Source organism: Nicotiana tabacum, chromosome 24 (assembly GCF_000715075.1).
Source record: "Nicotiana tabacum cultivar K326 chromosome 24, ASM71507v2, whole genome shotgun sequence".
NCBI classification, from domain to species: Eukaryota; Viridiplantae; Streptophyta; class Magnoliopsida; order Solanales; family Solanaceae; genus Nicotiana; species Nicotiana tabacum.
This window is the reverse complement of record NC_134103.1, coordinates 66,820,777-66,892,865: the sequence shown is the minus strand read 5'-3', so window position 1 is coordinate 66,892,865 and position 72,089 is coordinate 66,820,777. Positions and strand designations below refer to the sequence as shown.

Below are 72,089 nucleotides of genomic sequence, written 5' to 3'. Positions count from 1 at the left end.
CAAAATGAACAAGCATAATGAATAAAACTGCACGGCATCACCCATCGTGATTTTACTCTCTACCTCACTATAAAACAGTAATAATGGCACATCATCATTCTTTGTGCTTTTACTCTCAATCTCACCATAAAATGATAAATACAGTACGGCATCACCCTTCGTGCTTTTACCCTCAATTTCATCATGAATCAATAGATACAACACGGCATCACCCTTCGTTCTTTAACTCTCAACTACGGCACGGCATCACCCTTCGTGCTTTAACACTCTCCCTTACAATGTAACAGTGAACATTTAACAATAGGGAGATGGAATAAGCAATATCAAGTCTTCTGTCAATAATAGTTCCAGAATACCAATCTCAACTTCAGAAACAATACTCAATTATCACAGATAATTCATAAGTACGGAAAGAATGATCAATTTATCAATTAACTAGTCTAAGCATGGATATCAGGATCAAAGAAAGAGATAAATTACAAGAAACAAGTCCCACCCACATGCTTTAACCCAATAACAACGCATAAGTACTCGTCACCTCTCATATATGTTGTATCCAACATTTAAACAAGTAGCAAATAGGTAAACAAGTACTAATCCCTCGAGTCAAGGTTAACCACGACACTTACCTCGCTTCAAAGACCAACCCAAAGCTCAACCACGGCTTTGCCTTTCGAACAAGCCTCCGAACCAACCAAATCTAGAAAATTATCAACCAAACAATTCAAAATAAGTCTTAGGAACTACCCACGAATGAAAAAGGTTCAATTTTGGTCATTATTGAAAACGTCAACTAAAGTCAACTCCCGGGCTCGCTTGGTCCAAATCTGAAATTTGGATCAAAACCCGATTACCCATTCACCCCCGAGCCCGGTTATGTTTATTCTTCAGAAATCTGACCTCAATTTGAAGTATAAATTCTAAATTTTCAAAAATCCCTAATTCTTCCTAAACCCCCAATTTTAACCATGAAAATCCTAGATTTTAGGTTGAAATCTTATGTAATGTAATGGAAAATTTGAAAGAAAGTAGGTTAGAATCACTTACCAATAAATTGGGGAAGAAACGTTCTTGGGAGAATTGACTCTAGGGTTTTCTAGCTTTGAAAATTTGAAGAATAAACAAAATCCCGTTTTTGGGACTATTTTGCGAAGAGCAAAGCCTTAATGGCTTACACGATCGTGAGTTGATCTACGCATTCATGTAGGCTTAGCCCCTCTAGCCTCTGCGTCCGCAATCCTTGTATCGCGTTCGAATAGAGCAACAGTCAACTCCTAGCCCCCACCTCTATTTCACTACGTGTTCGCGATTAACTGGCTGCGTTCGTGAAGCGCAGGCACCCCAATGCTCCCCATTCGCGACCAAGGCTTCGTGTTTACGTAGAAAAAAATCTCCCTCAACCTATTTTACCCTTCGCGATCACGGGAGTATATTCGCGACCGCGAAGAAGGAAACACCTGAAACCAGCAGAAATGAAAAACCAGCAAACTTTCTAAGTTCAAAAGGTCCGTAGGCTATTCGAAAATCACCCGAGTCCTCGAGGATCTAAACAAAATATGCACACAAGTCCAAAAACCTTATACGAACTCGCTCACGCGATAAAAATACCAAAATAACACCTAGAATTATGAATTAGACACCAAATCAAATGAAATTTTAGAATTTCTATTTTAACAACCGGACGTACGAATCAAGTCAAACAACCTTCGTTTCTTACCAGATTTGAGAAACAAGTCATAAATATAGTAATGAACCTATATCGAGTTCCAAAACCAAAATACGGACTCGGTAAAAGTCAAACATTGGTCAATTCTTTAAAGTCATTAAGCCTTTAAACCTCAAAATTTTGACAAAAAGTGATAACTCGAGCTAGGGACCTCCGAATTCGATTTCGGGCATAAGCCCAGGTCCCAAATCACGATACATACCAACCGGGACCATCAAAATATGGATACGGGTCTGTTTACTCAAAATGTTGACCGAAGTCAACTCAAATAGATTTTTAAGGCAAAATTTCATATTTTATCAAGTTTTAACATAAAAGCCTTCCGAAAAATACCTGAACTACACGCGCAAATCGAGAAATTCTTAAGGAAGCTATTGGAGTCTTCAAAACATAGAATTAAGGTTTAAATCTCTAGATGACCTATCGGGTCATCACACCATATTGATGTTGTAAATCTGTGACTTTGCTAATGTCTTTAGAAGTCCTAATTGTTGTCTATTGATTTTGTAATCCTGTCAATACTCCTAGAAGTTCTAATCTAGGTTGTGAACATATAACCTTGTTACTAATTTTAAAACTCTGATTGTAGTTCGATATCTCTGATATTACTTGTAGAAGACCTAATTGTGGATTGATGTTCTGAATCTCTATCAATACCCTTTGGATGTTCTAATTAAAGTCATTAGCATGTGCCTCTTAATTGAGGTTACTGAGTTGTATCTCTAGTTGAAGTTGTTAGTCTATGTCTACATTAGCACTCTTTAGGAAGTACCAGTTGTAGTGGTTATTCTGTAATGCTATTTGGGAGCCTTAACTGTAATTATCAATCTTCCCTCTCCTAATGCTCATTAAGAGTTTAATTGAAACGGTTAATCTATATCATTGTTAGTACCCTTTAGGAGTTTCAATTGGAATTACTGATCTGTATGCTAAGACTTGGTCATAATCACTCTTTGATTAATCTAGTTAAAATTTGTTAAAGAGAAGTGTATCTATGCTCATGGACTGTTACATATTTGAATCATATGCTCCCCTACCCTTAGGACCTATAATTTCAGGCGTATGGTTTTTTTAACAGTAATCTGATAATGTCTCTGCCACTATGTATGCTTGAAGCTGATTTCTTTTGAGTATACTTAGCCATTCATTCGTAGTTAATCATACAATTAGCTTTGAAATATGGTTACAACAAAGTGAATAGGTTGTCTTGTAGTCCTGTAGCATTCTACATTAACTATCATGGGAGATGAATATGTACTTTGGTTGCGTGTTATCACTGTGGTGTTGGGATTTGCATTGAAAGCCTCATTGGAACTTAAACATGTGGGGAAGAGTGAGTGTGAGTGGTTAGGGATATTTGTAAGTAGAGTTTAGCTCTTGGTTGGGCTACTCTCCCTAACACAAGCACTGCCCTGGGCCTTGAAACCCTTGGGAACGTTGAAGTGTTAGGAATCCAAAGAGAGCCTTGGTCTTAAATCGAACTCTACCCTTAGCATCTAACACATATCTGGCTCTGCATCCGCAACACCCCATCATTTCCTATAGAAACATCCTTGGCATTGTCGTGTTGTACTGTGTCCTTAAGGACAGGCAAATAAGGGTCGTCATACTGATGCTCTTTGATGCGCTCACACAAAGAAGACCGAGAAACCATGCAAGAAAGAACCCAGATAAGTTTTGAAATATCTAACCTCACAAACTGATTTGCCAATACCTGAATATCCAATGCTAATGGCCTCTCACCAACTGGAATATATGCAAGGCTATCCATACTCTCCGTCTTCCTACTCAAGGCATTGGTTACCATATTGGCCTTACCAGAATGGTACATAATAGTGATATCATAGTCTTATAATAGCTGTAACCACCTCCGTTGTCTCAAGTTCAGGTATTTTTGCTTAAACAAGTGATGTAGACTCCGATGATCTGTGAATATCTCGTAAGACACATCGTATAAATATTTCCTCCAAATCTTCAATGCGTGAACTATAGCTGCCAACTCTAGATCATGAACGGGGTAGTTCTTCTCATGGGGCTTCAACTGGATCAAAGCATATGAAATCACCCTACTCTCCTACATAAAGACATACCTAATACCAATCCTCGAAGGATCACTATAAACCATATAGGAACCCGATGCTGAAGGCAAAACCAGGACTGGAGCTGTGATCAAGGCAGTCTTGAGCTTCTGAAAGCTCTCTTCACACTCGTCGGACCACCTGAAAAGAACACCCTTCTGGGTCAACTTGGTCAAAGGTGCAGCAATGGACGAGAAACCCTCTACAAATCAGCGATAATATCCGACCAAGTTAAGAAAACTCCGGATCTCAGTAGCTAAAGACGGTCTAGGCCAAATCTGAACTACTTCAATCTTTTTCGGATCTGATTTAATCCCCCCACTCGACACCACATGACCCAAAAATGTCACCAAATCAATCCAAAGTTCACTCTTTGAGATTTGTTTTTGATTAAAAGTCAAATTTAATTAATCAAAAGTCTTTCTGTACAAAGTCATGTAATTGTGGACCAATTACTTTCCTAATCATAATAAAATAATAAAAACAACAACAACAACAACAACAACAACAACAACAACCCAGTAAAATTCCACTAGTGGGGTATGGGGAGGGTAGAGCGTAATACAATACTAGTCCTATATTACAATATTTTCATCTAAGTCCACTACAAATCTAGGATCTACTCATGAAACTAGACACAGAACCTGTGCACTATAATTACATACAAAAGTATCTAAGGAAATCGATCTAAGTTATGTAATGTGTGTTGCCATGAAGGATATCTTCTGCCTCTAGTGTGCACATGAAGGTCAATTTCTCTACATACTATTTGTTTCTCAAATATACTTTGCTGGAATCTAATCAGGTTTCTTTCCCTCCATATGATGTATACTAGCATAGCAAACACATAGCTAGATATGATACCTCACCTTGTATTCTTCCTAGACATGCGACATGCCTAGTTGAGCTCCTCTTTCCAGTTAACTATATTCCTTCCCATGTCTAACCACACCAGTAATCTGCTCCACACATTCCTAGTTACAGAGCATTCAAAGAATAGGCTCTCTAATGTTTCAGTAGTTGCTTTGAAAAATGCACAATCTTGAGGCACACACATACCAGTTCTGTAAAATCTATCCACTATGGCTAGTCTTTCATGCGTAGACAACCATAGAATGAATTTGAATCCAGGATGGATACTTTATTGTAAGACTATGCTCTTCCAAGGAACCTCTTGATACTGGGACATCAACATGAGATAGGCTTGTTTAATCGAAAATTGGTCTTGCACCTACAATATATTCAGTTTATCAAGCAAGGAGCTCTGCATGGACTGACTCTGCAATGCCTCTTTTGTCTCTGGAATTTTCCTGCTCACCCAAGCTATAGCCTTAGGTGTGGGTATGTACTCCAGATTCTGACTTTTGATGCAGTAATTGTGTACCCATTTTATACACAAATGGTCTTTTTTAATTGCTAAACCCCTTAATTGCTTGAGTATAGCTACTTTGTTCCATAGGCATAGATTGATGACATTAAGGCCTCTAGCAGTTTGGGGCATACAGATCTTATCCCGAGATATTAGTGCTCTTTTTGTGATGGAGGCTACACCAGTCCATAGGAATGATCTGCACATTGTTTCAATCATCTTGATAACCTTCTTGGGGAGGAGGAATACTTGTGCCCAGTAAGTCTAAATACAAAATAGAACTGACTTGATCAATTGTAACCTACAAGAGTAACAAAGTAGTTTGGTAGACCAACAATTGATTCTTGTTGTGATCATCTCTATTAGGGGCAGACATTGATGAACACTTAGCTTTTTGGATGACAGTGGTACTCCCGGATACTTGAAAGGAAGAGTAACTTCTTCAAATACCAGTTATTAAAGAATAGCATATCTTTCATGTGCAGCCATCCCAGCCAAGTAAATAGAGCTTTTATCAGTGTTTTCTTGTAACCTAGAAGCTGCAAAAAATCTCTGACAAGCACCTTGGAGGATTTTGATGGATTCAACGTCTGCTCTACAAAAAATGAGCAAATCATCTGCAAAGCAGATATGAATGATGCCCAGTTTACTGCGTCTAGGATGAAAATTAAAATCACCATTCTTTGCCAATTGCATCACTTTTCTCTGTAGGTACTCCATAGCAATGCCAAAAAGGTATGGGGACATAGGATCCCCTTGCCGAATCCCTCTTTTACCTTGAAATGGTTTTGTGAGGCCATCATTCAATACTAATAAGTATAAGACAGTGGTAACACATTCCATAATCCATTCAATGAATTTGAAAGGGAACCCAAGTTCAATGAACATTCTTCTCAGAAACCTCCAATCTACTGTATCATAGGCGTTTCTTAAGTCCACTTTCATGACCCGTCTAAGAGATACACCTTTTCTATTGTATCATTTGAACAATTCATGATTGAAAAGAATATTGTCAATTATGCTTCTTCCTTCTATAAATGCAAACTGTGAGTGCCCAATTATGTTACCAATCACCTTCTTAATTCTCAGTTGTAAGACCTTGGCAATAACGTTGTACAAGGTATTACAAGAAGAAATAGGCCTATAGTCTTTAACCTGAGATGGTTAGTTGGCTTTAGGAATCAATATAATTATTGTGCAGTTCACCTTCCTCAAGAGTTTCCCTATTTCAAAGAAGTTTTGTACTACAGTATAAACCTCCTCGTTCACTAGGTCTCAGATTTTGGTAAAAACTTCTATAGGGTAGCCATCAACCCCTAGATCTTTGTCCGTTGGCATGTCTTTAATTATTATGTCTATCTGTTCTGTTGTCACTGTCTGAATCAAGGCACATTTTTGTTCCATAGGCAAGCAAGGCCCTTATTTTTATAACTTCTGAGTTTGGACAAGGAATGTGCCCACCGTAGGTTCCCATTAGCCGAGTAAATACTGCAATAAATTCACTTTCCACCTGAGTAGAGTCTATGAGCTTTATCCATGTGTCTGTATATACAAATGTGATTGGGTTTTTACTTTGTTTGATCTTCCATTGTGCATGAAAGTACTTAGAGTTGGTGTCTCCACACATGATCCAACTTTCCCTTTATTTCTGTACTTGTTCTTCAATAATACTCCATTTATCAATCTTAGCAAACAACTTTTTTTCTTGATCAAATAGACTTTGGAAAAAAGGTTGAGTGAGTATGGTGGCTTGTACAACTTCTAAACTTTCTCTAGATTCATTAAATCTTTGTGCATATGAAGCCATATAGATGTTCAAGTCCTTTAGCTCATGCTTCAACTCCTGCAGCTTGCTATATATGCTAACCATAGCATCTGCACCATGATTCTAATGCCATACCTGGTGTACTACTACATGAAATGCATATTGTTCCATAACAGTATTGTATAGCTTGAAAGGTTTAGGATGCAAGCCTCTCTGTTCATTTCTTTGGCTAATATAAATTAGGATTGGGGAATGGTCAGACACTTCAGAGTTCAGGAATTTAGCCTCTATGTGGCTATACTGTTGCAGCCACAAATAATTTCCCATTGCCCAATTAATCTTGTTGTATACCCTTCTATCTTCATGTTGCTTATTACACCATGTGAAGAACCATCCAATACTTTTTAAAGGAGTTAGTTGCAGCACATCAACCAATTCCTGAAACCCTTGGATTTCTGATTGAGTGACAGGTGCTCCTAATTCTATCCTCAGCACATAGAACATTGTTGAAGTCCCCACAGAGAATCTATGATTCACTTATAGGTGCCCCAACCTGTTGTAATTCATTCCACAATTCATCCATGTGCAGTAGTGCATTCTTTGCATATACCACAGTGAGTATAGTGCTAAAGTGTCCAGTGACATCCTCTACTAAGCAATGTATCTATTGTTCATGTATTGCTAATATCTGAGCAGTGATATTATCTCTCCATAAGAGCCAAATTCTGCCATTAACTGATGTGTTGTAATTACAATAATCTTTCCATCCTTTAGCTACTTTCTGAAGGATCTGTCCTGCTTATCTTTCTTTGACTATGGTTTCCACATAGCCCATAATGTCTACTTTATGTCTTGCCAGAAAAAGCTTTAACTCTTTATGTTTAGAGAGCTTGTTTAGCCCTATAATATTCCAAGTGCATATAATCATGAAGTATCTGTCATCCTCAGTGCACATACAAGACCACCCCCTGTAGTGCAAGTCTCCTCAATTCTTAGGGGTGCAAACCTATTAACAATCTACATTCTCATATGATTAGGATCATCCATTCTACTATTGTGATCTCCATTTAGTAGTTTCTCTAGATATGTCTTTCCCCTCTGTTCTTTTACTGGTCTGCACTATCACACTATGTTTATCAGGAGAGGCTTCTTCTGAAGGTAGGGTGACATGTTGATGTGCCTCAACCTGGATAGTACCTGAATCAACTCCTCCCAATTGAACTTGCTACTCAGTGCTTGGTATCTTTGCTTGCCAGAGTGGACCATTTGCTTTAGGCTTCTTCCTATTCCTTCTCATTCTCTTCTTAGCCACTTCGTGAAAGGCTTCTTCCTTATGATCTGCTATATTCCTTCTGCAAGTAGATGAGTCATGCCCAAATTTTATGCAGTCTACACAAAACTTTGGTTTCCAATCATATGCCACCTATTGTTGAAATGCACCAAAGGGTGTATCAATCTCAATACACTCTGGTAGGGGATGCGACATATCTGCTTCAACCAATAATCGAGCATATGAGATCATCTCCAGTTCTGCAGTAAACTTGTCTATATACAAAGGTTTGCCTACTCAACTGGCCAATTTCCTCAAGGTTTCAGGGGCCCAATAACCGACTGGCAATCCTGGGAACTTCACCCACAAAGGGGTGATAATTAGGCATTCCGGATCAAAGTAGAAATCCATTTCCCAGCTCTTCAATATGAAAGTCTTATTATGATATGTATAAGGGCCATCATGCATAACCAAATATCTATATTCTACCATATGGAATTTTAAAATGTAGTACCCTTCATCGTGGTACAATATCTTAGGTTTTGTAACAAAATTCCATACCGCAACAACATAATTGTCCATTGATCGAGAAAATGGAGTATCATCGAGCACATATCTAATAAGGGTCGAGGTCCAGAATTTCTCCTGGGATTTGATATCTTTTGTTATGATTTTAACCACCAATTTACCATCCCTCAACGCAAAAGGAACGTGAGTAAGAGGTTTCCCCATTTGCGAGCCACGATTATTCACCATACTATCACTCTTATCAATTGTGTCCCTCGCCTCAATGGGTGTTGGATGTGTAGTAGTACCAATTTCAAAAAAATGGAGTCTGCGAGCCGCGTGTATTTTCTTATTTTTACCTCCCTAACAGGAGATTCCTATTTGGATAGTATCCTCAGGGTTAGCATCAGTTTAATTCCCCTACTCAATTGATTCAAATTTCTAAGGTAAAAAGCTACCAAGCGTCAGTTGAATCCTCTTCTGTTGAATTATAATTTTCGGTGTTACCGTCATCTCCGTCAGTGTCACCGGACGGTCGCCCTGGTGGCGGTGTTGGGTCATTTCTTCAGTAGGCAGCGTATGTTAGCATACCTAGCTAAACATGTACCGTGAGCAAAAGAAAGACCTCATCTCTCCAATCTACAAACCTTGATTTAAAAGTTTTGCATATAACTTATGCTCCCTCAAGGTTTGGAGCACTATCCTCAAATGTTACTCCTGATCCTCTCGGCTGTGAGAGTATACCAAGATGTCGTCAATGAATACAATGATGAAATAATCAAGATATGACTGGAATACAGTATTCATCAAATGCATAAATGCTACTGGAGCATTGGTCAACCAAATGACATCACTAGAAACTCGTAGTGGCCATACCGAGTTCTGAAAGTAGTCTTCGGGATATCCGAGTCCCGAATCTTCTACTGATGATACCCTGACCTCAAATCAATCTTTCAGAACACTCTATCACCCTGAAGCTGGTCAAAGAAGTCATTAATGTGCGGTAATGGGTACTTGTTCTTGACTGTAACTTTGTCCAGTTGCCTATAATCAATGCATATCCGCACAGAGCCATATTTCTTCTTCACGAACAAAACTGGATGATCCTAAGGTGAGACACTTGGCCGAATAAAACCTTTATCAAGCAACTCATGAAGCTGATCCTTTAACTCCTTCAACTTCATGGGTGCAATACGATATGATGGAATAGAAATGGGCTGAGTGTCCGGCACTAAGTCAATACCAAAATCGATATCCCTATAAAGTGGCATGCCCGATAGGTCTACTGGAAATACATCTGGGAAATCCCTCACTGCCGGAGCTGACTCAACGATAGGAGTATCAGCATTATGATCTCTCCACCCCTAGCTGGCGATGTAGGTGGGGAGGCAACTAGAGCTGTAACCATGGCCTATGAACCATGTGGACCCTGTGTAGTCTGTGGAGGTGCACCTCTCCTAAGTCTGGGACAGTACCTCACCATGTGTCTGATATCGCCATACTCAAAATACGTTCTTGATGGGCGTGGCTGTTGAAATTGACTCTGGTCTGGTCGGCTGGACTGACTGCTAAAAGCACCCCGTGCAAGAGGTGATCTAGACAATGGCAGTGCATAATGGGCAACGTGAGACATCGGAATAGCTGGGGCACCACTAGAAACTGGAAGTGCTAAATGAATTGGCCGACTCACATATCATCTGCCGTGATAGGTTGTAGATGCAGTGTGGCAACCACTAAATCCTCAATTCCTCGAGGCCTCTTGCCCTCCCTATCCTCCCTCTCTCAGCCTCGCGTACCCTCTAACCTTCGGGCGATCTCCACCACCTACAAAAATAGAGTATCCTTCTCTAACTCTCGATCTATGCTGAATCTAATACCATAGTTAAGCCCCTCGATGAATCTGCAGACTCGATCTCTGACTGTAGCAACCAAAGCAGGCGCATGTCGGGATAACTCACTGGATTTGATAACATACTCTGATAGTGACAAGGCACCCTGGCGCAGCTACTCAAACTTCGTGTGCCATGCATCCCGAAGGGTCTGGGGAACAAACTCTCTCAAGAACATCTCTGAAAACTGTGCCCAAGTAAGTGAAGCTGCATTGGCTGGATTACCCTCGTCGTAAGCCTGACACAACCTGTAGGTTGTACTAGACAACCGAAATGTAGTAAAAGTAATATGCTCGTCTCCAGAATACCCATGGTGCGGAGAATACAGTGGCACTTCTCTAGAAAACCATAGGCATCCTCAGTAGTTGTGCCACTATAAGTAGGAGGATGATACTTCTTGAACCTCTCAAGTCTTAGTTGCTCCTCCTCAGATACCACTGCCCTGACTTCTAGCTGAACTAGAATAATAGGCTGCACTAGCATAACCTCCGGGACATGATCAACATGGGCCCACGGCTTTGGAGAACGGGCTGATGGAGTCTGAGCTCCTCCCCCAGCCTGATATGTAGCTGGTGTAAGGGGAATCAATCCCGCCTGCGCTAGAGTGACGAACATTCTAAAAAGTTGTGCCAAGGTATCCTAAAGGGCAGGGGTGACAACAGGCGCCTTGGGTTCCTGTCCCTCAACCGGAGCTACTGGTGGCTCCTCGGTCATTGCTGGGGTAGGTGCTCTAGATACACCACGTGTTACTCCTCAGTCCACACCGGGCCCGGCCTCTCACGGCTCTAGCAGAGGGCGCAGGTATCGGATCATCGAATCTAGTAGTGCGTCTCCTAACCATCTATGAGAGAATTAAAAGACAAAAATTCACATTTTGAAATCAACAAATTCGCACGATAAGGAATCAAAGAAGTGAAATTTTTTTAACACTTTCATAGCCTGTTAAAGATAAGTACATACGTCTTTTTACCAATCCGCAAGACTCTACTAAACTCGCCGCACCTATGAAACTAGGGTTGTAATACCAACTTGTCACGACCCCAAAATAGCACCTAAGGTGGTCATAATTTTACCTAGTCTCTAAGACTAGGTAAACCTAGTATTTATGAATAACTTAATAGAATTAACAACTAAGATAATAAGATAATAAGATAAAACTCGTAGTAACTCCCAAACAGAGCATCTGGAACAAAATTCCCAAAACCAGTGGAACCAAATCATAAGCTCTACAGAAATAATCTAAGAATCTCTAATACAACATTTTCTAAGTAAAAGATAAACAGTAGTAATAGTAATGACTGAAGGCAACTCCGAGGCTTGCGAATATCGAGCAGGTATACCTTGAAGTCTATGAAAAAATAATGAACGATCACTGACATCTGGCATGAGCAAATGTACCTGGATTTGCATATAAATGTATAGAAGCATAGTATGAGTGCACCACAACAGTACTTAGTAAGTATCAAGCCTATCCTCGGTAGAGTAGTGACGAGGCCAGGTCAAGACACCTACTAGGATAAGAAAAACTGAACATAGTATTTTCTAATAGTGAAAGTGAAGAAATAGTGACGATAAAAGCAATACAATAAAGTATGCTAACAACGAAAATTAAGGAAATAAAGCAACAAGAAGTGAACACATGATGAGGGAAACTACTAATCAAATACGGACAAATACAAGCAAGACAAAGAATGAACAACAACTGTTCAACCAACAAGCCTTTTAACATAGAATGTACAACTAGAATCACAACCGAGGTACCACGCCTCATAACCACATTTCACAATTCACAATCATAACCTTTTCTTATACCTTCGCGTGAGCCTTACATTTATATATATTTGAAAACATTCTTCCTAAAATAGCTACACGCACATTAGCCCACCTTATGTCACCACATGGCTTCAAGTAATTCCCAACTAGCAACACACACATAAATCCCACCTTATGTCGCCGCATGCACATTAACCCCTATCCCCATACCGCCGCATGAGCATCAATATCACAACAAAATAACAACTCGCACCACAAGTGCCCATATGCCACTACTTGCCAAAATCAACAATACCAAAGTTTCCAAAACATATAGCCCATGGCTCAACCACAATGTAAACAAGAATCTCAATAATGACAAAATGGATGGGAATTTATCAACAAGGAAAGATATCTCATTAATCAACAATTTCAACTTCAATGTGATAGTATATTTCATAACTTCAACTTCAATAACATAAAATGAAAGTATTTCCACCAAATGACAATTTTCACTCTAAATGTATAACATAAGCTTAACAATAAAACAGATGGTACGAAATAGAATCTACATCTACATGCATGGAATAACACAACATGGAAGGACATCATGAAATAACAACTCCAACTAAGAATAACTCGACAATAAAAGAGATAACATGGTAATAAGAGAGATAACAAAGGCAATTAAAGCATATACGAGCATGTTTGACAATAAGGGATAGAGCATGCGATAACAACATCAAGTAAAACAAGTAAGAGCAATGTAACAATGTATGATATAACATGATATTACAATTTCTAATTTAATGCATGAAAGAGTTTAGACCGGTCAAAATACTACACATAAGCCCATGTACACACTCGTCACCTCATGTACACATCTTCACATAACTCAAATAACACAAATAAACCCAAGTCCTAAGGGGTAGTTTCCCCACACAAAGTTAGGCAAGATACTTACCTCGAGAAGGCTTAAACAATCCCTAATAAGCCCTTCCCGTGAAAATCCATCTTCGGACGACTTGAATCTAGCCAAAAAAAACTTAATACCATAAATTCAAACCGTAGGAAGCAATTTCGGATAATAAAGTTTCAACATTTAAAGAAAATCAGATGGTCAATTGAAAAGGTCAGCCGTGGGTCAGCACCTCGGAACCCGACCAAACTTATAAAATCTGAATACTCATTCCAATACGAGTCCAACCATACTAAAATTATCCAATTCTGAGCTCAAATCGACCTTCAAATCCTCAATTTATTGTTTTGCAAAGTTTTTTCAAAAATCTCGAATTTCTACAACTCAAATCACTAATTAAATGGTAAAAACAATGATAAAATCATATTAATAAACAAAACCGAGTCAGAAATACTTACCCCGATCCAATCCTTGAAAATTCCCACCAAAATCGCCCAAAACTGAGCTCATTAACTCAAAATATGGAAAATAACGATTCCACCCTTTCCTACCCAGTTATTTCCGCTTCTACGGACAATTGGTTTTTTCTACGACTCTGCAAATGCGGAAAATACATCGCATATGAGTATTTAACTAAGGCTCAAGAAATTCCGCTTCTGCGAAAAAAGGGTGCACCTCTGCTTCCACTTCTGCGGACCAAGAGAGCACCTGCGCGTCAGCTTTTGCGGAACATGACCATACTTGTGGTCCTAAGCCACATGACCAAAATCTGCTTTTGCGACCAGTCGCCGCTTCTGCGCATGCGCACTTGCGCCCAGGTGTCAGCACCTATGACTTTCCCCTGGCCAGCCTCTCTTGGCTTCTGCGATCTCCAGCCGCACCTGCAGATCCGCACCTCAAGCCAAGCCCACTGCTAGGGGTGGCAAGTGGGCCGGTCCCGGGCCTAAACGGGCTAAGTGGCCAGGTCCAAACTGTCCCGGTCCCAAATTAAACGGGCCAAATGGTCTTTTTGTAGGGACCGGCCCGGAACCGGGACCGTTTGGTCCCGGGCTAAACGGTCCCGGCCCGCGGGCTAAATAGGCTAAGTGGGCCAAGTGGGCCCAACGAATTTTTAATAAGAAAAACTTAAATAGATATTAGAGACAAAGAGATGTTAAAAAAAATATCTAAGGCAATGCTTTGTAAATCTTATTATAGAATTGTGACCTAAATTTTAATATTCGATATTTAATATCGAATATAGCTTATATATATACATATATATTATACATTTAGTATATATTTTAGACTAATATATATACTATACTATACTATATATACATCTTATATATAGTATATAAGATGTATATATAGCTTATCGAATATAGCTTTTATATATATATATATATATATATATATATATATACTATATTATACTATATGTACATCTTATATAGCTTATATACTATACACTTAGTATATATATATATATAAGTGTATAATATATATTATACATTTAGTATATATACTATACTATACTATATATACATCTTATATAGCTTATATAAGATGTATATATAGCTTATCGAATATAGATATATATATATATATATATATATATATATATATATATATATATATATATATATATATATATATAGCTATATTCACTATACTATATATATATATATATATATATATATATATATATATATATATATATATATATATATATATATATATATATATATATATATATATATATATATATATATATATATATATATATATATATATATATATATATATATATATATATATATATATATATATATATATATATATATATATATATATATATATATATATATATATATATATATATATATATATATATATATATATATATATATATATATATATATATATATATATATATATATATATATATATATATATATATATATATATATATATATATATATATATATATATATATATATATATATATATATATATATATATATATATATATATATATATATATATATATATATATATATATATATATATATATATATATATATATATATATATATATATATATATATATATATATATATATATATATATATATATATATATATATATATATATATATATATATATATATATATATATATATATATATATATATATATATATATATATATATATATTTCAACTAATTTTCCACTCTTAGATATATTATGCTCTCTATCGGCTAGCTACACCAGTAGCAGAGCTAAATATAATGTCGCTTAAAATCATAGCAGAGAATTTGGCAGTTGGTGACCCCATTAGCCGTATTATATATAGTACAATACGATATAAGATTGTACATCTTTTATTCGGCCCAGGCCCACTAAAACCGGTACTAACAGTCCTGGACCGTTTGGCCCTTTTGGCCCCCGGTCCCGGGCCTAGACCGACCCACTTGCCAGCCTTACCCACTGCAGGTGCGATGACACCAGAACTCAGTTTTCTTGAGCAATCATCCTAAGTCAAAAATTAACCCGAATTTAGTCTGAATCACACCCGGGGGCCTCAGGACCCGGACCGAACATACCATCAAGTCCCAAAATATAACACAAATCTACTCGAGGCCTTAAATCACATCGAATAATATTAAATCTATGAATCGCACCCCAATTCAAACTTATTGAATTAAGGAACATTCAACTTCTAAAACTAACATCGTGTCGTATTAAACCAACTACAAATGAGCTTAACTTTTGCATGCAAGTCCCAAGTGACACAACGGACCTACACCAACTACTGAAATCACAATCCGAGCCCGATATCAATAAAGTTAACCCTCGATCAAACCTATCAACCTTCCAAACCTTCAACTTTCTAACAATTTTCAAAAATCCTGAAACCAACCTACGGTCCTCCAAATCAATATACGGACATACGCCTAAGTCCAAAATCACCATACAAATCTATTAGAACCATCAAAACTCCATTTCGGAGTCGTCTACACAAAAGTCAAATTTTGGTTAACTCTTTCGACTTAAGCTTCCAGCTTTGGACACTTTGCCCCAATTCACTCCGAAACTCACCCGAAACCGAACCAACCACCCCAACAAGTCACATAACCATAATTTAACATATATGAGGCAATAAATAGAAAAACGGGGATATCATCATCAAAAAGACCGGTCGGGTCATTACATCTACTATATAAGTAAAGGACACAAACGATTACATGATCTATTTAAATCCTTATCATAATTGAACAAAACATTATTCCATAATAATACTATATCAAAATCCATGGTTAATAGGGGCGACGCGTGCACCAGGCCCCAGGATTGTTTATGTGATATTGATTAACATTTGGACAAGGATCCACCCATCCTGATTCTGGCATTCATAGTGAGCGTAGCCACGGAGATATATGTGCTATAATGAGGGGCATTTGTGCTAGGCACCAGAGTGCTGAGTGTGGTTGTGTGCGTGATGGTGAGGGAAACTTGTGTCGAGCACCGTGACCGTACTTAGTGGGATTATACCGTATGATTTCATTGTATTTTTATTGACTTGACATGTATATTAGACATATAGGCATAAAGATGTATTTTCATCATGTTAGTTGGTAATTGAAATGTCTTATGTGTGTTGGGCTTTGACTTTAATATATGGAAAGCATGTCTAAATTTCCGCAATTGTGAACGAGTTGAACATGATATCATTTAGTTATTTACTTTTACTATTTCCATTATATCCTGAGTGGTTATTGATTATTGATGTTAGTCACTGACTATTTCTTCCGAGCTTGTCACTTCTTTCAACCCAAGGTTAGGATTGTTACTTATTTGATTACATGGGGTCGGTTGTGTTTATGCTACACTCTGCACTTCATGTGTAGATACAAGTACTTATGGGCGCGGTGATTACTAGCATTGCATTAGTACCTACTTGTGGAGACTACCAGGTAGTTTCTATGTCATTCGTAGACCTTGAAGTTCTCTTCCCTTTTATTTATGTTATTATTATTCGATTGATCAGACAGTTGTATTGGTGATTTGACAAGGTATTTTGAGATTCTATAGTGCTCATGTACTCGTTGATAGAAAATCAGTGGGATTGTTGTAGTAGTATTATCGTTGTTCTTCTCAGATATTTCATGTTATTTCCGCTGTTGAGATTATTAATTTCTGTTTATTGAGTTCATTGTTGTTGTGAAATCGTGGCTTGCCTAGAAAACAGTGTTGGGGGCCGTCACGGCTCAGGTGGGAGAGTGGGTCATGACAAGTTGGTATCAGAGCAGTTGGTCACCTAGGTCTCATGAGTCATGAGAAAGTTTAGTAAAGTATTTTGGATCTGTACAGAAACGACTGTAGTTATTTTCGAGAGGTTACTGAACTATTAACAAACTTCACTTTCTTGTATCCTTGTCATGCAAATTTGTTAACTCCGAAGTCTGAATTAATTAATGGTGAGGACACGTTCAGTTTATCCGGAACTAGTGCTGCCAATTAGGGTCGCGAGAGGATGTTGCCAAGGTAGAGGCCGAGGTGGGGCGCGAACTATAGCTAGAGCAGTACTTGTAGAGCCACCAGGTTCTCCAGTGAAAAATAAGGTTTCAGATGCTGTTAAGCCTGTGGGACCAACTCAGACACTGACGGTGCCTATTGCTATACCTGGTCGTCAGGAGACTTTGGCTCATATCTTGAGTGTGTACATAAGGCTGGCTCAGGCAGGTATGATACCGGTTGCACCAGTTACCTCACAGGCTGGGGGAGGAGCCCAGACCCTTGCCACCCATACATCGGAACATCTATCTAAGGTTTATCAGACATCAGAGGTGTTACCAGTTCAACCAGTTGTTGCTGCTCGAGCCAAGGTTGATCCATCTATGGCAGATGAGTAGTAGAAGAGGTTGGAGAGATTAAAGAGGCTTGATCCTCCCGAGTTCAACGGAGGAGATTCAGAGGAGGCTGAGGGTTTTTTGGACCGGTGTCATCAGATTCTTCGCACTGCGGGTATTGTGGACACTAGTGGAGTTGCCTTTACTACCTTTCAGATGACAGAGGTAGCCTACTGATGGTGTCAGACTTATGAGTAAGGCATCCCAGCAGGCGCAACACCACTTACATGGCACGAGTTCTCAGATCTCTTCTTAGAGAAGTTTGTACCATAGACTCACAGAGACGAGTTATGTAGGGAGTTTGAGCATCTATGCCAGGGGGATGTGAATGTGATCCAATACGATATGTGATTTGCAAATTTGGCATGTCGTCTAGTATGGTTGGTTCGCACTGAGAGAGGGAGGATCAGGAGGTTCATTGATGACCTTAACTATGGTCTACGTTACAGTTTGGCTCGAGAGGCTAAGACGTTTGCTAGGTTTAACCAGGTGGTTGAGATTGCTAGGCGGTTAGAGCAGGTTCATAGGCATGAGCGAGAGGAGCGGGAGGGAAAGAGGCCCCGTGGTTCAGGTGGTTTTGGTGGTACCTCGTCTGGAGGTTAGTCACATCACAATAGAGGTCGTCCTTTTAGACCCGCTCAAGCAGCTTGTCAGATTCTTCATGGTTCGTCAGTTAGCCACAGTTTATACAGTGCTCGACTAGTTTAGTCATCATTCAATGCACTCTCAGCTCAATGCTCGTACCATACTCCATCAGTTCAAGGTTCGTCAGTACCATGCTCTTCCAGTGGTTATTCCAATTCACGGGGCCCGATTAAAGCCCCACAATTATTCTAGTTCGAGGTTGCTACGAGTGTCAAATATTGGGGAATGTGAGGAAGTATTACCCCGCTATTATAGAGGTCAAGTGCATCAGGGAGGCCATACAATGACTCCTGCCCCAGTTGCTATACCACCCTCTCAACCAGCTTGGGGTGGAGGTTGTGCGGGACGAGGTCGTCCTAGAGAGGCAGGTTAGTCAGGTGGTGGTCAGGCTCGTTGCTATGTAGTTCCCGCCAGGCCAGACGTAGTTGCTTCCTACGCCGTAATCACAAGTATTGTTTCCGTGTGCCACAGAGATGCTTCAGTGCTATTTGACCCTGGTTCTACTTATTCATATGTGTTATCATACTTTGCTCATTATTTGGATACACATCGTGATTCTTTAGATATGCTTGTTCATGTATCTACACCAGTGGGTGATTCTATGTGATGGATCGTGCTATCGGTCGTGTGTGGTTATAATTGGTGGTTATGAGACTATATTTGATCACTTATTGCTCATAATGGTAGATTTTGATGTGATTTTTGGCATAGATTAGTTGTCACCATATCACAATTTTCTTGATTATAATGCTATGACTGTGACATTGGCTATGCCGACATTGTTGAGGTTGGAGTAGAGAGGCTCCCTGGATCATGTCCCTATTGGAGTGATTTCATATTTGAAGGCTCGACGGATGGTTGAGATGGGGTGTTTGGCGTATTTGGCCTTTGTGAGGGATGTTAGTGTTGATACTCTTACTGTTGAGTCAGTTCAATTAGTATGTGAGTTCCCAGATGTGTTTCTTGCAGACCTGCCGGGTATGCCACCTAATATGGATATTGATTTTGGTAATGTTTTGGTGTCTGGCACTCAGCCCATCTCTATTCCACCTTATCGCATGGCACTGACGAGAACACGAAATTGATGCTCGCTAGCCAAAGATAGTATAGTATAATTATCGCCTCCATAGGGTTTGGATTTAAACACTGTTCGTACAATTTATGATTTTATGCTATTCAGGATGATCAACACTTGACTTGAAGTAATTACCAACTACCATGAACTACTAAATTATGATTACGACTAATTGGAATTGATCAAAGAGAGTGAGTGTTGAACTATATCAGATTGTAGGCAATATGAGAAATAAGGGGCGTGTCAAGATAGGAGTAAGATAGCTATTCGAGATCTAACTCTAGTTTAATTCACTCTAATTTTCTAATGATTCTCATGAATTCACTAGATGATTAGTTCGATCGTAAGGCCAAAACTCCTCTCTCAATTAAATCTAAACTTTACAAGGTGAACTAATATAAAGCACTGTGAATGTATGCAAGAATACATTAATGGACTAGTTTTTAGGAAAACATCTCTCGAATATTCTCCTAACTTGATGTAATCAACAATTCGACAAGCTCTTTCGATTACTTAAAAGAATCACTGAATTAAACCAACTGAAATAATGCAAAGATAATCACCCAACATATTCCTTGTTTGATTAAATAATTCAGTGAACAAAATTGCAATCAATTCAAAACTCCATAAATGAATTCATACAAAATAACTAGAGTTAAAATTCACAAATATCAATCAAACACCATATCCGTGAAACCCTACGGGAAACTACTCCATAGCGCTGGAAGAATTCATCTCAATAAGGTTTAAAGACACAGAAAAAATCAATGCCAATAATTCGATATAAACTCCCGTATTTCACCGATTGTTGGTTCAAATCTTAATAAATTCTTGTGTCTTCCTGCCTTATCTGCATCTCAAATCTTTCGTAGGTCAAAAGTCCCTTAAAATGTATTTTTGGTGTATTTATACCGTGTAGAAGTGGATCCGGACGAAACTACCCTTTCTAAGCTGAAACGGGAAAGTACTCTGACAACAATGCACATACGTGGTTCCTCATGCGCCGTGCCAGTGGAGAACTTCAGAGGGTTAATTTTTACACTCTGCAGAAACATTGCACTACTACCTTGCATCCCGCGGTGTGATAGTGCAATTTTCTCAGAGTAAATTTTTCTTCTCATATTTTGATATCCAGACATGGTCCTCGACCCCCGAACACAATCCCAGTTTAACTCCTTAAGCTTTTACTCAGATTTCAAAGCTCCAAATTATATTCTCACTCAGAATCATATCCCGCAAGGCTTAAAACACGTAATAAGTGCAAATCGTAATTATTTAAGCTCCAACGCAAGTAAAGTGCAGTAATTAGAGTGCAAAGTACGGCTAAACATGGGTTTCCAGCCTACCATTAATACCCCACACTTAAACCATTACTTATTCTCGAGCAATCAAACTACACTTCACAGAGAGACGACATTTTCATTAAATAACATCTCTAACTCATCATGCCAGAAATATTTAAAGCAGACTAAGCGCCATACCGTCCTTGCCTCAAGACTCAAATCTCAAGCACCACGTATTTGTTTAAAACCTGCCCACTTAGTCTAACATAAAGGCCAAAGCATTACATTTCTTTCGCAAATCATGTGTCCGCGCACTACAGATAGAGAGTAGTTCCACAGAATTTACTCACCCTCAGAATTAAAGTTCACGTGCCATAGAAGACGTGCCACATGCTTGCCCGTAGTATAATACTCTACTAATTGAGCTCATCAGTCAAGGATAAAGTAGGACTTAAATCGGTTGTAATGTACGTTGCGAGCATGTGGGATACAATTTGGATAATAGTGAGTACACCTCCCTGAGCATTTTAACACATACAATTTCACATTTTAACCCCACACTTATGTTAAACCAAACCCAACCTTCACAACATAATAACATCAGCTCCCCATTTGTTTAAGCACAAATATACCAAGAGTTACCACTAGCAAGGAATATTATTTTTCCACAAAATACATACAAACATTTTTTTTTCTTCTTATCTTTTGATATTTTTTTCTTTTGAGTTGTTCATTTTTTCCTTTCTTTTTTAATTTCCTACAAGTGGCTCTCACTTTTGTTTCAAAACAATGGATCTTTCTCCTATTATTCTCAGTTTCACTCGAAAACCCCGATCATACCTTAACTTAGCCCATAACAACTTCACGTGCTCAAGAGAGGTAAAAGGTTCAAATAAATAGTCAATTCAAACAAAAAGGGGTCATCCTTGTAGTGTGGTTGCCAAAAAAAATAGGATTACAGGATCAAAGGGACTAACTAGGATAATAATTAGGCAGGCCACATGCATACAATTGGCTCAACAAAAAATGTCTACATCACTTTCTAGACTGAACAAGACTTCTATTTCTCTTTGCAAATACACGGGAAAAGTTTTAAACATCAACTGACATGCACAGAATATCCACGAAAACCTCACTCACACCATGACACATAACTCACTTAGGATCGGATCTATCCCGAATCTCTAGTCAAAGCAATTAAGCCGAGTCAAAATCAAACATTTTAAGGCACTTATACATGAGTAAAGAACTGAGCCTATGTGTCATAACTAAGGCACTCACTGATTGCAAAGCACAACAAAGCCAAGAAAAATTATCTTCAATTAACATCATAGCACAAGACTTCTTTATTCCTAATAAAAAACAACTAACTACACTCAGTTCAACAAAACCACTTGGAAAAGAACCACGCAAAGAAAAAACTAAGAGGGAATTGTTACACAACTTAAGAAAATAAAACAAAATTGAAAGACAAAATATTTTTTTTCAAGAATTCTTTTTTGATTTTTTTTTTTGAATATTTGTTTCGACCTTAATCCCTCAAGAACACGGCCGAGGAGATCCATCATTCGGAAAAGTCAATTTGTTTTATTAAACACTAATAACGAAAACACGCACAAAGATAAAAGAAGAAAAAATAGATATACATATTCATATTTACATCTCCTACCTTTCACTTTAAATTGTGGCATGTCCCCATGACACACAAATAATAAATAAGAGGTAAAGGAAACTCCCCTGAATCATCTAGTCTGGGTCTGAATCAATGTGGGGGCCCATTTTCATGCCCGAACCAGTGCACACATACATGCTGAAAGTTTCTTTTCTGCTTTCTTCGGATACACCCCACACTTGTCATGCTAACCCTCTCCAACTCACTCTTTTAGGGCCTTTGCCTTGAATTTAGAGTGTGCATTCGACTCATCTCCAGGTGCCCTTATTGCTTCCTTCATCTTGATCACCACTCTTTCTTCCCCCACTCTTAGCATACGATGCCTTTCCTGAATATCCATATTAGCTCTGCTAGTATCCAAGAAAGGTATCTCTAAAATCGGAGGGACCTCCTTATTCTCTTCCATATTTACTACGATGAAGTCCACAGGGAATGTAAATTTGTCCACCCGAACTAGCACATCTTTCACTATTCCTTTAGGTATTATTGTGGTCTGATCCGCCAGCTACAAAGACACATGTACAAATCTGATTGCTCCAATTTCATTCTCAAGTTTCCTGAAAATAGACAAAGGAATAAGATTAATAGAAGCACGCGAATCACACAAAGATTTTTCAAAGTTAGTACTTCCTAAAGAGCAAGGTATAGTGAAACTCCCTGGATCTCCACACTTTTGAGGGAGCTTATTTATAGAATAGCATTACAATGCTCTATGAGCTTGACTACCGATGTCTCTTCCACTTTTCGCTTATTGGAAAATATATCCTTCAAGAACTTGGCATATGTTGGCATCTGTGAGAGCACCTCTATGAAAGGTAGATTAACATGCACCTGCTTGAGCACTTATAGAAAATGCCCAAATTGATTGTCCAGCTTCTCTCTTCTTTACTTCTGGGAAAAGGTAGAGCAGACATATATTTGCTTTCCTCAGTCTCCTCATTCATTGAATTCTTGTTCTTCTTCTTTTATAGATATTTAGTCCTCCCCTTCTTCTTTAGACAGTCATCTGGATCTACCCTCACTTCACTTTCTTGATTATCGTTATTTTTTTGCTCCTCCACAATCTCCACTCATCTTTCAATCAACTCACCGTTTTGTTTTATAATGGGGTCCTTCAATACTTTCCCACTTATCAAAGACACCCATTTATTAATTCTTTTGGATTCATTTCGGTATCAGTTGAGAGAGTTCCTGTAGCCCTCTCAAATAATAGATTAGCAAGTTGTCCCACTTGTCTTTCAAAGTTACGGATATTTGTGCCCTATTCACGAATCGTTGTGCCATGAGTTTCAAATCTCTCAATTGTCTTAATAATAAAGGGTTTCATTATATCTTCCATGCTAGACTGATTAGTCTATTGAGGTTGGTACCGTTGCCTCAGATGATTCGTAAAACCTATAGCTCCTTGTCCTTGTGGTCTGGTATTATTCAATGTATTCAGACTACCACCAGGTGAACTCCACGAAAATACCGGGTGCCTCTGCCCCATGGAGTTTAAAATATTACTACTTTGGTTGTTGCTTCTGTAAAAGCTTTCCACATCATTTACCACTTCATCTTTAGTTGAGGCCTCACACTCATGTGTTGGATTACCCTTCCACAAGCAACAACACCATAAATAGGGGGAATATGAAAAAAATATTTTTTAAACTTTTTTCTCATAAAATCAATAACAAGTTGATAAATTTCCCCACCCTCTAAAAAATGAGCAAACAAATTTGCAAGTTCTGCAATATAAACTAAACAGTTAGAAATAGTAGGATAATATTGCCCGAAAAATTCGTTTGTAGCAAAATAATTTTTTTCTAAAAAATCTACAAGTATTTTAATATTAGCCCAATCCGCATTTGTAAGGTGTTCATCATCATCACTTATATGAGCATTAAACGTTGAGTTTATGAGGTTTCTATATTCATATATAATAACTAAACTTTCATACATGTAATTCCATCTAGTTGGACAAGGTTTAGGAACCTTTCTTTCTCTTAGGCCAAATTCATCGCATCTTTTAAACTATTCTCTAAGTCTACTTCTACGGTTTGAATAAAAAAGCTAGTTAAGAGCCATTTTAACTTTTTCAATTTCGATCACGGAAGGAGGGTCGCAACCGCGGAATGTTTTTGGTGGCAGGTGAATTTTTCTCTACGCGTTCGCGATAGGGAGGTTGTGTTCGCGTAGATTGAGGAACAATGTTCTTCGCGTTCGCGTACAGGGAGTCGTGTTGGTGTAGAATGGAAGGGTGGTCGGGAAATATCAGGTGTTTAGCTATCGCGATCGCATGTGTAGTTCCTCTTTCGCAGTGGCTTGGCATCTAGTAAGTCGCGATCGCGAGCCTGGGGCCGCATTCCCGTAAGGTATTTTATGGAGCTGGATTTTTATTTTTCGCGATCAGGATGATGGTCCCGCGACCGTAATGTGTATTCCTGAGCAGAATACTTAAGCCCTCCATTTTGAAGGTTTTGGTTATTTTTATCACATTTTCTGTTATAGAGCTCGAATTTGGGCGATCTTGGAGGAAAGTTTCATGATTTGGACTGGGGTTAGTGTTTTTTACTCGGATTTGTTCATCATTCATGAATCCATGAGGGCATGCACCTGAGATGCCTGTTACTGCGCCAGCCCTCCAGGAGATTCTCGCCCAGTTTCTGATCATGTTCAGCACCTTGGCTGAGGTAGGATTGATACCACTTACTCTTGCTACATCTCAGGCCGGGGGAGAAGCACAGACTCCCTCCGCCCGTACCCTAGAGCAGCGGGTCTAGGTCGACCAGGTTACAGAGGTCAAACTAATGCATCTGGTAGCTCCAGTTCAGCCCGAGGTTAGGGCAGCAGTTTTGAGGAGGAGGAGCTCAGGCTCGAGAGGTACAAGAAGTACCACCCTCCTACTTTTAGTGGCTTGGCATTATAGGATGCCCAGGGTTTTCATGAGGAGTGCCAGTTTATCCTTCGTACTATGGGTGTTTCGGAGTCTAGTGGGGTTTCTTTCACTACATTCCATCTTAGAGGTGTTGCCTATCAGTGGTGGCAAGCATATGAGTTGGGTAGTCCGGCTGAGGCAGCTTCACTCACTTGGACTCAGTTCTCAGATATGTTCTTGAGGGAGTATGTTCCCCAGAGTCTCAGAGATGCATGGCATTCAAAATTTGAGCAGTTGCGCTAGGGTTCTATAACCATGTCAGAGTATGCGGTCTGGTTCAGTGATATGGCTAGTCATGCGCCAGCCTTGGTTGCTACTGTTCGAGATCGGGTTCGTCAATTTTTCGAGGGGCTCAACCCCAGTATTAGATTTAGCATGGCTCGAGAGTTAGATATGGACATTGCATACCACCGAGTAGTAGGGATTGCTAGGAGATTGGAGGGTATGCTGACTCGGGAGAGAGATGAGAGGGAGGCCAAGAGGTCTCTAGAGTCTAGCACTTTTAGTGGTACTCGTGCCCCAGTTGCAGCTCGTCATGGTAGGGGCTATGTGAGTCACCCTGTTCATTCAGCACTTCTAGCTGCCAGTAGTATTTCGGCCACTCCTAGGCCCCAAGCTCTATATTATGCACCGCCATTGTCTAGTGCATCTCCTGCACATGGTACTTCCAGCGGTAAGTCCATCAGATCAGCCCCGAGCCAGCCACAATAGCGACATCCTCCGAGAGCTTGTTTTGAGTGTGGTGACACTCGTCATATGGTAAGTGATTGCCCCAGGCTCAGGAGAGGTGCACCTCAACAGGCCACTTAGGCACCGCGTGCTTCATCGGGTCCTCAAGTTATGATTACAGCACCAGCTACCACCCCACTTGCACAACCACCTAGAGATGGAGATCGAACAGGTAGAGGTCGCCCTAGAGGGGGAGACCAGGCCAGATATTATGCCCTTCTTGCAAGGACGGAGGCAGTTACATCTGACACTGTCATCACAGGTATCGTTCCGGTCTGTCATAGAGATGGATCAGTCTTATTTGACCCAGGCTCCACTTATTCTTATGTGTCGTCTTATTTTGCTTTGTATTTGGGTGTATCCCCTGTTTCTTTGAGTTCTCCTGTCTATGTGTCTACACCCGTGGGAGATTCTATTGTTGTTGATAGTATGTATCGGTCATGTTTGGTTGTTATCAGTGGTTTTCAGACCAGAGTTAATTTATAGCTGCTCAGTATGGTGGATTTCAATGTTATTTTGAGCATGGACTGGTTGTCACCCTATCATGCTATCCTTGATTGTCACGCCAAGACGATGAGGTTGGCTATGCCAGGTCTACTGTGGCTGGATTGGAGAGATACCTTAGATTATGTTCCTAGTAGGGTTGTCTCATTTCTAAAGGCTTAGCGGATTGTTGAGAAGCGGTGTGATGTGTATCTGGCATATGTGAGGGATGTTAGTGCTGATACGCCTACCGTCGAGTCAGTTCCGGTAGTAATGGATTATCCTGATGTATTTCCAACGGATCTTCTGGGCATGCCACCCGACAAAGATATTGACTTTGGTATTGATTTGTTAACGGGCACTCAGCCCATTTCTATTCCACCCTATCGTATGGCCTAGCAGAGTTGAAAGAGATAAAGGAATAGTTGCAAGATTTGCTTGATACGGGCTTTATTTGGCCCCGTGTATCACCTTGGGGTGCTCCAGTCTTATTTCTAAAGAAGAAGGATGGTTCTATGCTAATGTGTATTGATTATCGCCAGTTAAACAAGGTTACAGTGAAGAACATGTACCCATTGCCGCGTATCGATGACCTATTTGATCAGCTTTAGTGTGTCGAAGCATTCTCTCAGATCGACTTGCGTTCAGGCTATCATCAGTTGAATATTCGGGAGCCAGATATCCCGAAGACTGCTTTCAGGACTCGGCATGGTCATTGCGAGTTCCTTGTGATGTCTTATGGGCTGTCCAACGCCCCAACATCATTCAAGCACTTGATGAATAGTGTATTTTAGCCCTATCTTGACTTGTTCGTCATTCTTTTTATTGATGATATTTTGGTGTACTCCCGGAGCCGGGAGGATCATGAGCAACACTTGAGGACTGTGCTTCAGACCATGGAGAGAAAAGAAGTTATATGCAAAATTTTTAAGTGTGAATTCTGACTGGATTCAGTGGCATTTTTTGGTCATGTAGTATCGAGTGAGGGGATCAAGGTAGATCCGAAGAAGATTGAAGCAGTGCAAAGTTGGCCTAAACCGTCCTCAACTATGGAGATCCGGAGTTTTCTTGTCTTGGTAGGGTATTACCACCGATTTGTAAAGGGTTTCTCGTCTATTGCAGCACCTATGACCAGATTGAACCAGAAGGGTGCTCCATTCAGGTGGTCCGAGGAGTGTAAGGGGAGTTTTGGCTTGTGTGGTTTCTCAGTCTTCTCTTTGTGATCGTATTAGAAAGATTTAGTATGATGACCCACATTTGCTTGTCTTTAAGGACACGGTTCAGCACGATGATGCTAACGAAGTCACTATTGGAAATGACTGTGTATTACGGATGCAGGGCAAGCTATGTGTACCTAATGTATATGGTTTGCGTGAGTTGATTCTCCAGGAGGCTCACAGTTGGCAGAAATCCTTTCACCCAGGTGCCGCGAAGATATATCAGGACCTGAGGAAGCATTGTTGGTGGAGAAGAATGAATAAGGACATAGTGGAGTATGTAGCTCAGTGCCTAAATTGTCAGCATGTGAAGTATGAGCATCAGCAGCCAGGTGGATTACTTCAGAAGTTAGAGATTCCAGAGTGGAAATGGGAGCGGATCACTATGGATTTTATTGTTGGGCTCCCACAGACTCAAAGGAAGTTTGATTCAGTTTGGGTGATTATGGATAGATTGACCAATTGAGCTCATTTCATTCCTATGGTTACTACTTACTCTTTGGAGCAGCTGGCTCAGGTTTACATTTGTGAGATTGTCAGGCTTCATGGTGTGCATGTATCTATCATCTCTGACCGGGGTACGCAGTTTACATCGCATTTCTGGAGAATCGTACAACATGAGTTGGGTACTCTGGTGGAGTAGAGTACAACATTTCACCCTCAGACGGACGGACAATCCGAGCTCACTATTCAGATATTGGAGGATATGCTTCGTACGTGTGTGAAGGATTTGGGGTGGCTCTTCGGATCAGTTCTTGCCTCATGCGGAGTTAGCCTACAACAACTATCATTCGAGCATCAAGATGTAATTGTGTGAAGCTTTGTATGGTAGACGGTGTCGGTCTCTAGTGGGTTGGTTTCAGCCGGGAGAGGCTAGGCTATTGGGTACAGACTTGGTTCAGGATGCCTTGGAAAAGTTTAAATTGATATAGGATCGACTTCGTACAGCCCAATCCAGACAGGAGAGTTATGCAGATCGGAAGGTTCGCGATGATCAAGTCATGGTTGGGGAGTGGGTCTTGCTCTAGGTTTCACCCATGAAGGGTGTTATGAGGTTCGGGAGGAAGGGAAAGTTGAGCCCTAGGTATATCAGGACTTTTGAGATTCTTGAGAGGGTTGGAGAGGTGTCTTAAAGGCTTGCACTACCACCTAGTCTCTCTGCAGTTCATCCAGTGTTCCATGTTTCCATGCTCTGAAAATATCACGGCAATTCGTCTCATGTGCTAGACTTCAGCTCAGTCTAGCTAGACAAGGATCTATCTTATGTCGAGGAGCCGGTGGCCATTTTGGACAGGCAGGCTCGAAAGTTGAGGTCGATGAACATCGCTTCAGTGAAGGTTAAGCGGAGGGGTCATTCGGTCGAGGAAGCGACTTGGGAGACCGAGCATGATATGTGCAGTTGTTATCCTCATCTTTTCACCACTCCAGGTATGTCTTTAGACTCGTTTGGGGACGAATGTTTGTTTTAAGAGGGGGGGGATGTAATGACCTGACCAGCCATTTAGAGAGTATTATCCCCGAACCCCTATTTATTGCTCCCTCTATTTCTTGCTGGGAGGTTTGGTTTTTGGTTTTATGGTAAAATGGAACACATAGTCCCTAAATTGGAAATTTAAGTTCTAGGAATTGACCATAGTTTGAATTGTATGAAGACGATTTTGGAATGGAGTTTTGACAGTTCCAATAGCTCTGTAGGGTGATTTTGATCTTAGGAGCATGTTCGGATGTTGATTTGGAGGTCCGTAGGTCATTTCGGCGCCAATTGGCGAAAGTTGGAAAGTTGGATGATTTTTGGAAAGTTTGACCGAGAGTGGACTTTTTGACAGCGGGGTAGGATTCCGATTTTGGAAGTTGGAGTTGATCCGAAATGTCAATTGTGACTTGTGTGCAAAATTTGAGGTCAATCGGACTTGATGTGATAGGTTTCGGTATCGGATGTAGAAGTTTGAAGTTCTAAAGTTCATTAGGCTTCAATCGATGCGCAATTCATATTTTTAGCATTGTTTGATGTGATTTGAAGGCTCGACTAAGTTCTTATGATGTTTTAGGACTTGTTAGAGTGTTTGGTTAAGGTCCCAGGGGCCTCGGGGTGGTTTTGTATGGTTAACGGATCGAGTTGAAACTTAAAGTATGGATGAAGTGCACCAGTTCTGATGCAATCGCACTGCTCAAGTTTGACCGCAGGTGAGAGCTCACATAAGCGAGAGGGTGAGCACTGAAGTGGGACTGAAGAGGGTGGGCAGTGGTCGCAGGTGCGACGAGGATGATCGTAGAAGCGGAGAGTAAGGGGAAGCTGAGGTGGTCAGGGTTTCCATAGAAGCGGACAAGTGGGCGTAGAAGCGCTTCCGCAGATGCTGATTTTGGTGCGCAGGTGCGAAGCTGGGAAGCTTAAGTGAGCTCTGCAGATGCGGAGGTTTCACCGTAGGTGCGGTACCACAGAAGCGGAATTTCTGTCCGCAAAAGCGGGAAGTGCTGGACAGAAGGTTTAAAATCGAGGGTTTGCCATTTTCTTCATATTTTGAGATATAGAGCTCGGATTGAGGCGAAAGTTTGATGGATTTTTAGAGGAAATATTTGGGTAAAGATTCTTGACTCGTTTTTGATTAATTCCCACGAATTGTTGTTTCCATCATTCAATTAGTATTTTTAGTTGGAAATTTGGGGGAAATTTGGCAAGACTTCTTAGGCTAAAACTTGGGGATTTGAAAGAGAATTTGAGGTCGGATTATTGTTTGCCCGAGGTTTCTATTGTGCCATTGTGAGATATTTATTTTTAGGACTACAAGGAAGTACCTCAGGAGCACCCCTGTTGTTTACCTTTATTTGTTGTATTGTTGTTTTTGTTGTTGTTATTGTTGTTGTTGTTGTTGTTGTTGTTGTTTCGTAACTTGTAAGATTCTTGTTTTCTTACATGTTGTAGTTGCTTTCTTTAATTTTGTGTTGTTATCTTCTGTGAATTTCTATTGTTATACTTCTCTGTCATTCAACACATTATTATATCTTCCGTCTTGCTTTTTTCTATTATTTCCAGTAGGGCCCTGACCTGACCTTGTCACTACTCTACCGTGATTAGGCATGGCACTTACTGGGTACCGTTGTGGTGTACTCATACTACGCTTCTGCACATGTTTTTGTGCAGATCCAAGTGCATCCTATCAGCCTCAATATTAGTGTGATGTGTTGCTGCTTTGGAGACTTCAAGGTACACTTGCCCGCGTTCGCAGGCCTCGGAGTCCCCTTCTATCCCGTTCTTTTCCTATTTATTTACATTTTGATAGAAAGTGATGTATAGGAACGTTTCACACTGTATCAAGAGCTTGTGACTTATATTTCACCGGGTTATTTGTATATGTTGATCGGCAATTTTAATTTATATAGCTATTAATGTTTGCTTTTTAAGTTATTATTTCAGTTATTCTGCATATTTGTTAAGCTTACCGAGTCTTAGAGGTTAGGTGTCGTCACGATATCTTACGAAGGAAATTCGGGCCGTACACACACACAGACATATATATATATATATATATATATATATATATATATATATATACATACATACATACATACATACAATTTCGACGAGAAAAGAACTACTCATGCAACATACATACATACATACATACATACATAATGCCAGATTATTCACTCCAATAAATTAAAACAGACTTAACTAAGATGAAGAGTATACTCTTTAGTTCTATTTATCAAACATGTATACTGAGATGGAGAGTAAATTCATGATATCAATTACAAGTATTTCACCTACTAAGCTTATAATAAATTTATCTGATATGGAGGAAGACCTAAGGTCGACGCGTATATTTATTACTCACTTAAAATAAATAGTAGGAGCTCATACAAACATATTTCTATCAGCACTTAATCATGATTGCATTATAACTACAAATTGATTCAACGTGTAAACTTAGATGGAGAGTCAATGCAGGTTATCAATAACTAGTAATTATACTCAGTGAGTTTATAATAAATTTATTCGATATGGAGAAAACCTTAAAGTCGATATATAAATTTATTATCTCACTATAAATTGATAGCGTATACCATAGGGGTTAATTCCTATCACCACATAATCACAACCATATATTTTCCTTGAAATTATGTTTCAAAATTCGAAAAAATCCCCAAAACCCCATTCAAACAGCTCTGAAATGCTAAAAATAAATGTGTTAATCACTGCATAGCAGTATGCATAGCTCACTGGGTGGTTTTGATGTACCTACTAAATATTAGGTGAATCGAAAATTGTAAAAGTCATGATCTCCAAACTGCAACCAAGTTCGAAAAGTTACTATTTTAAGTAGTTTTTAGGAATTTAAAAATATGGCATACATTCTTATCATATATCAATTTATGTTAAATCGATATGTATTATTATATTTTAGATTTGACATAAATAAATCTGTAAAGAATGACTTTTCATATTCAAATCACGTTTTAATCCTGCAAATCGCCAAAAAACCAATCTAAACAACCTCAAACTGCCGAAATACGACATAATTCACTGCATAACAATGAATATTTCTTTTCGGATCATTTCCGATGAACCCATCAAATTTTAGGTCAATTGGAGATCATGAAACTCATGATCACCAAAACTAGACCAAATTTGAATAAATCATTTTAGGCGAATTTATGATCAAATCAATATGATTTACATTCTTTTCATATAAGTTGAATCATCTTATGTACTCGTGTTCTAGATTTAACACAAATACAACTGACATAAAGAATAGTTCTTCATATTTAAAACTCATTTAATCCGATAAACTACTTAAACTCACATCTAAACGAACCTGAAACACCCAAAAATTTATTTTCGGTGGACCTATTAAATTTCATGTCAATCGGCATTTGTCAAATTCATGACCCCAAATCTATGACCAAATTCGGAGAATGATCGTTTTATACATTTTTATTGGTATGCATGTGCTATATGTAGTATTGTTTTCTTTTTTCCATATTAATATTGTTTCCTTTTTTCCATATTAATATTGTTTTAGTTCCGGACTCTTTAAAACCACAAGATCTATTTTCTTAATTGTTTTTTTGTTTCGAGCCAAACTATTTGAAATAAATTGGAATAGACGAAGTATCTTTCTTTGGCCTATGGGTAAGGAAAACGACAAGCGCTCATGTCTTATAAGTTGTTCCTAGCTGACTCCTGCTCGGCTAAATTGAAATTAATGCACCAACGTCATTTTTCTTGACTTATATATGGCTGTCATAGCAATAATTGGATTTCCTCCCAATAATCAATCACATACCTACGAGAAAAATGAATATGTTTGCTGTAGTTCTCTCCTACTAACTCATTTTATTTGCACAAAATTGAATAAAGTAATCTATTGCCGTCGAGGACGAATTTTTTTCTGTTATTTGAATTATTGATCTAGTAGGACAGGAAAAGTAAGGTGGCTTCTATTTATCCTAACGCATTCTGCTGTGGCGGACTGAAAGAAAACAAGTCACAAATCACAATAAAAGTAAGACCCTGAATGGCTGAAAATGTTGCAATTCCAACAATAGATCTCTCCCCTTTCTTTACAGACGGTGATGAAATTGGCAAGAGCAAAGTTATGAACAGTATAACCAAAGCCTGCTCCAACTATGGGTTTTTCCAAATAGTGAACCATGGGGTGCCTCTTGATGTGATGAATCGCGCTCTGAGCCTATCAAAGACATTCTTTGCATACCCAGATGAGGAGAAGCAAAAATCAAGTCCTGGATCAAGTTCACCTCTTCCAGCTGGTTACAGCAAGCAACCTGAACACTCAGCTGATAAGAATGAATACTTGCTCATGTTTTCTCCTACTTCCAGCTTCAATCCGTTGCCAAGCAATCCATGTGATTTCAAGTACGTACGTTTACATTTGATCTTTCTTATTAGCTTCATCTGTATTGAATGTAATAAACAATTAGTGCAATTAATTGCAATTGAAGCTCTCTTGATCAGATGTAAAAGTAGACAAGCACAACTACTAAGTACACTTGTGTGTTTGATTTGGAGGAATAATGTCTATTTTCTTGAACATTTTTCGGTGTTTGGTCGATTGTTGACTTATAGTACTCGTGCTAGGTGCAGGATAAGGTAAGACGAGAATAGTTTTGACAATTATAAATTATAAGTATTAAAAGTTGACAACAGTATCTTACTGTTTTTGAAGTAAGCGCTTAAAAAAAAAAAAAAGCGCTTAAAAGGCTTTTCTCAGACTCGCCTCGGGGCTCACCCCGGGGCGGGGCACTATCAAATGTCTTGGGATTCATGTGTGGGGCTTAGTTCTGTGAGGATTATACCTCCAAGCGCCCGACTGTGCGCCCTAAACACACCTAACGCTCAACGCTCGAGACTCGCCCAACACAGTTCCTATGCAGATCATGTATTGAATTCACTAATTAACATTGTTGACTGTCAAATTCTTTAACAATTGAATGATAAAAAGTTCTTTTTATTTAGAAGAATATGAAAATTGTAAATAACGAACCATAGTATTATATATTTACTAATTGATAACATCGAGAGGGTAAATATCATTTGAATATTTCTTCTGAAAATAGATAACCAAAATTTATATCTTTACTTGATAGATTTTTATGTCTTAGTTCTATGCCTATCAAAATCATCATACATTTATTATTTTACTATTTAAAAATAATTTTGTATTTATTCATGAAGGAGTAATATTTAAAATTATAGTGTTGATAAAATTTAGTGAGTATTTACTTTTAAGGAGGTAAAATATACAGATTGATAATATTTTTAAGAAATTATGATATTTAACTGTTTAAAAGTTAAGATGTTGTAGTTAATTTATATTTCATAGTAAATTTAACAGTATTGCATTATTTATACTTGCAAAACATACGAGATATTTTATTTTATATGAGTTTCTTTAATACTTTTTAGTTTTCTTGAATTTTTAATATATCTTTGAAATTTCTTTTGGTGTTATAATGCTATATTATTAATTCATAAATTTTAAAAATTAAAGATCTGTGGGGCTTACGCCCAATGTCTGAAGACTTTCGCCTCGTCTTGAATTAAATAAATGCTTCGTCTTATGCTCTCGCCTTTAAAAACACCTCTACGGAGTAAGAATCGAGATATTTGTAAGAAAGTGAATCCATTTGTATATGAGGGAAGTCATTTTCTCCCTTTAGTAAAAATCTTTTTTCACATCCAAGGTAACCAAATACTGAAAAATAATTATTTGAAGTAAATATTTTTTTCCCACAAAACCCTTTTCTTTATGAAAATACTTTAATTTCTTGGTAGCAAGCGCAATTAATTCCATTTAATTTTCTTTTCTAGGGAAGTACTTGAAGAGATGTTTACCCATTTCGGGAAAGTTGGTGAACTTTTGGAGAGCATCTTGAATGACTGCCTTGGCCTCCCTCCAAATTTCCTCAAGGAATATAATCATGACAGAAGCTGGGATTTCATGGTAGCTTTGCGTTACTATCCAGCAACTAACGCAGAAAACAATGGCATAAGTGAACATGAAGATGGGAATTGTATCACATTCGTCATCCAGGATGAAGTTGGTGGACTAGAAGTTCGAAAAAATGGAGAATGGATTCCGGTAATTCCAGCTGAAGGCAGAATTGTTGTCAATATAAGTGATGTTATTCAGGTAAAAGTTTTAACATTTGGACCGGCTTTGCACCCAGCATTTACGCCAAACTAAGTAACTTAACCTTAGCAGCTAACTCTTAAAGTGAGAATACATACCATAACCATCGTTAAGTGATAAAAATGTGTATGAAAAACACGTGTCTTACATCATTTATCTGGTATAGAACAGTGGGTGCGGGCTTTTACCTCCGATTATACTCTTTGTTCCATTTAATGTGACACTTTTTCTTTATTAGTTTGTTCCACAAAAAGTTATATTTTTTTATATTTGAAAACAATTTAACTCTAAACTTCTCATTTTATCCTTAGTGACATATTCTTATAACTACATATATAAATATCATGACATGCGTAAAATTACAAGTTTGAAAAATCTGCCATTCTTTTTTAAACTTTTTGTGACCAGCCAAACATCGTCATATAAATTGAAAAAAGAGAAGTAATTAATAAATTCTTACTAGAAATTTGGTAGTGTTACTGATCTTTTTGTGTAACTTGGATACTTATTGAAGGTGCTGAGCAACAACAAATTTAAGAGTGCAACTCATAGAGTTGTGAGAAAAATAGGAAAAAGCCGACATTCGTTTGCTTTCTTCTATAATATCCAAGGAGACAAGTGGATTGAACCATTGCCACAATTCACTGAAGAGATTGGGGAGCCACCAAGATACAGAGGATTTTACTACAAAGATTACCAAGCTTTGAGAATGAGAAACAAAAGTCATCCACCATCAAGGCCTGAAGATGTTATTCATATTACCCACTATGCAATCTCCAGCTAATTAAGCAAGCCAGAAAAGTTTGGAATGCACCGCAATCTGAAGAGATTATGTTAGTTTCTTTGCGTTACTTCCTAAAAGCTGTAATTAATGCGTTTGTAAGCCATGAAATCAGTTTTCTTTAGTGATTGAGCAAATTTCCTATTTCTAGTACTTTCACTTTTACAACAGACACAGACTAATGAAAACATGGTTATGACCTAATGATAGAAGCAGTGGTATATTTGCGATTTAGTTGTAAGCAACAAATAGATATGTACAATTAACTCTTACAACAAAGTTAAGGTTTAGGTGGGGTTATAGTCATCTCCTGATCAGGTTGACGACATGAATTGCTTTTGCAGCGAATTTGGAAAGTCATAGTGCACATTTTTGAGAGAGAGATCAGACTTTCTCACTCTAAAGCATTTTTTCCCAAAACCTTGATAAATGAAGACCCCAACATTCTCTTTAAAACAAGGTTTTGATAGTCTTGGTTTGATCTACTCATTATCATAAGATTTTAGATTGAAAGCTTAAATTCTTTACATAGAGTTAGAACATATTCAGTAACCCTGTTCCTGCAATAATTTCCTGTCAACTTCTATCTATCATATGAAAAGCTCTACGCTTCTTGTTAAGCCTTCGAATCGAGGTGAATTTGGAGAACTAGATCGAAGCTAAACCTAATTTTTTAAGTCGGTGAGAGAAGAGAGCTTGATACATGTAACGACCCGACCGGTCATTTTGAGTATTTTAGCCTCGTTTTCCTTATTTGATACTTCAGATATGTGTATTTGTGGTTACGTGACTTGACGGGGTAGTTGTTTTGGTTTGGGGGAGGTTGTGGAGTGAATTGGGACACTTAGTCCCACTACAAGAAAAAACCTTATTTACGACCAACTTTTAGGGACAAGTTAATAATCCGGTCGCAAATAATATATGTATTGGGACGAGATTATATTGTGGTCCTTAATGCTTTATTTTATTGCGAAGGTACTAAATCTGGTCCCTAAAAAAATAGTAACTGGTCCCAAATTATAATTGAGAGGCCTTGAGTGTGAGAGAGTGTCACCAAATCTAATACCAAAATATTAAAAAACTATTATTTTCTAAATATTAGGCGCCAAAACTAAAAAGTAAAAGGTTCTAAAAACTAAATTAAACCCTCTGTATTCTCAAAACATAGTATCGCATAGTAAAGCTCTGCCCTAATCTCCGTCTAGCTTTAGAGCTGGTCTCGCTCGTTTATCTGTGTCTTCTCAAAACACAGATTGTGAATCTGGTCGTGTGCGAATTCAACTCTGCCCTAGTTTCCATCTCGCTCGTTTGAGAATCCAAGGTATGCCTCCTCTTTCAAGTTGCTCTTTTACTTCTCTATGTGTTCTGATTTCACTGATTGCAACTTTATTCGAGTTCTTCTTCTTCTTCTCTAACATTATAAAATTGGTAAGATTTCATAATCTGGTATTTTTTCGTTTATATAATCAGTGAAAAGATTATTGGGTTGGGATTCCTGATTTGATAATGTAATTTTCTGAAGTGTATTCAAGTTTGTAGCGTATTGTCTGAAGAATTTTATTTCATTCAGAGTGCATACCAGTTTTGAAAGCTAATTATTCCATGAATGGCATATTAGTTTTATGTATTCAGTGAGGGATTTTGCGAGCCAAAACAGGGACTAGCGTTGTTACACCTATTGCAGTTTTGATTTTACATATGAAAAGATTTCAACTAAATCCAGCGCTTCTCGTCTCTACTGGCAATTGTATTTTAGTATATTTGAACAATAATAGCATCTGCGAAGATTGCAATTTCTTGTTGTTGTGTTATGAGATCAATATATTAGTGTATGTATTTTACATATGAAAAAAGTTTTCATTTTTCTCTGTTCTTTCTTCATCATCCAGAACTATAAGGAGAAGTTAGTTTATGAGCCAAGTAATGTCAAACATACAACTAACAGTGTATTTACATATATTTTTCTTTCATATAACTAAGCAATAGAATATGGGTGTTTGTTTGTAAGAAAAAAGAAATAGCAGCGAACATGAATCTTGATACATGTTAAGAACTTAGGGAAATTCATGAGCTCACACTAACTAGCAAGAAGCAGTCTTTAAGTCGCGCGCGTTTGGATGATCTTGTGTCATAAAGTATACTAGTTATATTTTCCTTTGGTGTAAGTACTTACTTCGATCTCGGAGCAGGCTAGAAGGAACCATGTATGCATGTTTTAGGAACCAGCATCTTTAATTACAAGTTAATTTATAATCTTTTATTTATCTAAGTGTCATCTGATTGTATATTTCAATGTATTAACTAAAAACAGAGGAGCCGAGTCAACTAGAAAGTGCGACCTTAGAGTTGAACTAGTTGTGTTCATTTGATCGTAACGGTAGTGTGAATCGTAGTATTTTCTTATCTTTTATCTTTATTTAATTTAATTTTTATTTACTCTCCACGGTTATGGCACCTAGTAAGCAATGGATGCAACTTGTTGATAATCGGCTCGATGAAGCCTACTTAATCGGAGTGCAAAGGTTTTTGGATTATGCTTTTCAGAAAACATGAGAAGAATATGAAATACAATGTCCTTGTGTCAATTTTAGGAACTCGTAAGACAGTTGAGACACATTTGAAAGTATATGGAATAATTAAAACTAAACTTGTTGGTATCATCACGGGAAAAATTTAGGTGAGCCACTGTCAGAATCTGAAGATGAAGATGGTGATGAAGTAGAAGAATGTGAAAGTGAAGATGAAGTACAAGAACTGTTGAGAGATCTATATCTTAATCTTGATGGAAGAATTGTGCACACTGATTGTGATGATTTACCTGAGGAGGAACCAAATATTGAAGCGAAAAGATTTTACAGGCTATTGAAGGATTTCGAGCAGCCACTGTATCAAAATTCAAAAGCTTCAAAGCTTTCCTCTTTGATTATATTGCTTCACATCAAAAGTATGGGCCGTTGGAGTAATGAGTCATTTACAATATTATTAAAAATGTTACAAGAGGAGTTGTTACTTGATGGCGCCAATTTTCCAAAATCATATTATGAGGCAAAGAAGATAATTCAAGACCTTAGGCTTTCTTACAACAAGATTGATGCTTGTACTAATGATTGCATGTTATACTGGAAGAAGGATAGCTTACTTGATTCTTGCAAAGTTTGTGCTGCGTCTAGATGGAAAATAGATAGACATAGCGGGGAAACAAGGAATAAAAAAGGTAAGAAGATAACATCAAAGACTTTACGCTATTTTCCATTAAAGCCTAGGCTTCAGAGGTTGTTTATGTCTACAAAGACATCTTCTTTAATGACATGGCATAAGGATAAAAGAGTTGATGATGGAATAATGAGGCACCCAGTTGATTTAATGGCGTGGAAGTCATTTGATGAACTTCATCCTTCATTTGCGGCCGAGCCTCGTAATGTCCGACTTGGACTTGCTAGTGATGGATTTCAGCAATTTCGAAATTCAAAAACTTCATATAGCATTTGGTTTGTTGTTCTTATTCCTTATAATTTACCACCTTGGTTGTGTATGAAACAAGAAAATTTTATTTTGTCAATGCTTATTCCTGGTCCTGATAGTCCAGGAGATACAATTGATACATATCTCCAACCTTTAATAGAGAAATTGAAGGAGTTGTGGGAAGTTGCCATTGAGACCTTCGATGCATTGGCTAGACAAAATTTTAAGTTGCATGCTTCTTTGTTATGGACCATCAATGACTTTTCAGCCTATGAAAATTTATCTGGATGGAGTACAAAAGAAAAATTGGCATGCCCATGTTGCAATAAAGACACTTCCTCAATTTGATTGGCTAATAGTAAGAAGCAATGCTTTATGGGTCATCGACTCAAACTTCCTCTTAGCCATAAATGGAGGAATGTCAAGGATTCATTTGATGGTACAAAAGAGAAAAGGCTCCCACCAAAAATATGTTCTGGTATTGAGATACTTAATCAACTGCAAGATCTTGAAGGGATACAGTTAACAAAGGATCCAAAGAAAAGGAAGAAGATATCACATGAAAACCGAAAGGATAATTGGAACAAGAAAAGTATTTTTTTTTTAACTTCCATATTGGAAGTCTCTCTTGTTGCGACATAATTTGGATGTTATGCAGATTAAAAAAAATATATGTGATAATATTATGGGAACAATCATGAATGTCAAAGGAAAGACCAATGATACAATTAAAACTCGGTTAGACTTGCAAGACAAGAATATTAGGCCGGAATTGCACCCCATCCAAAGAGGGGAGAAAGTTGAAGTTCCAACTACATGCTACACATTGCCTCCCGAAGCTAAGCACAAATTATGCCAATTCTTAAAGAATTTAAAGGTTCCTGATGGGTTTTCATGTAATATTTCTCAATGTATGAATCTGAAAGATCACAAGATATCTGGGTTGAAAAGTCATGATTGTCATGTCCTTCTGCAACATATACTCCCTCTTGCACTTCGTGGTATGTTGTCCAAAGAAGTGTGTGAATCGCTTATTGAGTTATCTTTATTTTTTAATGTGCTTGGATCAAAGAAGTTAAGGATTGATGACTTGGAACAAATTGAAGCGCAAATTCCCATAACACTTTGCAAGTTAGAAAAGGTCTTCCCTCCTTCATTTTTTGATGTCATGGTGCACTTGCCTATTCATTTAGTTAGTGAAGCTAAGATTGCTGGACCTACTCATTATCGGTGGATGTATCATGTAGAACGATGGTTATATTTTTTAAAATCTCTGATTGATAATAGGGCATGTCCAGAGGGTTCTATTGAACAAGGTTACATTGCAAATGAATGTATGACCTTATGTTCAAGATATTTGCATACTATTGACACAAAATTTAATCGACCTGAACGAAATTATGATGGAGGTTTAAAAAAATCTAATGGAGGTTTATCTATGTTTTACCAACCTGGAAGAACTCTGGGAGCTAAAGATCCATGTGAGCTTGAAGCAAATGAATTGGAACAAGCACATATATACATAATGAAGAATTGCGATGAAGTCATACCATATCTCGAGTATGGAGAGTTCTTTCATACCGTCTTATTTTCCTTATTTCCTTTAGGGTAATTTTTTTTATATGACATTTATGGTTCACTTCAAATTTGTAGAGAGTTTGCATAAACTCATGTGGATACTGCACAACACTTATCTGATACAGAATGGAACCGACAGTTTATTGAATGGTTTAAAGTTAGGGTGAGTAATACATAAACATCATATTTGACATTTAATGTTGTATTACTCATTCTAAAGTATTCAATTTAATCTTATTGATAGGTTACACAATTGCATAAAGGAGATGATAGTCGGATCATGGAAGATCTAATCTCACTTTCACGTGGTCCTACCCAATATACGACAAATTTTAATGGTTACATTGTCAATGGATATAGATTTCATGTAGAAGATTATGATAAAAAGTTAATGACTCAAAATTGTGGCGTTTAGTTGGTGAGAATGATCAAGATAGTGAGAACATTAATTATTATGGAATTTTAACAGATGTGATTGAATTGCAATTTCTCATGGGTAGAAGAGTGATTTTATTTCGATGTAATTGGTTTGATATGTATAATAAAATAAAAGGAGTTAAAAAAGATGAGTATGACTTTGTGAGTATTAATCTGGGGAGATTTCTGAAAACAAACGAGCCTTTTGTTTTAGCGGAGCAAGCATCTCGAGTGTTTTATACTATTGATAATTTCAACAAAGGTTGGCATGTAGTGAGGAAGACTCAACCTCGTGATTCCTATGAGATTGTAAAACAAATAGATGATGATATTGTAGACATAGGAAATCCTTCACAAAAGAAACGAAAAACAACGGTGAAGTATCTCTTTATGAATTAGTATATTCATTGTTACATATTCTGATGGCATGATTTCCTTTATTACTATATTGTCACACATTTTGTCTTACTATTTTTTACTTTTGGCTCTTTGCAGGTTAAATATGAAACCATCAAGGACTGAAAATGAGGTGGAATCAACTATAAAGACTACTACCAGATATGCATTCCTCGCCCCAGGTGCTATAAGAAAGGGACAAGGACGAGGACGAGGGCTTAGATCTTTGGTTGAGAAAGAGAATATGCCAATTAAGAGTTTATTTCCTCAATCTAGTGATCTTGTTAAGCAATACATCCAAACAATTGAAACAGTTAAGATATTTTAAATCTACTGTTTTTAATTTGCACGACTGAATTTAAATGTTTAAATATTAGTAATATGATTTCTTTTCGCCAGGTGCTATTGGGAATGGAGGAGGACAAGGGCTTAAAAGCTCTACCATGTCTGCTACTCAAGGAACAGGAATGATAGATAAAAATTTCATCGTTCTTGAGAAAGAGCATATGCAAATTGATATTCCATTGCCTCCATCTACCCACCAAGTTAAGCAATACATCCAAAAAGTTGAAGCAAGTAAGTTTTTCCAAATCCATTGTATTTTTAATTGCATATATAACTAAAATTAAATGCCAAACTAAAATGATTTCTTGGGTCCAGGTTCTATAGGGATGGGACGGGAGCCAACGCCTAGATCTTTGTGCTCCTCTTTAGGGATTTCTAAAAATGAGGTGGGAATTTATCCTAATCAACGTACGCAAACTTCTTCTAAAAGTACAAGATCAAATTTTACTATGTCTTCTGATCAAGAAATGCGAACAATGGATAAAAACTCCTTGGTTCTTGAGAAAGAGCATATGCAAACCAATATTTCATTGCCACCATCTACTGATCAAGTTATGCAGCACTTCCAAACAGTTGAAACAGGTATGATATTTTGAATCCATATTATTAATTTGTAGAACTGAATTGTATTGCTATAGTTTTTACCAAATTATGCAGCTGTAGGTTCTTCATCTAATCCTGCAAAGGTAAAAAGAGTTCGAGGGAGGAACAAGTGTAAAGAAGTTGCATCACTTGAAGTCGGACAAAAGCTGAAAGTAACCTTTTACAATAATCGAACGGTTGGAACAAATAGCAAACTGTTTTCGAGGCACTTGGGAAGAATCGTTCGTGACCGTAATATGTGTCCTTTGGGAGTATCATCGTGGAATGATATTACGGAAGAAAAGTTGAATCACATGTGAGAAGCTATTGAGGTAACAACTGTAGCCAAGAGTATGACTGTGCAATTTGAGTCATTTTAAGTCTAAGCAGCTAGATAACAATTTTGACATGGCTGATAAATCTGGAAAATTTATCTACATGACTGAGGAAATGATATTTATACAGTAAAGATGCATATTATTAGTTGAATACTTGTGTTCCTGTTTGTGCCTCTATGTAGGAATCAAATACCATAATGCTTACAGTTATTGGCTATTGATAAACCAGCAACTATAGGTTAACGTCTAAACAATTCTGAAAGCAGTAGACTGGAAAGTGAATCTCACACTATCATAGAACAATTTCTGGTTTGCTGCCTATTTTTTAAATGTGCACTTGGTCAGTTCTTGTCTTTGAGGGCATATAAGATGCCTTGGGCATGAGGATACAAATATGGCATTTGCTGTTTAAATATTCTTCAATTCAAAATTCATTGCTTCTTAGGGTAACTTTTGTTGGCACTTGATATTTAACTTTTAAGTTGTAACTCTGCTATGTGACAATTATTGTCCAAGTAGAACATTTGCAGACGTTCATATTTTGTAGATCTAATAAAGAACTAACTTTTAATATGAACATTACCTTGACAAGAGTTGAAGTTTTGGCAGAATGATAATTATAAATTGATGCAAAAGTATATGTTTCTCAGGTTTAGTTGGTCCAAACTTAGCCTAAGTTAAAATACTAATACATAACTGATTTAACCTTCTACAACTCAAGGTAGGTAATTATAAGACAAGTGTGGTGGTATAGTTGGGATCCATTCCCTTAAATCAAAGGTGTCGGACTCGAGCTTTAGTAATTGAGAACAGTATATCCGTGCATAAGTACAACACGGATCAGTGTCAGTTGATCAAGAAATTTGGTTAAACAAAAAAATGTGTTAATCTCTCTAAGGAAAGTTCTATAGTGATGTATGATCTCTTGAAAACTTCAAAACCATTTTCCCTTTCAAATGGAAGATTCTGTTGACCAGAGCTTCAAGTATTGGGTATTGGATAAAATAACAACCATGGGGAAATCTCAGTTAAAGACCTCTGACTCTTTAATCTCGGTAACTTTTTAAAAGTGTATGCACTCAACTCTACTGACAAATGAGTTATTCCCAGTTTTATGTTGCCAGCTACCACAAGCATAGGGTAGCAGTATTAGCTGTTTTATCTAAACTTATGTGCTCAATTACTTAACGTGCTCTGTATAATCATAGGAGATTGTTAACTGATTCAACAGACTTCATAAAAAGTTCCGCTGCTGGAGAGTTGCTAGATAGAATTTCAAATTAAATACAACTATTAGCACATATTCAAAATGCGACAGATTCAAAATGCACAGTTAGGATCAAAATGCAACAGATTTACTAAAACTGAACTAATATAAACTCAACCCATATTCTGATTATTGTAGGATAAATTTGAGAGTGTTGACATGAATGATCATCGTGGTCATATCTTCGGATGGATGAAAGAGTTATGGAACAAATGGAGAGGACACTTGCATGCAAAACATGTAAAAGATAAGCCAATCCAACAGGCTCTTAAGAATATTCCAAAGGGAGTAGACAAGAAAGAATGGGAGTAGTTAATAAAGGAACATTTTTCTTCAGAAAATTTTCAGGTATTCCTAATGATTTAATAATCTATTTCGCTAAAGCATCTGCAGCCTGATTTCCCTCCCTAGCACCAGTTATTTTTCTACTATATCTGGAACCTGAGTATATTGTTTAAATTTATTAACTTTATTACATTTAAGCTTAATGTTACACAAATATAGGCGAGAAGCAACAGGAATGCGGCAGATCGAGCTAAGTTGAAGATGCTTCATCATATTGGTAGCAAGCCTATTCGAGAGATTATTTATCAAAAGGTATTATCATAAAATCTTTATTTTCCTAAGAAAATATTTACGAGCTGTTATTTGACATGTTTGCTGATGTAAAGGGCGGAAAATATGGCAATCCACCAGATTTGGCAACAATTTTCTTCGAGACCCGTAAGAAAGATAACAAGCTTGTTGAACCTGAAGCAATTGAAAAATATGTATGTTTGGTAAATTGAATTTGTAAATTACTTGAAAGTATTATGGATTCTGATTTTAAATGTATCTTTATATATTTTGTAGGCTCAAATCGAAGAAATAATTCAATCAGATCCATCTCTACCTAGCATAGAGATTGTAGAAAAATGTTGTGGACCTCAAACTCTTAGCCACGTGTTTGGCTTTGGGGGTGGAGTAAAGGCGAAAGACTTGAAAGGTGGAACTTCTTCAAAGGCTAAATTACTGTCCGCGCTACGTTCAACTCGAGAAGAAAATAAATCTTTGAATGAGGAAAACAAATCCTTGCAGGAGCACTTGTCTACCTTAGAAGATGACATGAAAGAAATGAAGAAAATGAAAGAGTTCTTCGCTGCTCAACAATCACATGTCCCGCTTACGACATCGTCCGTTTCAACTGAATAAACACTGTTTTGTCTGCTGACCAAGTTAGTAACAATATACCCAACTTTTTAATTTATATAATTGATTTCCGTATAGTCAATTTCTATATTACAGATTCTAGCAGTTTACTTTTTAATTTTTTTTTGCAATTCATCAGTAGTACCTGAGAAGGGCAAGAAGAAATAGCCTACAGAATAGTGATTGAAGCTAGATATGGATTGAATGTACAATGGTGCAGTAAGTAGTTTGACAATCTATAAGCTTATAAGCTGCAGTAAACCATTACTAGAGACAAAGGATAAATAATAGTCAAAAGCAATATATGGAGAGTTATCCCTTGCTGTAAATTTAGACAATTTGGATGGAAAGGAACCATAAATATTTTGATAAGCCTCATCTTTGTCTTCTGTAGTACTTAGATGCTCGTGGATCATTTTTTTGTGGTGTAGTAGAAATGTTGTAAATAATTTTGGTAATATGGTGAAAGTTATTGGCCCCTTAGGCTTATCTTACCTTTTTCATATAAAAAAAAGTTATAGACCCCTTACATATTTTGAACAACTAACTTAGCAAGACTCTGTGCATACTGTTTGCTTCACCTCCTAGACACAATTACATCAATTAGTTGTTGCACTAACATCAGTGATACATGCTTAGCTAATCAGTTTACCAAACACATACACCTACTCCACAATTCAACTGAAGGCATTTTTGACATACAAGGCATAAGTGAAGAATGATTTTTTTTTCATGAAACTTCACTGCATTAGCAAGCTGGTCTGCTACAGTGAACGTTTTGTGAGTCGGATTAAAGATATTGAATTTGGACAAAACTGACATCATGGATTTTACTATTCATCTCTTTCCATGGAAACAGAACTTGCAAAGTGTTTAGTCCACCTGTGTTCTTGTTAAGAGATATCTGATGTTTCTTTCTGTAATTTTTTTGTGAAGTCATTACTAGAAACATTAATGTGCCAATAAGAAATAGGCCCTTGAAAAGAGTAAGTTATTGACTCAAAATCCAGGCAGATCAAAGGTCATTTAAAAGAAGAATTATAGGTTGATTCTGGACCATCTTACATTGAACATTTAACAAATTGACTAGTACCTCAAGGGCCTGACATGATCATATATACAGAGACGGCAAACAGTGTTGTCCACGCACTTGTTTCCCGTCAGGTAAAGGAGCTGTTTAATACCTTACAAGTGATTTTTCGTCAATATCAAAATTTGTCACTTGTTTCTTTCTGCGGTTTATTTGACTTGAACGAGTCAGGAAGTGGTAATATTCAAAACATGTGAGAATTCTAAGTTAGAGAGCTTAATCTGAATTCTATGAGAAACTTGCCTCATCTTATTTTGAATTATATTGGTAGAACATGATTTTGAATGTCCTCTTTATTTGTTGTATATCATGTTTGTTCCGTACGCAAGTGGTAATGACCGTGCTCACTAGAAGTAGATGATATGGTTCTCTTATGATTAAAGATACCAAGTTCGTGATGTTGTTGTTTGTTCATAATAGTTGTTCTCTTAAATGGTAAATCTTGAATTGTTGTACCGGAATTTATCAAACCAAAGTTTGATTTACCAACCCAAAGTTTTTCTAATTATTTTTTATATTTTCCTATAGCCTTGTTGATGTTGTTCTATAACACCTAGTGAATTTAGGCTGCTTTTGGGGTAAGCGGTTAACTATTGCTAGTTTAAATTTACATGTCATTTTACCAATAGTTATTTATCATCTTTTTAAACTTTTGTACTTACAGGTTTTGAAGACTGAAGCTACAAGTCAAGATGCAAGTTTAGAAGATGCACAATCTCATTTATTATTTTGTTAGGACTGTTACTCAAAACTTGATATCATAATGTAGCTGAGGATGTTAGCTAAGTTTTTTTGTTAAGGTGTTGGGCAAATATAGAAACTAACATCATCATGGGATGTGAACTTGATATATTATCTTTTTATATCTAGATTTTTCAATAATAATTTAATATTTATTGATAAAAATAACTCTTTGTGGCATTGAGCTTTAGGACTACTCATGGTTAATAAGAGACCAGGAATACGATCGCTAAATTACAATATAATCTAGGACCAGTTAAAGGTTGATCGCCAAAATGGATTAACGATTGGAATATATATATTTTTCAACGTCTATTAGGGACGAGATATGTAGTTTAAAAGTATTTCACGACCAGATTTTCTGCCCATCTCTAAAAGATAATCTAGGACTAGTTAAAGGCTGGTCGCTAACAAAGTTTAACGACGGGAATATATGAATTTTTCATCGTATATTAGAGACGATATATGTAGTCTCTAAAACTATTTCACAACCAGAATTACTGTCCGTCTCTAAATCATTTTAACGACCAGTTTTTTTGATTAGTCGTTATTGGCTTTTAGCGGGGGAGGCTATTACGACGGGTTGCGACCAGCTTTCTCCCGTCGAAATTCCTCCTTTGGGGACCAGATTTGGCCTTTTAGGGACCAGATTTCCCTTCCCTAAGTGATTTCCCTTTTGGGGTCCACAGAAGCGGCTGGATGGGAAGTAAGTGACTTTCGCATCTGTGATGGTTTTTCTGCAGAAGCAATATCGCAGGTGCGGTACTGAGGACCGTAAGTGCAGTTCTGCTTGGCAGTTTTATATTCGAAGGGTTTTGTTATTTCTCTCATTTTTGGAGTTGTGGAGCTCGGCTAGTGACGATTTTTGGAGTGTTTTTCGTCACAATTGAAGGGGTAAGTGATCCTTACTTCATTTTAATGTTAGATATTGATTACCCATAGATTATTACATCTACTTTTCATGAGTTAAAGGTGGGATTTGAGGTTTTTGGACTGCGATTTTGGAGAGTGAGGTTTGATGATTTGATGGTCGATCTGAGGTCGGAATTAGATGAAATTGGTATGATTGGACTCGTAGTTGAATGAGTGTTCGAAATTTTTAAGTTTTGTCGGGTTCCAGGGTGCGAGCTCGGGGTTGACTTTTTGAGTTGACTTTTTAATTTAGTTAAAGATCTTAGCTTTATCATTTGGAATCGTTTCCTATGGCTTTTATTGGTGATATTAAGTTATTTGGGCTAGATTCGAGCCGTTCGAGGTTGATACACGCACGAAGGGCTTATTAGAGAATTGATTTGACTTGTTTGAGGTAAGTATCTTATCTAAACTTGGTTGAGGCACTAGTTGCCTGAGTTATTTGTGATAACTACGTGCTATGGGTGGTGCATATGTGTGGGGCTAAGCCCATGTGTCTGCACAAGAGTATTTTCCATGCTCGGGATAATGCTTAGGCTATAATATGCCTTGAATTGATTGCTAAGCTTCATGCTGTGATGTTTCTTTCATTTATACACATGTTGAGATCTATTTGAGCCATATTTGAGGTTAATCTCCTGATTAAACTTGATAGTTGATATGTTGTGAGGTATTTGCCTAATTTGAGCTATGATGTCACACTTGCACATGCATACACCTTAGCATGTTACTGATACAAGTTCGGACGTATGAAGTTTGATGTTCTTTGATCATGTACATGTATTCTTTCATATCTGCTTATGTGTGATATGGATTGGAATGGCAGTCTATGACCATGATGAGCAGATTGTGACATTGTGTATGTGACCACGTTGGGCGGATTGTGTGCCTTTGACCACACCGAGTGTATCCGTGATATTGAACATGTGACCACATCGGGCAAATTATGATATTAAGCATGTGACAATGCTGGGCGGATTATGATTATTGCACGTGACTACACCGTGTAGTGTGTGGATCTGGATCCATCCCCCTAGGGTCACCCTCTCATGTGCCTTGTTGATGGTGTACACGCGAACAGTGGTTTGGTAGTGTTATGAAAATTCTTAGGAAAAGCTGGCCAATGTTTGATTTGGTTGTTGCATTTCATCTTTATTTGTAACTTCCTTGACAACTACCTGCTTTAATTGCATATCTTCTTTATATGCTGGATTTTGACTGAGCAGAGTACGTTAAGTAAATATGTGCGCCAAGGTGGTTCTTTCAAAGATTCATGACTTTATCATATTATTGTTCTGTTCTTTTTGTATTTATGAACTGTATAGGTGATTAGCGACTATCATTTATAATTCTTGTTTCTATTACCTCGCCGAGGTTAATTATAATACTTGCTGGGTACATGGGGTCAGTTGTACTCATACTACACTCTACACTTAATTGTGCAGATCTAGGTGTTGGACCCAGTCATCAGTAGTTAAGACATATAGCTGAGTTGGTCGCCGAGAGACCAGGTAGAGCTGTATTTGGCCTGCAGTCTTGGCATCTCTTTTCATCTTGTACTGTTGTTTTTATTTCACACAATATTATTATTTAGTTTTTCAGACTTGTATTTTTATTTAGAGCTCATGACTTTGTATTTATCAGTTATGGGGATTTATCATGTATCATTATGTTATGTTGAAGGCTTTAGACTTTGTGTTATTTTGTTAATATTGTTATTATGATTCGTCATTGTTATGTTCGGCTTGCGTAGCAAGTGCGTTAGGCGCCATCACGCCCAATTGATGGTTTTGAGTCGTGACAAGATAATTAGCTAAATAAAATGTGAAATGATCCCTTCACTGAAATTAGAGTTAGTTGACTCTATTTATATGTACATCAATTGTGGCTAATAAAATAAACAACCGTACAAGAGTTGAGTCCCTTAAAGATAATAAAATGTGAGCCAACTGATGGAGGCCCAATTAAATGAAAAGGATCATCTTGGATCTGGGCCTAATATCTGATCTCTATCTTCCTTGTCAAGCTTGAGGGTGAGTAAACACCAAGCTCAGCAGTATGTGATGAGGAACACTGGTCAAAGCCTTGGTAAGCATGTCCACAAGTTGAGCAGAAGTAGACACATGCGGAAGAGAGATCACACCAGAGGATAGAACATCCCTAACATAATGATAATCTGCCTCAATATACTTTGTACGTTCATGAAAGAAAGGATTTCTAGCAATATCTAATGCATCTTAACTATCACAAAAAACTTTCCCAAGTGAAGAGATCGATAACCCCATATCAGCAAGCAACCTAAGCAGCCATGAAACTTCAGCAACCACTTGTCTTAAAGCTCTGTACTCAGCCTCAAAAGAGATCAAGGAAACACTAGGTTGCTTCTTGGTCATTCAATAAATGGGAGAAGTGCCAAAAACAATGAAATAACCACTAACATATCTCCTTGAGATGGAGCAAGCAGCCCAATCTGAGTCAGAATATGCCTTTAAGGAGAACTCAGAATAACTACTTAGCAAATGTCCTAAGTAGAGTCATTTAGAAGATACCTAAGGGCATGAAGAGCAACCAACATGTGGGGAACCTTAGGAGAAACCAAAAACTGCCTAAGATGATGAACTGAGAACGAAATGCCAGGCCTTGTATGTTGTAGAAAGTTTAGTTTTCCAATAAGCCTTCTGTACAAAGCAGGATCAGGAAGAGGATCCCATATATTAACATACAACTTAACCTGAGGATCAAGGGGAGTAGTAATAGGCTTGACATCATTACAGTGAAACCCAGACAGAAGGTCTGATGTATATTTATGTTGATTAATGAGATAACCCTCAACCACCTTAGATACCTCAAGACCATGAAAATAATGAATAGAACCAAGATCCTTGATCTTGAACTGATGATCCAAAAAATATTTTAGGTATACCATTTCAGTATCACTATCCCTGGTTAATAGAATGTCATATACATACACATCCAAAAGAACATTGGATGAGGCAGTAATTTGGTGAATATTCTCAATACGCTATCTAAACTAGGAAAGTCAGAAGAGTCATTCTTGCTAGGAGAATAACCTATGGAAAGGAGAGAATGTGACAACTTGGCAAACCACTGTATAAAAGTATGTTTGAGACCATAAAGGGACTCTTCAGTTTGCAGACCAAAGGAGGATCAGAAGAAGAAGACTGAACTGTCAAGCCCAAAACAATCTTCATGAAGATATCCATGAAAAAAGGTATTATTAACATCCATCTGACGAACATTCCAACCATGTTTGATAGCCAAAGTGAGAAGGTACTTAATAGTGGTGATCTTGACAATTGGACTGAATATTTCAGCATAGTTTATGCCCTCTCACTGAGAATCACCCTTAGTCACCAGCCTTGCTTTGTACCTCTCAATAAAGCCATCAGACTTTTCTTTGATCTTATAAACCCATTTATTGGGGTATGGATTTCTTACCATAGGATAATAGTGACAATGACCCAAGTCTGATTAGCCTCCAAGGCTTGAAGTTCCTTGAGCATAGCATTCAACCAGGCAGGATGAGGTGCATCCTGGTGGTAAAACTAAGGTTCATGCATGTGAATCTCAGCTGAGGTACTCTTGGACTTCGTAGGAAGATTGGAGATAGCAGAATAACATACATGATCTGGAGGTAAGCATGAGTGTGGGATTCTCTAACAGATTTCCTAAGAAGGACAAGTTGAGGAACATAAGGAGAGGGAGAATCTGCGTAAAATATAGGAGTGTCACGACCCCAATTCCCTCCGTAGGATGTCGTGATGGCACCTAGTCTCTAAGACTAGGTAAGTCTAACATTCGTGCAGAAATAATTGAAATAATAATTAAAGTCTCAATAACTCAGCAACTATATAAAATGAACTCTGCAACTCAGCATATACTACTCCCAAAACCCAGCGAATACAAGTCACAAGCTCTAAATAGAAGTACTACATAATCCTATACATTAATATCTATAAAAGGATAAGAAAACTAGAATAGTCTAGGTAGCGGGGGACTCTAAGGCCTACGAACGCCGACAGGTATACCTTGAAGTCTCCATAACTGAACTCTCGCTAATGCCTGGGCTGGTATGAGGTACCTGAATCTGCACAAAAAGAAGTGCAGAAGCGTAGCATGAGTACACAATAACAGTACCCAATAAGTGCCAAGCCTAACCTCGGTAGAGTAGTGATGAGGTCAGGTCAAGGCCCTACTAGAATAAATAAGAAACAGAACAAGTATATAACAGTGAAAATAATGATAGCAATAGAAATAAGACAATTAAATAAGTACACCGAGAATAGCTACACTGAACTAAGGCAAGTGATACTTCACAAAATAAAAACAAGGGATACTATGACATGGAACAAAACAACAAAAACACAAGTGAAGAAATAGAAAGTATCAACAAGAGTCACTACCGAGGTATCGCCTCGTAGTCTCAAATAACAAATCAATTCATAATCTTTCCTTATATCATCGGGGGAGCCTTGCATTTAGTTTTGAAGATCATTTCCCGCAATAGCATCCCGTGTTTTATCCCACCTTATCACACTGCATGGCTTCTAGTAGTTCCCCTACTAGCCACACGTATCAAGCCCACCTTATCTCACTGCATGTGTTTCAACCCCAAAACCTTATACCGCCGCATGCGTATCAATATAACAACGTATCAAAAATCGTACCTCAAGTGTCCAATATCACAATTTGCCACAAAAACCAACAATAACAGTGTTTTCACAATAAAGAGCCCATGACTCAACCACAATGTACACAAGAGTCTCAACAATAATAATCGGTAGTGAATAACTCAACAAGAATAGTATTTTACAACTTAACACTTTGCCTCAATGCGAATCACGGCCTTTATAACTCAATACCAATTCCAACAACAAGATATTCCAAGAATAACAACATCAAGTAAAGAGTTCAACGGTCAAATAATGAATAGGGAATAAAGGAAACAAGAACTTCAACTAAACATGAAAAATAATTAGCAAGAGATAAGACAAGTAGAACATGTGAAAATAGATTAATGATGATGAATATAACATGTTAAGATAATTCAATTAAGGCATGAAAGGAATTCACATAGCTAAAACCGGTAAATTTCCACATTTAGCCTATGTACACACTCGTCACCTTGCGTACATGGCTTCCACACATCACAATCATCAAAAAACAACCCCAATCCTAAGGGGTAATTCCCCCCTCTCCCCCCCACAAAGTTAGGCAAGACACTTACATCGAAACACACTAAATCAATCCACTGGTAGGCCTTTCCCTCAATTATCCAATTCTGAATGGCTCGAATCTAGCCAAAACAACTTCATGCCATAAATATAAACTATAGGAAACTATTTCGAATAATAAAATTATGATCTTTGCAAAGAAATAAAAAGTCAACTCAAAAAGTCAACCCAGGCCCGTATCTCGGAATCCGACCAAAATTACAAAATTCGGACACTCATTTGATAACGAGTCCAACTATACAAGAATTACTCAAATTTGACCTCAAATCGCCTCTCAAATCCCCAAATTTAAGCCTAAGAAGTGTCACAAATGTTTTCCCAAATTTCCAACTAAAAACACGAATTAAATGATGAAAACAACAATAGATTCGTGTAATTTAACCAAAACCAAGTTAAGATTTCTTACCTCCAATGCTTTCCCTGAAAATCTCCCGAAAATATCACCACAAACTGAGCTCTCTAGGTCAAAAAATAGATTATGAAATCAAACCCTCGAAATAGGCCTTTTCTGTCGAGCGATTTCGCTTTTGCGGGCCTTTAGTCGCATCTGCGATGCCGCACCTGCCGAAAAACCTTCGCATGTGTGGATTCCACTTAGGCCATAACTTTCTGCTTCTGCGGACCAAACGCACATCTGCACATCCACTTCTACAGAATGAAAGGTGCTTCTGCGCACTCGCTCTTGAGGGCAAGGCCCGCTTCTGCGACCATAGACCAAGCCAACCCCTTCCGCATCTCCGACCACTCCTCCAGTGTTGTAGACTCGCAGATGCAGATATCTCCTCGCACCTGCGATCCCATATGGGCATAGCTAGCTTCGCTTCTACGCTCAACTCCTCGCCTTTGCATGTCTACACCTGCAGCCAAACCCTCAGCAGGTGCAATGACACCAGAACAACAGTGATTCAGAAATTGCACAAGTCCAAAATTATTCTAGATTCTATCCGTTCACACAATGGGCCCCCGTACGAATATACCGACAAGTTCCAAAACACCTAACAGACCTTTTCAAGGCCAAAAATCACATCAAACAATATTGATTCTATGAATCGCAACCCAATTCAAGCCTATGAAACAATGAACTTCCGAATTCCAAAACTAATGTTGATTCATACCGAAACAACTCTGATTGACTTCAAGCTTTTCACACAAGTCATAAATGATATGAAGGACCTATTCCAACTTCTGGAATCAAAATCCGACCCTGATATCAATAAAGGCAATTCCCGGTCAAACTTTACAATCTTCCAAACCTTCAATTTTTAAACTTTCGCCAATTTATGCTGAAACGACCTACGGACCTCCAAATTAACATCCGGACACGCTCCTAAGTCTAAAATAACCATACGGAGCTATTGGAACTATCAAAACTCCATTCTAGAGTCGTCTACACAAGATTCAAACTACGGTCAACTCTTTCAATTCAAACTCCAACTTAGGAACTATGTGTCCCACTTCACTCTGAAACTCACCCGAAACCAAAACCAAACACCCTGGAAAGTCACATAATCACAATATAACATTGAGGAGGCAATAGATAGGGGATCGAGGATAAAATACTCAAAACAACCGGCCGGGTCGTTACATCCTCCCCCTCTTAAAAGAAACGTTTGTCCTCGAATGAGTATAGAAACATACCTGAAGTGGTGAAAAGATGAGGCTAACGGATACGCATATCATGCTCGGTCTCCCAAGTCACCTCCTTGACTGGCTGACCCCTCTACTGGACCTTCACTAAAGCAATATTCTTCGACCTCAACTTTTGGACCTACCTATCCAAAATGGCCACCGACTCCTCAACATAAGACAAATCCTTGTCCAACTGGACTAAGCTGAAATCCAACACTTGAGACGGATCGTCGTGATACTTCTAAAGTATAGAAACATGGAATACTGGATGAACTGAAGCTAGACTATGTGGTAATGCAAGCCTGTAAGCCACCTCTACAATCCTCTCAAAAATCTCAAAAGGTCTGATATACCTAGAGCTCAACTTGCACTTCTTTTCAAACCTCATAACACCCTTCATGGGAAAAACTCAGAGCAAGACCCGCTCCCCAACCATGAATGTAACGTCGCGAACCTTTCAATACACATAACTTTTCTTTCTAGATTGGGTTGTACGAAGCCGATCTTGAATCAATTTAACCTTTTTCAAAGCATCCTGAACCAAGTCTGTACCCAATAGCCTAGCCTTACCCAGCTCAAACCAACCCACCGGAGACCGACACCGCCTTCCATAAAAAGCCTTATACGGAGCCATCTGAATGTTCGACCGGTAGATGTTATTGTAGGAAAACTCCGCAAGCGGCAAGAACTGATCCCAAGAACCTCCAAACTCCATCACACACATGCAAAGCATATCCTTCAATATCTGAATAATGCGCTCGGACTGTCCTTCCGTCTGAGGGTGAAATATTGTACTCAACTCAACCCGCGTGCCTAACTCATGATGTACGACCCTCCAGAATAATGAAGTAAACTGTGTACCCCAGTCAGAGATGATGGATACTGGCACATCATGAAGTCGGACAATCTCGCGAATATAAACCTGAGTTAGCTGCTCTGAAGAATAAGTAGTCACCACTGGAATGAAATTAGCCGACTTGGTCAACCTATCCACAATCAACATACTGCCTCGAACTTCTTCTGAGTCTATGGGAGCCCAACAAAAAAATCCATAGTAACCCTCTCCCATTTGTACTCTGGAATATCTAGCCTCTGAAGCAATCCACCTGGCCGCTGATGATCATACTTCACCTGCTGACAATTTAGGCACCAGGCTACATACTCCACTGTGTCTTTCTTTATATTCCTCCACCAATAGTGCTGCCTCAAGCCCTGATACATCTTAGCGGCAATGAATAAATGGAGTACCACGAACTGTGGGCCTCCTGAAGAATCAACTCATGCAAACCATCTTCATTGGGCACTCAGAGCCTGCCCTGCATCCGTAACACACTGTCATCCCCAATAGTGACCTCCTTGGCATCGTCGTGCTGAACCGTGTCCTTTAGGACAAGCAAATAGGGGTCATCATACTGACGCTCTCTGATGCGATCATATAGGGAAGACCGAGAAACCACACATACCAAAACTCGACTCAACTCCGAAACATCCAATCTAACAAACTGGTTGGCCAAGGCCTGAACATCCAATGCTAATGGCCTCTCAGCTACTGGTAAATATGCTAAACTGCCTAAGCTCTCCGCCTTACAACTCAAGACATCGGCCACCATATTAGCCTTCCCGGGATGACATAGAATGGTGATATCATAGTCCTTAAGCAACTCTAGCCATCTCTGCTGTCGCAAGTTAAGATCCTTTTATTTGAACAGATGTTGTAGACTCCGGTGGTCGGTATAGACCTTACAAGGGACACCCTACAAATAGTGCCGCCAAATATTCAAGACATGAACAATAACTGCTAACTCAAGGTCATGGACATGATAGTTCTTCTCATGCACCTTCAACTATCTAGACGCATAGGCAATCACCTTACCGTCTTGCTTCAACACCGCTCCGAGTCCAACATGTGACGCATCACAGTACATAGTGTAAGACCTCGAACCCGTAGGCAATACCAACATTGGGATTGTAGTCAAAGTAGTCTTGAGCTTTTGAAAGCTCTCCTCACACTCCTCGGTCCACCTGAACGGAGCACCCTTCTGGGTCAATCAGGTCATAGGTGCAGCAATAGATGAGAAACCCTCTACAAATCGATGATAATACCCTGCCAAACCAAGAAAACTCTGGATCTCAGTAACTGATGACGGTCTGGGCCAACTCTGCATTGCTTCAATATTCTTCGGATCCACCTTAATTCCCTCACTCGACACTACATGACCCAAAATTTCCACCAAATCAAGCTAGAATTCACACTTTGAAAATCTTACATGCAACTTCTTTTCTCTCAAGGTATGGAGCATGGTCTTTAGGTACTGCTCAAGATCCTTCTAGCTCCGGGAGTACACCAAGACGTCGTCAATAAACACAATGATGAATGAGTCAAGATAGGGCTGGAATACACTGTTTATCAAGTGCATGAATGTTGCTGGGGCATTGGTCAGCCCAAATAACATCACAAGGAACTCGTAAAGACCATACTGAGTCTTGAAGGGGATCTTCGGAATATCTGGCTCCCTGATCTTTAACTGATGATAACCTGACCGCAAATCAATCTTTGAGAACACTCTAGCACCCTGTAGCTGATCAAATAGTTCATAAATGCATGGAAATGGATACATGTTCTTCACTGTAACCTTGTTCAACTGCCGATAATCAATACACATGCACGTGGAACCATCCTTCTTCTTTACAAACAAGGCTGGAGCACCCCAGGGTGACATACTGGGCCGAATGAAGCCCTTATCAAGCAACTCTTGCAACTGCTCCTTTAACTCCTTCACCTCTGTTGGGGCTATATGATATGGTGGAATAGAAATGGGCTGAGTGCCCTGTAACAAATCAATACCAAAATTGATATCCCTGTAGGGCGGCATGCCCGGAAGATCCGCCGGAAATATATCTGGATAATCCCTCACTATCGGAACTGACTCAACTGTAGGAATATCAACACTGATATCTTTCACATATGCTAGATACATATCACATTCCTTTCCAACCATCCGCTATGCCTTAAGGAAAGACACCACCCTTCTAGAAACATAATCTAAAGTACCCCTCTACTCCAACTGCGGCAAACCTAGCATAACCAATATCACTGTCTTGGCATGACAATAAAGGATAGCGTGATAGGGCGACAACCAATCCATACTTAAGATAAGATCAAAATCTACCATACTGAGCAACAATAGGTCGGCTTTGGTCCCAAAACCACCAACAATAACTAAACATGACCGATACACACGATCAACAACAATGGAATCTCCCACAGGAATGGACACATAGACATGAGAACTCAAAGAATTACGGGATATACCCAAATATTGAGCAAAGTAAGATAAAACATAAGAATAAGTAAAGCATGTATCAAATAACTGATGCATTTCTATGACAAACCGGAACAATACCTGTGATAACTGAGTCGGACGCAACCGCCTCTATCCTAGTAGGAAGAGCATAACATCTGGCATGGCCTTCCCCTCTAGGGCGACCTCTATCTGCTTTACCCCTACCTCTAGCTGGCTGAGTAGGTGTAGTGGCAACTAGTGCGGTAATCATGGCCTGAAAAGCCTGAGGGCCCTGTGGAATAAGTTAGGCCTGAGTAGTCTGTGGAGGTGCACCCCTCCTGAGTCTAGGGCAGTCCCTCACCGTATGGCGAGTGTCACCAAACTTAAAACAAGCTCTCGGAGGACGTGGCTGCTGGAACTGGATCGGTTGGGCTGACCGCTGAAAGCACCCCGTGCAGGAGGTGCACTAGACAATGGCGGTTCATAATGGGCAATCTGGGGCCTGGGAGTGGCTGGAATACCACTAGAAGCTGGAAGTGCTGAATGAACAAAGTGGCTCATATAGCCTCTACCGTGACGGGATACAACTGGGGCACGTGCACCGCTATATGTGCCAGAATCTCGAGGCCTCTAGGCCTCCCTTTCCTCTCTCTATCTCCAGGGCCCACATACCCTCCAATCTTTGAGCGATCTCCATAGCCTGCTGGTATGGGATATCAGTCTCTTACTCTCGAGCCATGCTGAATCTAATACCAGGGTTGAGCCCCTCAATAAATCGACAAACCCGCTCTCTGACAGTGGAAACCAATCCAGGTGCATGTATGGACAAATCACTGAATCAGACTGCATACTCTGATACAGTCAAAGCACCTTGGCGTAACTACTCAAACTCTGGGCATCATGCATCCTTAAAACTCTGGGGACCAAGCTCCCTCATGAACATCTTTGATAACTGATCCCAGGTGAGTAAAGTTGCCTCGGCGGGCTACCCAACTCATATTCTCACCACCAATGATAAGCTGCCTTCTTAAGCTTGAACGTAGTGAAAGCAACCCCACTTTACTCCATAATACCCATAGTACGGAGGATACGGTAGCACTCCTCAAAAAAACCTTGTGCATCCTTTGAATCCAAACCGGTGGAAGTAGGAGTGTGATACTTCTTGTACCTCTCGAGCCTGAGCTACTAATCCTCAGAAGTTGTTACCCTAACCTCAGGCTAAACTGGGATAATCGGCTAAACTGGTATGACCTCTTGAACCTGGTCAACCTGGACCTGCTGCTCTGGGGTACGGGCGGCGGGCGTCTGTACCCCTCCCCTTGCCTAAGATGTGGCAGGAGCAAGTAGAATCAACCTCGCCTGAGCTACAGTGCCAAACATTATCAAACACTAGGCTAGAGTCTCCTGAAGTATAGGGGTAGTAACAAGCGTCTCAGGAGCCTGCTCTCCAATTGGAGCTATTGATGGCTCCTCTGTAGCAGCTCGTGAGGTGCTCAAGCTGCACCACATGTCTATTCTCAGCCTCTACCCTGGCCGTGGCCTATCTCTGCTCTGACATGGGGTGCGGGTATCTGATTATCAGATCTAGATATGCGTGTCCTCACCATCTGTGAGAGAATAGAAAGACAGAGATTTAGAATTTCGAAGTAAATAAATTCGCACGATAAGGGAATCAAAGAAATGAAACTTTTCCTAACAATTCCATAGCCACCCGAAGATAAGTATAGACATCTCCATATCGATCCGCGAGACTCTACTAAACTTGCTTGTGACTCATAACACCTATGAACTAGAGCTCTGATACCAACTTGTCACGATCCCAATTTCCCTCCGTAAGATATCGTGATGGCACCTAGTCTCTAAGACTAGGTAAGCCTAACATTCATGTAGAAATAATTGAAATAATAATTAAAGTCTCAAAAACCCAGCAACTATATAAAATGAACTCTATAACTTAACATATACAACTCTCAAAACCCGGTGAATACAAGTCACAAGCTCTAAATAGAAGTACTGCATAATCCCATACATCAATATCTATAGAAGGATAAGGAAAGTAGAATAATCTCGGTAGAGGGGGGACTCCGAGGCCTACGGACGCCGGTAGGTATACCTTGAAGTCTCCACAGCTGAGCTCTCTCTAATGCCTGGCTGGTATGAGGTACCTGGGTCTACACAAAAAGATGTGTAGAAGCGTAGCATGGGTATACCACAACGGTACCCAGTAAGTGCCAAGCCTAACCTCGATAGAGTAGTGACGAGGTTAGGTAAATGCCCTACTGGAATAAATAAGAAATTGAACAAGTGTATAACAGTGAAAATAATAATAGCAATAGAAATGATACATTTAAATAAGTACACCGAGAATAGCTTTATTGAACTAAGGCAAGAGATACTTCACAAAAGAAAAACAAAGGATACAATGACATGGAACAAAACAACAAAAACACAAGTGAAGAAATAGAAAGTTTCAACAAGAGTCACTACCGAGGTACCGCCTCGTAGTCTCAAATCAAAAATCAATTCACAATCTTTCCTTATATCACCGGGGGAGCCTTGCATTTAGTTTTGAAAATCATTTTCATGCAATAGCATCCCGTTTTTTAGCCCACCTTATCACACCACATGATTTCTAGTAGTTCCCCTACTAGCCACGCGCATCAAGCCCACCTTATCTCAATGCATGTGTTTCAACCCCAAAACCTTATACCACCGCATGCGTATCAATATCACAACGTATCAGAAATCGCACCTCAAGTTCCCATTATCATAATTTGCCACAGAAACCAATAATAACAGTGTTTTCACAATAAAGAACCCATGGCTCAACCACAATGTACACAAGAGTCTCAACAATAATAACCGGTAGTGAAGAACTCAACAAGAATAATATTTTACAACTTAACATTATGCCTCAGTGTGAATCATTGCCTTTATAACTCAATACCAATTCCAACAAGATATTCCAAGAATAACAACTTCAAGTAAAGAGTTCAACGGTCAAATAATGAATACAGAATAAATGAAACAAGAACTTCAACTAAACACGTGAAGAAATTAGCAAGTAATAGATAAAACAAGTAGAACATGTGAAAATAGACTAATGATGATGAATATAACGTGTTAAGATAATTCAATTAAGGCATGAAAGGAATCTACATAGCTAAAACCGGTAAATTTCTATATTTATCCCGTGTATACACTCGTCACCTTGCGTACATGGCTTTCACACGTCACAATTATCACAAAACAACACCAATCCTAAGGGGTAATTCCCCCATACAAAGCTAGGCAAGATACTTACCTCGAAACACGCTAACTCAATCTACTAGTAGGCCTTTTCCTCGATTATCCAACTCTGAATGGCTCGAATCTAGATAAAACAACTTCATACCATAAATACAAACTATTGGAAACTATTTCGAATAATAAAATTACGATCTTTGCAAAGAAATAAAAAGTAAAATCAAAAAGTCAACCCTGGCCCGTGTTTGGATATCCGACCAAAATTATAAAATCCGGACAACCATTCGGTATCGAGTCCAACCATACAAGAATTACTCAAATCCGACCTCAAATCGTCTCTCACATCCCCAAATTTAAGCCTAAGAAGTTTCACAAATTGTTCCCCAAATTTCCAATTCAAAAAACTAATTAAATGATGAAAATAATAATATATTCGTGTAATTTAACCAAACCAGAGTTAGAATTTCTTACTCCAATGCTTTCCTTTAAAATCTCCCAAAACCATCTCCACAAACCGAGCTCTCTAGGTCCAAAAATGAATTATGAAATCAACCCCTCGAAATAGGCCTTTTCTGCCGAGCGATTTCGCTTTTGCGGGCCTTTAGTCGCATCTGCGGAAAAACCATCACAGGTGCGAATTCCACTTAGGCCATGACTTTCCACTTCTGCGGACCAAACGCGCATATGCGCATCTGCTTCTGTGCTATCGTTCCTGCGGGCAAAGCCCGCTTCTGCTACCATAGACCAAGCCAGCCCCTTCCTCATCTGCGACCACTCCTCCGCACCTGCAAGCTCGCAGATGCGGATATCTCCTCGTACTTATGATGCCAGCTAGGAAAAGCTAGGTTCGCTTCTGTGATCAACTCCTCACCTTTGCGTGTCCGCACCAGCGGCCAAACCCTCCGCAGTTGCGATGATACCAGAACAGCAGTGGTTCAGAAATTGTACAAGTCTAAAATTGTTCCGGATTCGATCTGTTTCACACCCGGGGCCTCCAGCACCCCGTCTGAATATACCAATAAGGTCCAAAATACCTAACGGACCTACTTGAGGCGAAAAATCATATCAAACAACATCGATTATACGTATCACAACCCAATTCAAGCCTATGAAACTATAAACTTCTGAATTCCAAAACTAACGCCAATTCATACCAAAATAATTCTGAATGACTTCAAACTTTGCACACAAGTCATAAATGGTATGAAAGACCTATTCCAACTTCCAAAATTGAAATCTGACCCCGATATCAATAAAGTCAACTCCCGATCAAACTTTCCAATCTTCCAAACCTTCAATTTTATAACTTTTACCAATTCACGCTGAAACAACTTACGGACCTCCAAATAAACATCCGGACACGCTCCTAAGTCGAAAATCACCATACGGAGCTATTGGAACAGTCAAAACTCTATTTCAAATTTATTTACATAAGAGTCAAACTACAGTCAACTCGTTCAATTCAAACCTTCAACTTAGGGACTATGTGTCCTATTTCACTCTGAAACCCACCCAAAAACCAAACCCAAACACTTCGACAAGTCACATAATCATAATATAATATTGAAGAGGCAATAAATAGGAGATCGGAGTTAAAAACTCAAAACAACCGATCGGACCGTTACAAGGAGAGGAAAGAAGGATAACAACATAAGGAAGATCAGGAGAAAGAAGACACGGGAGGAGAAAGAGTAGGGGAAGTATTGGGAGGAAGAGGATCGGGAGATAAAGAAGTAGAAGAAGGAAAAGAAGAAAAAGGAGAACCAATAGGATCAACAAAATAATCAAATAAAGCAGGAAATATAGAAGGAGGAGCTGAAGAATGATATGGGAAGAGGTGTTCATAAAAAATGATATCTCTAAAAAAGAAATTATAATGATTAGTAAGATTCAACAATTTATAACCCTTCTTGCCCAGAGGATAGCCGATAGCTTAGAAAAATACTGGGAGATGCTCTAGGTTGGAATTTATCCCTACTCACGTTTGGTAGAGTAGCAAAACATAGATAACCAAAGGCCCTTAAATGGGAATATGTACGAGGAAGAGCATGAAATATTTCATAGGGATAGGTGTTGTGTAACATACTATAAGAAAACCTATTGATTAGGTAAGTTGCAGTAAGGACACAATCAACCTAGTACTTAACGGGAAGCTTAAAGAGAAACAGAAGAGTCCTTGAAGTTTCTAATAGATGCTTGTGCTTCCTCTCAACTACCCTATTCTGTTAAGGAGTATGGGGAATAGTAGTCTGGTGAAGGATAGCAAAGACAACAAAAAAGAAAGAAGCTTGATAATTGGATCCTAGGTCAAAAGGATACCATATGGTATGGACTGTATCATTGAAATGATTCTTGACCATAGAAACAAAAGCTTTAATGACACAAAAAGTATTACTATTACAAGAGAATAAATGTCTAGGTGACTCTTGAATAGTCATAAATAATGATTAAATACCAATACCATTGTATGTCCTGGTGTGATAAGGTCCCCACAAATCAAGACGAACAAGTTGAACAATGAGTGGGTTTGATAGAACTATCTGGGAATAGAAGCCTTTGTTGTCTAGATAAAGGGCAAATAAATAATTTTTTTTGAAGACAATTTATCAGATAAAACTAAAATAGATTTCATCCTATGGAATCACGTCTTAGTCTTTTATGCCATAAAAGATTAGCGTTATTGATATAAGAAACAAGATTACAAGTAGTAGTGCAAGTACTGTAATCATATTTAAGCAAAGAACAACTACCTGAAATGGCATTTACAGAAGAATTAAACTCTAGAACGATAGGATCTGAGTATATAACATATATTCCATTAGTAGCTCTATCAATTTTTAGTGGCCTCTTTAGAGAAGGACATATATACAACAAGAAATATTGGTAAAGAGGGTTGTAAGGTGAAACTGATCAACTAATTACAGCACAGAAACTAAATTAAATTAAATAGAGGGAACTAAAAGAACATAGATAAAGTAAAATCATTACATAGTTTTAGAGAACCAGTACAATTTACTTTTACTTTGGAAGTGTGACTAAGGAAAGAAAAGGTAAAAGTTTATATTGTGTAACAGTTCTTTGTGAGGAGCCATGTGATTGGTAGCTCCTGAATCTAAAACCTAAGTATTGAACTTTAACAGGGAAGCACAACACAAAGCAACAGAGTATATAACAAAGTTGCAAAACACACTAGCAAAAGCAACCATAGCAGAAAAGCCAATGGTAGGGTTCTAATTTGATGCAGACAATTGAGACTGCTGAAATAGACTCATGAGGTGCTAGTATTGCTCTTTACTAAACTCATAAACTGGACTACCAGGAAGAACTTTAGGAGTCATATAAGTATCAACTCTAGAATCATCAAACTGGATACAAGCTACAATTTTCTTCCCTCTAGTGAATTTGAAATCAGAAAAAAACAATGCAGCATATAGCATTTGTCAACAGAGTGACCAGGCTTCTTACAATATTTGCATACAACATTAGTCTTTTTGCTCTCAAAATTGACTATCTATGGGTAGACCTTGTTATGAGAACTGTGTTGTACAGGAAAATTTGACATGGAAGGAAGCTGACGCTGAAAGAAAAGGAGATCCTGAAGATTGAATGTTCCTTTGACTCTCATCACGAAGAAACATAGAGTATGACTTTCCTAAAGTAGGCACATGAATCATCATGGGGATGTTGCTTCTAACATTTGAGTATGTCTCATTCAGCACACTGAGAAAATGAATGAGTTTCTGTCCCTCACTGCCATATGGTTCTACTCCACAAGTGCAAGTTGGGACAAATAAAGCAATCATTAACTCATCCCAAAATTTTATTATCCTGGTGCAATAATTAGCAATATTTGAGGAACCTTGAGAGAGTCTAGCAATCTTTCTTTGGATTTGGTAATACTTAATAGAATTAGACTGATTATTTTTCTCTCTTTTATATCTTTTCAAAGATCCCTTGCAGTATCACAATAAAGCACAATGTTAGCAATACCCCAAAAAGGGAGTTGCTCAACCATGCAAAGACTATGTCATTACACTATAACCAATGATCATATAAAGGAGACTCGGGAGGTGGCTGAGTGGATTCTCCCATTTATCATCCCAGTCTTACTCTTAGCAGATAGAGAAACTAAAATATTCTTCCTCCATGAAAACATAACCAGGACCAGAGAAAGGTACAATTACTAGTGTCACATCCGGATTATCTGATGCATGCACATAGAGAGGGTGGGATGGATCGAGAGAGGAGTTAAAGAATATCATGACCCACAATCCCATCGGAGCCGTGATGGAGCCTAACACCGCTTGCTAGGCAATCCAACAACAAACATTTGAAAATAAACTTCAACAATAATAATAAATAGTCTCAGAATAGTATAAAAAAATAAAGTTATAAAGTCAATACAACTAAAATCACCCCAAAATCTAGTGTCACCGGGTACATGAGCTCTATAAAATAAGTAAATACAAGGTCTGAGTCAAATACCATACTGTCCGAAAGACTAAATAGTAATAACATGAAATAAGAAAAAAGACTTCAAGGCCTACTAACGGAATAGCATGGCTACCTCGAAATCTCCGACTAGTGCAGATCTGGCTCACGAACAACTACCATGATCAGCAACACCTAAATCAGCACATAAAGTGCAGACTATAATATGAGTACAACCAACCCCATATACTCAATAAGTAGCAGGCCTAACATCGGGATAAAAGCAGTAACGAGCTTCATAAGGTCTGATGCTAACTTTCCACAGCCAACAATGACAGTAACATCAGAATAATAGCATATAAGGTAAAAGCAACTCAAATAACAACAGGTTCAACTCTAACACAATAGAAAGAGAAATAGGCATGCTTTTCAGGAATATCAATCAAAGAAATAACTTTTTTCATAGAAAATCACTTAGACAGAGATTTATCAAGATAAATTATAATTTCAAGATCTAAACATCAAGTAGATACATCAGATACCAAATAGCATGAGGAAAATGCAGCTCTATGTCTGCATATCAAATATAGCTTTCAAATTAACAATTTCACAATTATATAATCGAGTATAAACAAAGTTCAGCATATTCATAGTGACTGGAACAGGTACCCTCAGTCATACTCTCATCATTCTAATGATTCATGGCACAATGCCCTAGAATTATCACACGCACACACACACACACACACACACACACACACACACACACACACACACACTAACTCAGCATTGTACGAGTGCTTGAGATAAGTCCCTCACCAAGCACATATCAAGTTCTTGCACCCACAGGTTATCACCTCACTCCGAAGGGGCGGAACCTAAGTGTTGATCGGGTCTATGTCAATGATCAATATCACTCAGCCTAATATGGGGCCTAGCGCATGCGTCACCACACTATCAATACTACTCAGTCCAATATAGGGCCTGGCACACACGTCACTTCACTACCAATATTAACATGGCTCTATGGTGCAAGATTAGTCATTAATCTCCTCAAGTCTCAATATCTCGACATCTCAGAGTACCAATATCAACATATCGCATGGAGTATAACGACGTGCGATAACTCAACTCAAACCTGTGTCACACAAATAAGGACATTAACAATATTTAAGATAACATATAAGGAGCACATCGAGACACAAATATAATACACATATATAATATCACGACTGGAAATATGACTACAGTTAAGGCAAACAGCTCGATATAGCAAAAATAGCCCTTTCATGTCTCAAACAGATAAGCACTTAGTTTCAGCATGATTTTTAGCATGAATAATAGCCCACATATTCAAGCATCATCCAAGGAAGTCAACAATGCAATAGGAAGCATTTTCAATCCATAAAGGTTCGATCTTTGAAGAAATTCTCAAAAGTAAATCAAAGTCAATGTGGGCCCACTTGCCCGAAATCCAAAACTAATACAAAAATTTGATGCCCAAAATACCGAGTCTAAATACCGAAAATACTGAGTCTAAATATGTAACTAGTTTTCAAAACGAAATCCAAATCGGTACTAAAATCCCCAAAATACACTCTCATAAGTATAGACAACCCCCCCCCCCCCCAAAAAAAAAGTTTCAAAATTCCAAGTTTTAGGTGTTAATAATTCATGTTGAATCTTAAAATTATACCAAATTTGAGTAGAAATTACATACCCCAAAATCTTTTATGAAAACCTTCAAGCAAAAATTGCCCCTCTCCAAGTCTTAATATGAGAGAATGGGTCAAAAATCCAAAAATTTCATCTTAAACCCAGCTACAGATATTGTATTTGTGACCCTCGCAAATGCGAAGTCCCCTAACATGACCAGGTCGCGAAAGCGATAACCTCCTCTCATTTGCGACATTCTCATCGCAAATGCAAGGAACCGGAACCAGCACAACTCAATAATGCAAAACTCAATCAAAATAGTTCGAAACCACTCTGAAACACATCCGAGGCCCCTGGGACCCTATCCAGTTATATCAACAAATCTAGATACATTATCCAAACTTATCCAAGGGTTCAAAACCCCATAAATAACATCAAAAACCGAGAATCAAAAATCAAATCATTCTCTTAACTTTCAAACCTTCAAACTTCACCGAATGCGTCTAAATCATACTTAAACATTCCGTATCACCACCAAACTCTGCACACAAGTTTTAATTGACAAAATGAACCCGTTTCAAGTTTTGAAATAAGAATTCGAACCTGATACCATTAAACTCAACTCCCCATTAAACTTGTGAACTCTCCAATTTTTTAAATTGCCAACTTCCGACAAATAGGGCCAAAACCTTCAATGAATATCCAAATTCAAATTCGAACATATGTTCATATCTAGAATCACCATACAAACCTATTGAAACTATCAAATCTTGATTCTGAGGTCATTTACCCAAAAGTAAAACCTTGGTCAATTCCTCTAACTTAAAGCGTTTGAATTAAGAAATACTCTCCCAAATTAACTCCAAACCTATCAAAAGTCAAAACAAATTATACACGCAAGTCATAATGCATAATATGAATCTACTCAAATTCTTAAACCCTCGATTGAAATGCAAAAGCTCAAAATAACTAGTAAGCTTGTTACATCCTCCCTCACTTAAATATACGTTCGTCCTCGAACGTGCCAAGAGCCATTCCCAAGTTGCCAAAATCACTGTAGAACTCATCATACACATGCCCATGGGTAATCTTACGTCACGTCAACCCATATGATCCCATTAACATAATATCAAATTTTAACTCCTGAAATTCCCTCTAAGATCTTATTCTCACACACACACACACACACACACACACACACACACACACACACACACACACACTATATCAATTTCAACAGGTTGTATTATAGCATAAGTATACTCCCAAGATGTAACCATATAGTGTACCGCATAACTCATATGCCCCAAGCAATATCTTCCGACCACAATAGCAGCTCATTACCAAACCCGGTACTAGTATTATACCTCATGACACATAAAACCTTTTTCCAACCCTTGAAATAGTGTGAATGATGGAAGAAACATATAGAAACTCATAACCACCCATCAAATCAATAAGTTATGGAGTTCTCTTACTTGACCATAACCATTGCCAAATTCCGAGCTGATTAGTGACAATCTTCTTCCAAACATATATGATACAAATCCAATAGCACTGATTTCAGGTCCAATAACCTCGTCTCACCCAGTGCAAGCTTCTCAACCGACGGGCCACATCAAATACCATCAAGAACCTCATACGACACAATCCGTGCAAAAATAAGCAACCGCTCGAATATGATCAATTATGGAAAAAGAACGAAAAGGGAACTATCCAGCAAGTTTAACATACACAACAATAAGAGTATAATGTGATGAATCCATCCCAAAAGCGAGAAATAGAACACACAAAGTGAGCACAAGGAATCGTATCTAACATAATCCCATTGCGGCGTGCAATCCGATCCGTACATAATATTGTTGCGGCGTGTAATTCGATCCAACATAAATATCCGCATTGGGATACCCATCGAGCCATAATTCTCATGCATATCAACAACAAGCACGTAATGAGCATAAACGTAACCATGGGAGACAGATAGCATAATGCACTACGGAAAAAGACCAAGCACAACTAAGGTGCAATAAACAAATTAACATACCAAGAGCCATCTCGCTCAAATATCACCACAAGGAATAAACAGAACCACAACATGTGTGTGAATAATGAGGTAGTCTAATAACCTATCATAGCATAATAAAACAACACATGATACATATCAAGGCCCAAAAAACACCCATTTCGCCCGATGACGCACCCATAGAAAAATATTGCACTAAATAAGTGAATCCTACCAGTGTAGAATACTCATTCTCATTATGCCTACCAATGGGCCTCCAAACCGATTCAGATCATTCCAAAATAAGTCAATATCTATCCAAAAGTCTATGGTGACCCTAACCATGCACATACAATCAACTATCAATTCTTGCACACACTTCCACAGTCACAACTAGAGGGATAGTCCGCTTCTCAGAAATAAACTTTCCCAACTGCAAGAGTACCAGAATCTCCATACCTAATCTCTAACTCTCTCACTTAAATGACTGACACATCACACATACACAATCACCCCATGGGAGAAAACCCATAACCTTCTGCACCAAGTAGCAAAACCTGAACATAACTTGTTACTAGCCACGCGATCTCTATAGTACTAGTCAAGCATCCACAAATCAATATACAATGCGTCTTCCACAAAACACACAATTCTTAAGAGATATAAAATAGTGCTAGCATTCTCTTAAATATTTGATATTTCCTACGGTGTCTACAACTCAAGACATTCCTTTCGAAACTGAACTGCAACCTTTTCGCATCTATCATGCTAATATGCAAAATTACAAGAATCTCATTATCAATCATGAATAGGATACACACTCCATTGACCAGAAACCTTCTATTGAGATCAATCCAGGAGAAAATCACAACACACAACAAATTTTCCTTGCCTGTAGAAGACACCAACTACAAGCCATGGTCAAAATCTTCGCAATCTTCATAATCCATATGCACATAACCAAGCCAACTGAATGGCATCCCTCTAAATTATTCAAATCACACAGACTACCAAACCCAATAATATTATTGCATAAACACCTATAAATCCCTATAATACCAAAGGAACCGATTGTTTGTATTACCATGATGAACCAAGTCACTGCTAAACAGACCCAACTCTTTTTAATCATGACCCACCATCATGACAATGCTATTCTTCCCTAGTACACTATGAACATTAATCAAAACTCATCCCAAATGATCCCAATATGAAATCTCATTGTCCTAAGACTCGTGAGTCACATATTCCCTCTTATACATCCAGTAGTACCTCCAACCCAAATACCTATTCTAAAGAAGCCTTCTATAAATCTGAAATTGTTCCTTCCATCTCTCAAACATTACCTCGCAGAACAAATAATGATACAGAAATGCTCCAAGTCTCTATCACAAACAAAAAGAAGAAGCCTTGTATAAATCTTATGTGCTCCGTTAGCACATGAATACTCCAAAAAGAAAATAATCGCTCGAATACTTCCCCTTGCACACTACCTCCTCAGAAGAATACCGAAATTGAGTCCTTTCACATATATCACTAAGGGGAAAATACAACACGCACCTAGCAATTACTTGCTTGAATCATTGTCATGACCCAAACTAACCCTGTCGTGATGGCACCTATCGTGGAACTAGGCAAGCCGACTCA

The 72,089-nt window shown here is 38.3% G+C and overlaps 3 protein-coding genes across 6 annotated transcripts; all 3 read left to right on the top strand.

Moving 5' to 3' along the window:
- The first annotated feature begins 33,449 nt into the window (after nt 1–33,449).
- LOC107800501 (flavonol synthase/flavanone 3-hydroxylase-like) lies at nt 33,450–36,853 on the top strand. Its single transcript, XM_016623685.2, has 3 exons — nt 33,450–34,065; nt 35,521–35,842; nt 36,357–36,853. The coding sequence occupies exons 1-3, from the start codon at nt 33,707–33,709 to the stop codon at nt 36,624–36,626; spliced, it is 951 nt and encodes a 316-aa protein (XP_016479171.1). The 5' UTR covers nt 33,450–33,706; the 3' UTR covers nt 36,627–36,853.
- A 903-nt stretch (nt 36,854–37,756) lies between these two features.
- On the top strand, nt 37,757–48,192 carry LOC142178569 (uncharacterized). Of its 4 annotated transcripts, none has more exons than XM_075248377.1 (10): nt 37,757–37,944; nt 42,576–42,789; nt 42,876–43,052; nt 43,137–43,403; nt 43,485–43,735; nt 45,147–45,356; nt 45,513–45,605; nt 45,680–45,778; nt 45,861–46,222; nt 47,951–48,192. In XM_075248377.1, the coding sequence occupies exons 3-5, from the start codon at nt 42,920–42,922 to the stop codon at nt 43,721–43,723; spliced, it is 639 nt and encodes a 212-aa protein (XP_075104478.1). In that variant the 5' UTR covers nt 37,757–37,944; nt 42,576–42,789; nt 42,876–42,919; the 3' UTR covers nt 43,724–43,735; nt 45,147–45,356; nt 45,513–45,605; nt 45,680–45,778; nt 45,861–46,222; nt 47,951–48,192. The 4 variants fall into 4 exon arrangements, with proteins under 4 accessions (XP_075104478.1, XP_075104475.1, XP_075104477.1 ...); XM_075248374.1 differs by having other exon boundaries at nt 37,760–37,944; nt 43,479–43,735; XM_075248376.1 differs by having other exon boundaries at nt 37,760–37,944; nt 43,479–43,735; nt 45,492–45,605.
- LOC142178190 (uncharacterized) lies at nt 40,461–42,804 on the top strand. The gene is made up of 4 exons (XM_075247518.1): nt 40,461–40,677; nt 40,796–41,566; nt 42,079–42,460; nt 42,576–42,804. Exons 1-4 carry the CDS (start codon nt 40,461–40,463, stop codon nt 42,802–42,804), a joined length of 1,599 nt encoding a protein of 532 aa, XP_075103619.1.
- Nucleotides 48,193–72,089: the final 23,897 nt, after the last annotated feature.

What these genes read in the sequence shown, in the direction of transcription:
- LOC107800501 (XM_016623685.2), top strand. Translation starts at nt 33,707, where the DNA reads ATGGCTGAAAATGTTGCAATTCCAACAATAGATCTCTCCCCTTTCTTT. An exon ending in AGCAATCCATGTGATTTCAA is followed by an intron (nt 34,066 to 35,520) that starts GTACGTACGTTT and finishes TTTCTTTTCTAG; the next exon opens with GGAAGTACTTGAAGAGATGT. An exon ending in ATATAAGTGATGTTATTCAG is followed by an intron (nt 35,843 to 36,356) that starts GTAAAAGTTTTA and finishes TACTTATTGAAG; the next exon opens with GTGCTGAGCAACAACAAATT.
- LOC142178569 (XM_075248374.1), top strand. Translation starts at nt 42,920, where the DNA reads ATGTCTGCTACTCAAGGAACAGGAATGATAGATAAAAATTTCATCGTT. An exon ending in CATCCAAAAAGTTGAAGCAA is followed by an intron (nt 43,053 to 43,136) that starts GTAAGTTTTTCC and finishes TCTTGGGTCCAG; the next exon opens with GTTCTATAGGGATGGGACGG. An exon ending in CTTCCAAACAGTTGAAACAG is followed by an intron (nt 43,404 to 43,478) that starts GTATGATATTTT and finishes CAAATTATGCAG; the next exon opens with CTGTAGGTTCTTCATCTAAT.
- LOC142178190 (XM_075247518.1), top strand. Translation starts at nt 40,461, where the DNA reads ATGGGTCATCGACTCAAACTTCCTCTTAGCCATAAATGGAGGAATGTC. An exon ending in TCTGGGAGCTAAAGATCCAT is followed by an intron (nt 41,567 to 42,078) that starts GTGAGCTTGAAG and finishes TGTGGCGTTTAG; the next exon opens with TTGGTGAGAATGATCAAGAT. An exon ending in AAACGAAAAACAACGGTGAA is followed by an intron (nt 42,461 to 42,575) that starts GTATCTCTTTAT and finishes GGCTCTTTGCAG; the next exon opens with GTTAAATATGAAACCATCAA.